The 72,089-nt window shown below is 41.8% G+C and overlaps 1 protein-coding gene across 1 annotated transcript; it reads right to left on the minus strand.

Annotated features, from left to right (window-relative positions):
* Positions 1-20,004: 20,004 nt before the first annotated feature.
* Positions 20,005-44,636, minus strand: LOC147894918 (pentatricopeptide repeat-containing protein At2g03380, mitochondrial-like). Its single transcript, XM_087383689.1, has 4 exons — positions 44,495-44,636; positions 44,332-44,411; positions 44,086-44,208; positions 20,005-23,816 (listed from the first exon to the last, which is right to left on the minus strand). Exons 1-4 carry the CDS (start codon positions 44,598-44,600, stop codon positions 21,615-21,617), a joined length of 2,511 nt encoding a protein of 836 aa, XP_087239815.1. The 5' UTR covers positions 44,601-44,636; the 3' UTR covers positions 20,005-21,614.
* Positions 44,637-72,089: the final 27,453 nt, after the last annotated feature.

Here is a 72,089-nt window from a genome sequence, read left to right on the forward strand (position 1 = left end):
TTGAAGAAAGCCTTGTTTGGCTTGAAGCAAGCACCCAGAGCATGGTCTAACAAGATAGGATAATATCTTGTCACTATTGGCTTTCAGATTTCCAAGGTAGATTTCTCACTTTATGTGAGAGAAACAGAGAAAGGTATTATGCTGCTTGTCATTTATGTTGATGATTTGATCATCACAGGTGATAGTGATGAAGATATCCTTCTTGTGAAAATGCTATTGAAGCAGAAGTTTGAGATGAAGGATTTGGGAGAGCTACGTTACTTCTTAGGCATTGAGGTGATTAGATCCACAAGTGGGATATGGCTCTTGCAGAGGCAGTATGTATTGGACATGCTGTCCAAATATGGGATGACAGGCCATAAGCCTATTTCAATTTCTTTGGAGCAGAATGTGAAGCTGAGCGCAGATGCAGGTGAGCTTCTAGAAGACCCTACTATGTATAGACGCATAGTAGGAAGTTTGATTTATGTGACTATTACCAGGCCAGATTTGAGCTATGCTATTGGTTTGGTAAGTCAATTTATGCAGGCTCCAAGGAAACCACATTTGGATGTGGCTAGATGCATACTGAGGTATGTGAAATCCACATTGTAGTATGGACTATTTTATGAGACTGTGTTTAGATACAGTTGTATGGATACACTAATGCTGATTGGGCTAGTAGTATTTCTGATAGACGATCTACAAGTGGATATATGTTCTCTTTTGGGAGTGCTGCAGTCATTGGAGTAGCAAGAAATAGCCTACAGTTGCCTTGTCGAGCACAGAGGCTGAGTACAAGGGTGCAGCAATGGTTGCATGTGAGTTAGCTTGGTTGCATAAGCTACTTTATGAGATGCATCAGTCTGCAGATGGAATAGGTCTCATTTATTGTGACAACATGAGCAGTATACACTTGGCAAATAACCTAGTCTATCATGCTAGAACAAAGCACATTGAGGTGCATTATCACTATGTGCAGGAGAAGGTTCTAGTAGGTCTTATTAATCTAGTTTATGTTAGCATGGAGGATCAAGTAGCTGACATATTCACAAAGGCATTAGGTGTAGAGAAGCTGCACAAGTTTAGAGACCTGCTTGGTGTGCAGGAATTGGGATTGAGCTCGAGGGGGAGTGTTGAGATATCGAGCTCCACTCGTAATATGCCAGGTTGACCGTTGTGCATTTATGTCACCGACTTGTTAGCTGCAGATGCAGTTGGTACACTGCCCATGAATAATAGCTGGATGACAGCTATCTTTATGTACTCTAGTTAGTGGCTCAGTTAGTATGCCACCTTAAGTTAGCTGAGTTTGGTTTGAGACCCACATTAGGGTTCACCTATTCTTTTGTACTAAGAGCGTTCTTTTGGCTTTCACAACTAAGAAGAGGAAAATTATTTTCAGCCTCCACCTTTGTATATTCCCCCATTGTGTATGTGAGAAAGCTGCAAGTGAGAGTCCTTCCTTCTCTCCCACTCTCTTCATATACAGTGCACTTGAGTGCTCCTGGAGCTTTAAAGACATGACATTTCATTACATTCCAGCATTAGAAGTTCTTGATTCCATGTCATGTATTTACGATGTTTTCCATCTCTTCCTCAATGTACATATCTTTAAAGACATGGCATTTCCTTACTATATCTTCATCACATTCCAACATTTTGCACCAGAGAAATTTGATAAACATATCAAGCCAACAAATTTCTTATACGTTACATCAATAATATGTAATTCTAGAGTATTGAGTTGTTGAGAGATCACACTCAACATCATGTGATCATATGTGCATAGCACTTCCAAGAGTGCTATAAAGGAAAGGGTTAGATGCCCTAACCCTAACCCTAAATGGGTTTGTATATATTCTACATTTTCAATTAAATCTAGTGTACAATTAGTCATTTGTGGTGTGCTCTCTAGCTGTGCCCTCTTTCCTCATCTCCACTCTTCTCCTCTCCCATCTTCATTTTTTGTCATGGTATTAGAGCATGGTTCTTCCTTCCGCTGAGGTGCCATCTTTGTGAGAGGGATTGAGATTGAGTGATTGAGAGATTGAGCGAGCGAGTGTCTTTGTTCTTTCACTTCCGATGAGTGATAGAAAATTTTCATTCATTGAGAGGAAATTTCCAATTGTGATTGAGAGAGTTTTAGCATTGAGAGAGAGAGTCTCTATTCTTTGATTGAGAGCTTATATTCTGTTGTTGAGAGATTGTGAGAGAGATGCTTTGAGAGAAAGATCGGCAGTGCTTGAGAGTGATTCTGAGAGAGAATTTATTCTTCTTCAAGTGCGAAAGAGAGAGATAAGGAGCCGACTCCTATCTCTGATGCACAAGCAACATCTTCAAGCTCCAAATTTCTCCACCATATTCTAAGCAAGGCTCCTACAACTCGAAAGCCTCCATTGATGGCCTAACTATCGGCCTACCTATCTAAATCATTGGCGACTCAAGCCCTGCGATTGACAACAAGCATAGCAAGCTCTAGTGGCTCCTACGACTTCATTAATCATAGGTTTTCTACCTCTCCATACACAGGCTGCCACAGACCTCCAGTGACTCCTCCACAAAATCCATCTTAGCATCGATTGTACCATAGTGACTCCTTAGGAAAGTCTATGCTTGAGGTCTAGAGCCCCCAACAACTCCTCCAAGCCTTCATGAGACCAAAGACTCAGCTCCAATTATCACATCCTAGCCACAAGTAAGGCCACTTTAACACTCATGCAAGCCTCACACAGGTGGATCTTCAGATGGGCAATGCCCTTGACTCTACACTGAGACTCAAGAACTTAGCCAGCCACTAACTCTCGCAACGGCCGAGCTCACAAACATCTGTGACTCTCAACATAAGTTGCAATGTACATCGGAGCTCCACGGATGACCACGCCACCATCAGCTGTAGTCCTTCAACTATGAAACGAGCTGCCTCCTACGTGCAGACATCGAACTCTTGCTCCAAGGCTAGATGATGGGCAACCTCTTGCACCAGATCTCATGGTACTCCTGGTTGTCCACGCTTAGCTCACCAACAAGGCTGAGCCACCAACAACAACACCACATAGTGCCTTTAATGGGATGGATCTCCAAGCTCCTTCACGAAACACTTGGGCGGCTACTCCATGGGCAACTTACACTGACCAAACTATGAACTAGATGCCAACCTCCGCTCCACCAACCAAACAACAAATGCAACCAATGGCTATACCTTCGATGCCTTCACGCTAGCCAATAGCCTGAACCATGCACTTGCTTCTCCACACTCCTTGCTCACAGCAAGGCGGCCAATGAATAGCGATGCTCCAAGCTCTGCCATACCCAACAGCCCATGCTACATGACTTGCCAATGGATCTCCTAGCTCCTCAAATGACTAAGCGACCTCCGGTAGACGACCCTGCAACTCCAACGCAACTCCATTAGTGTGGCTTGAGGTCCACACAACTAGTGCCTTCAAGTGCTCCAACCTCTCGCCATTCGGATTGTAGCACTAGCTCCTTCTTCAATACGAGCACTCGATCCTTCCACGCCCCGACCTCGTACTGATCAGTTGCACCATCTTCAAAGGCCCTCTACAATGACCTTCCAAGCTACGTCGACCAAACCTCCTCTGAGAGAGAAACTGCCACATGGTAGATAAGGCCATGTGGCTCTTCACAAATCATACCCTTGAGTGGTCTACAAACCATATCCCAGAGTGGTCTGCAAGTCGACATGTGGCACCTTATCGTGCCACATCAACATCTGGCACCTTGTGTGCCATGTCATCATTATCTGACATGTGGCAGCCAACCACCATGCCAGCTTTGACTAGTATCCTACCATGTCAGCAAGCCACGTGGCACTTTGACATGTCAACATACAAGCCACATCATCATTCACTGAAAGACTTGCCATGTCATCTTGGTTAATGTAATCCTGGTTAGGTCTGACCCTGGTTACCTAGCTGCAACATAGTCAATAGTGCCAGATCACCATAGTGCTCCACAGGCATACCTATTGCTAAGACAATAATCACTGCATGTGAGACACATAGTGCCACATCATCACTGTCCATTTTCACTCCTTTTTGCCCCTCCACCTAGATCAAGCCGTATCTCTTGATCTAGGAGGAATTCAAGGGTACTACAAGAAGGTGAAACGATCAATCACATTACTTGAAACCTGACGTTCATCAATTCAGTGAGCAGACTTCAAAGTGTTCAGAGGCATTGCCGATTGATAAGTGGGCAGATAGCACATGATTTGATTTCACACACACATGCCATCATTGTAAAGCCTATTCAACTATTTCACGGCATTGTGCACTTTATTTCAAGCCTTGTAAAGCCTCTTGGCTATTCCTGACATCATTTGCCACAAGCCTTGTAATTCAGATCGAATTATTTATTGCAGTTCTATCTTCACCAACAGTTCAGATTTCACTTGTTAGTGTTTTGTAGTTGATTCAGACAGTGATTTTCACAACACTTTGAGTACATTTCTTGCAACATGTCTACAACTAGCAACCTCAATCTAGAGGCATGTGCTAAGCTAGACAACTCCAATTATGACACATGGAAATACCGAATGGGGACCATTCTTGTACTTCAAGACAAAAGGGCGTATGTCGATGGTTTTACGCCTAGACCATTGGATGATCCAACCAACAGCAGTAGCTCTACTCCACTTATTGTCATAGCACCAACAACATGATCTCTAGCTACACCATCATTTTCCACACCTGTAGCAGATCCTACCATTATCTGAGCATAGGCAGAAAGGGATAAGAAAGATAAGTATGCATATCATTGGATCAAGCAGAATGTGCAAGATATGCTAGGAAAACTCAACACCATCAAAATATCAAAAGAAACATGGGATATGTTTGTAGTTCTCTATGAGTCCAAGAACACTTCTAGGATTCTCACACTAAGAAACCAGATCAACCAGAGTTTCCACAATAGTAGTAGTGAAACCGGTCATGCTTGTGTACTCCAAATCAAAGACTATAACAATCAACTCATAGTAGGAGGAGAAACAATGAATCTAGCAGAAATGGCTCATGTCATCCTGAATGGACTAGGAGAAGGATACAAGAATTTAGTACAAAGGATTGCCATCCAATGGCAAATTCTGACAATAGAAGAACTTCAATCAATGAAGAATTCAAGATTCAGGTCATTCATGCAAGTATTCACGGCTTTAAACAGAAGCAGAGGTAGAGGTAGAGGTAGATCATTCCAGAGAAGTGGTCATCATCAGCAAACTCAGCATCAGCATCAACATCATCCTCAACAACATTAGAATTAGCAAAGAGGAAATCATTCCAATTGAGGAAGATTCCAAGGATGAGGGAATGCAATTACCAATGTGTCAAACATCCAGTGCAACTACTGTCATAAGTTTGGACACTATGAAAGAGATTGCCACAAGAAGAATTGGACCAAGATGGTCAGTCCAACAGCAATTGAGGAAATTTTTGTGAAAGAGGAAATCATCATGGTGGACATTCTAGTCATAGTCATTTTGCAAATGAACATGGGAATATGTTTCTTGCAAATGAGGAAATGCAGCAAACTGATACAGTGAATCTAGACACTGATTTCAATGTCAACCAAGCAGATCAAGATCCTTGGTACATTGACAGTGGTGCATCATCTCATATGACAAAATCATCAGGAATGGTTCATAGAGTTGAAACCATTAGAAGGTCAGAAAAATGGCATCTACACAACAGATAATACACTAAATCTAGTTCAAGGGACAAACATTATCCCTATGAACAATTTCACTTGTACGAAAGCCTTTGGTGAAAGATTCACTCTACATTCCAAAGCTCAACAAGAACCTCTTGTCATCAATAGGTTAACTGATGGAACACAACTACCAAGTCATCTTTGATGGAGATGAATGCACTATCAGAGAAAATCTAGAAGATTTCAGCTAGTAGGAAAAGGTGTCAAGGAAGGATGCTTGTACAGAATGCTAGCTATAGTACAGATTTGCATGCCATGTCAGCTCAACCACAATAGATGCCACTATCTACAAAATGGCACAAGAGATATGGTCATATCAATTTCAAGAGCTTGCTAGATCTTAGGAATCAAAATATGGTAATTGGGACTCCAAAGTTACAGTTTCTTGGAAAAGTTTGCAAAGCATGCTATTTTGGCAAACAAAAGCGAATCAACTTCGGCAAAAGCACCTCTCGAGCAAGAGGTATTCTTATATATTTGATAAATGTAGATATATGGGGTTATGCCCAGACCCACAGCATCAATGGTTCACTTTACTACTTGACTTTCATCGATGACTATAGTAGACATTGTTGTGTCTACTTTCTAAAAGAGAAATCTAAAGTCTTTTCCAGATTTCAAGAATTCAAAGCCATGGTAGAAAACCAAACAGGCAGAAAAATCAAAGTCATGAGATCAGATTGATGAGGTGAATACATGTCTTCAACATTCATGAACTTTTGTAGAAGTCACGGTATTCGAAGACAATTCACTTGTGTAGATACTCACCAATAGAATGCAAGAGCTAAAAGGAAGAATGGTACTTTAGTAGACAGTGCTAGAGCAATGCTTAGTGAGAAGCATCTTCCGAATTAGTATTGGGTAGAAGCAATAGCCACTGCAAACTACTTGCTTAATCAACTTCCTATCAAACCGATTCAAGGTATGACACCTTATGAAGCATTCACTGGACACAAGCCACACATTGGGCATCTCGGCATATTTGGTTGCATAGCATATGCCCACATACATGATGGTCATCGTAGGAAATTGGACGCTAAGTCATGCAAATGCATCATACAAGTTGTATCATCAGGAAAAAAGGGAGCTCATTTTGGGGCCTTTTAGGGTTTGGAAAAATAGGCTCTTGACTAATCAAAAGAGGGCCAACGTAACATTGGAAAATAACCAAAAACCATGTAAAAATACGAAATAAGTCATATTCAAAATCTATTTCTTTTATTATGTATGACATACATGATCTTCAAAAGATACTTTTCTGCATCGAATTTGGTAATTTTGACATCGCTAATGCGTCTGGAGCGGGCCAAAACCCCCTAATCGACCTTGGAGACACCGAAAACCGATGCCCGAAGGCTCGAAAAAGGGCAAAAATGCACAAAAACGGAGATTTGTGCAAAAACACAATTTGGCCAGCTCTTTCTGTGCATTTTTGCCCTTTTTTGGGCCTCTGGGCATCAATTTCCGGTGTCTCCAGGGTCGATTTAGGGGTTTGGCCCCACTCCGAACACGTTGGCGATGTCAGAATCACCAAATTCTACGTAGAAAATTAAGGATCTTTATATGCATTTAATGTGAAGCCTACATACTAGACTGACATTTTTGCAGTAGGTATCCGTATTTTATGGCATTTCCCATATTTTGAGTGCAACAAAAATAGGTAAATAGTGAATTTCTTAGAGGGCCCCAAAATGAGTTTCTTTCTTTCCTAATGGATCCCATCAACCGAAAGGTCATTATCTCTAGAGATGTTATCTTTGATAAGGAATCAGAATGGAAAACCTCAAGGACACAGGAGATAGACTCACCAATTACTCAGTCATCTACAGAAAATGTTAATGAAGAAGAGCAAGAATTTCCAGAAACACCCCAAGCAGAGTCACATCAGCTCTGATGGTCTACTAGGGAAAGCAAACCACCAACCAGATTGACATATGCTCAGACATGCAAAGCAATTCAGGTTGAAACCACCAACTATGCTCTTATGACTACCGTCATGACTACATAAGAGCCAATGTACTTTAAAGATGCAATAGACAAGCCAGAATGGCAAATTGCTATGAATAAAGAAATGGATGCTTTGTATAAGAATAGTACTTGGGAATTATGCGGTGTTCCACCAGGAAAGAAGGCCATAGTAAACAAATGGGTATACAAAGGAAAGTACAATCCAGATGGTAGTATTCAAAAATACAAAGCCAGACTAGTTGCAAAAGGATTTGCATGACAATATGCTCAGAATTATGATGAGACTTATGTTCCAGTAGCAAAGATGGATTCCATACAATTCTTGATATCAGTAGTGACACTCAGTAGATGGAATGTGTATTAGCTCGATGTGAACAATGCATTTCTCAATGGTTATCTAGACGAGGAAGTCTACATGCAACAACCAACAGGTTATGTTGAGCCAGGAAAGGAGAATAAGGTTTGCCATCTCAAGAAAAGTCTCTAAGGCTTAAAGCAAGCACCCAAAAGTTGGTATAGTAGAATCAACAAATATTTTACTGATTTGGGACACATGAAATCTAATGTAGATCATACTCTCTACTACAAAGTTCAAGGGGAAGACATTACTATTGCACTTTTGTATGTAGATGATCTGATTGTGATAGGAAACAAGGATAGCTTCATCAAAAGTTAAAACAAGACTTATATGCTGAGTTTGACATGAAAGATCTTGGACTTATGTACTAAGCTCTTGGAATTGAGTTTTGGAGAGATTCAGATAGCACCTTCATGAGTCAGCTGAAATATGTTAACAGTCTCTTGAAGAAGTTTCATATGGCAGATTGCATGATTGCAGCCACTCCCATGGAACAGAGTTTAAAACTTAATAAAGATTCAAAAAAGCCTACAATCAATGACAAGTACTACAGGTAGCTCATCGGATCTCTTATATATATCTAAATATCACACAACCAGATATTTGTTATGTAGTAAGCTCACTTGCATAGTTTATGGCAAATCCAATCTCACTGGAATGCATCCAAAAGAGTCTTGAGATACATCAGAGGTACAAGACAGTTTGGGATATAATACAAAGCAAGTCATCCATGGTTGCATGGATACTATGACAGTGACTATGCTGAAGATCATGAGACTAGGAGATCCACACACAGATATGCATTTTTCCGTGGTCAAGGTGCTATATTATGGTTGTCAAAAAAATAGCCAACTGTTTCTTTGTAGAGTATTACTTGGTGACATCACACTGCAGCATTGTGATAGCAAAGAAAATGTTGTAGCATCTTTACCAAACCACTCGGTAAAGAGCTTTTTGAGAAACATCGACAAGCTCAAGCTCTTGGTTTGACGTAGAGGAAGGCCATTCCCATTAAAGGGGTGTGATGGAATGTAATGCTCAGTCCTTCTTCCCCAACATCATCATCTTGAGGGAAGGCCTACTTCATGATGTTGATCTTGAGGGAAAGTGTTGAGAGATCACACTCAACATAATGTGATCATATGTGTATAGCACCATCATGTGATCATATGTGCATAGCACTAACCCAATAGAGTTCTATAAAGGAAAGGGTTAGATGCCCTTACCCTAACCCTAACCCTAAATGAATTTGTATATATTCTACATTTTCAACTAAATCTAGTGTACAGTTAGTCATTTGTGGTGTGCTCTCTAGATGTGCCCTCTCTAATCTCCACTCTTCTCCTCTCCCCTCTTCATATTTTGTCATGACCATCCAACAAGAATGTTTTATCAATCTACAAAAATATAATAGCATGAAATGCACTTGTTCACAATGGTGAATGTAATTGTAAGGTGATTGTAGATGTTAATTTTGTACTATGGTTGTCTCATCCTCTGCTCTTGTGCATGTGCAACCCCTGTGCAACCTCACATGCTAGACCACTCATTTATGGGACAATGTGTACTGCACATCTAGGAAAGGAAAAGTCCAACAACTCACTCTCTCATTCGTGCTAACAGAGGGAATGAGCAAATGTGGAGAAAAACATCATGCAAATGTACTTATCATGAACTACTTCTTGGGTGTTGGTAATGCCTCTCTCTTTTGTTGGTGCCTTCCTTTTGAAAGGGACACTTGCCATGTTGTCAGATTTGGCTTCCTTTTCTTCTTGAATAAGGAGACTAAGGAACGGCTAAAAGCAAACACAAGCTTGTGCGAGTTTTGGGAGGCTAAGGGAATGTGCAAACATGAATGCAAGGTACTGTATTTGAATCTACTATAGGTTACCATTAGCTCACCATCTCTTAAACTCGCAATGTCTTCTTTAGCATAAAATTCCCTTGATAGAAACAAGGTAAAAGAATGCCATAGGACTGTGAATTATCATTTTATTAAGTGGGTAATCCATGACCCATATGGAATTTTATAAATAGAGTTTTCATTGGTGTGATACCATGATCTGTGGATAACATTCAATGTTCATGTGAAAATATCAAGAATGGCTTGAGAGCTAGTCAAAGAGTCTAAGCATTCCAAAGGATTTCCAAAAGGGGTTGTAATCATGTGTGCACCTGCATATTTATAGCCCACTGTCCAAATTTCAAAATCCCTCACATGGATTCAAGGACTACTATTTGCTTGATTCGTGCCATGCAACAAAAAACAAGTGTAGTAAGGAGAGACCACTCAGCTTGGAGATGGCAATTGCATAACCAAGTCCCTTGCAGCTTCCACTACTTTAGCGAGGAGGAGAAGGTCCATGTGATAGATCATGTGCCACATAGTACATATGTGCCCCTCTTTATCATTTCATCTCTGCTTGCCAGTTTTGGGGGCGCAACATCTTGCTTAAACCTAGCTTGGATGGTGTCCTCACCATCTGAAGCCTAGAGGATAATTAGGGTCAATGGGTGCTAGATGTTGAAGAGATCCAACAAGGGAGATGCTAATACGGGTTTCTTTGGACATTATCAAATTTGTGACTTGAATGAGTAGGGCCAATTTTATTGGCTTTCTTCATGCCTCAGGCCAATGTAGGATTTGATGAGTTGTGCTAGGTGACAGCCTAATCTAGCAAGGGATTCTTACTCGGTCATGCAAGCCAATCTATCCATATTATTTTGAGATAGATGGGAGGAGATCTATGCAACCCGTGCTGTGACCTTTTCAAAATTGGAACTCAGGGTTGGTGAGCTCCATGGGTTGGCCTATTGGAGCTTTAGAGATTGGTACTTTGCTCAAAAGTGCATAAAGCATGAAAGGGTCCCATTCCTTGGCTGGTGGAACCAAGGTAAATAGTATTGCCATCAAGTGTGACATTTGGGTAGAGATGCCAATCTTTTTTGAACTATTTCATCCAATGCATCACATTGGGATGGATGATCCCAATGGGGTTGAACTTGAGTTGAATTTGATTCTCTCTTTAATACACCTCAATCCATTTCTTTTGTTGTTCTATACATATCAATAGCAAATGCATCCGTGTGGACTAACTCTCAGCCATGGTAGCTACAAGGAGCTTCTCAAAGTGCCTTAGCAATTGTTAGAAATAATCAAAAATATGCCTTTACTAGGCATGAACAAAGGAGTGATCTCAAAGTGAATGTCTTGTCTTTGCTTAATGTGCTCCTATTATGCAATTGCCTTCTCCTAATCTCAAGGCGAATGGCACATCTTTTCTCCTTAGCCTTAAGGCACTCCTACTATGCAATAGCCTTCTCTTGGAGGTTAAATTCTTGGGCTTGTTTTTTTTATAAAATAACTACGGTGACCAAAATACGATCTTGAGCTACCCCTAGGGCTTAAACTCAAAATTGGCCCTAATTCACCTAGAGTTTCTTGCCACTTAGTCTACAAGTTATTGGCATGCTTGGGCTTGTTTGTTTCCATAGAGACTCAAGGTCCACCTAGGCCTTTTTCTGTGTGGCTGAGAAGTAAATTATGTGTATGTGTAGAAGAATAAACACACTAAGCACCTAATTGGCTTGTCAATAAATAAGTCACATTGGGGATCAGTCCTACAAATTCACCTCCTCCAATCACTATGTTTACTAGTACTGACACATTCGTTTTGCTAGGATTTCCTTCCAATGCTTAGACTTAAACTCCTACTACAAGTCTCTCTCTTGTTGCAAGTGGGATCACCTCTCCTCAAGTTTGCTCACCGCTCCTGCTATGATATCATAAAGTAAAAAGAAGGAAAGATAACTTAATGCAATATACACGAATAGAGAACACTTTGGTTGGATTACATTGCAAAAGAGTCTTAGATACATTGCTTATAAACTTGCAAGCTCAGCAAGCTTCAAAGAGTGTTCCACCAAAAACGGCTATAGGCACCGAGCTAACAGTAAAGAGTGCCAATATCATTCCCATCCACTTACAAGGCCAGCTAGTGGCTCTCAATGCAATACACACGAATAAAGAACACTCTCATTGGATTGCATTACAAAAGATTCATAGATATATTGCTTACAAACTTGCAAGCCTGGCAAGCTTTGAAGAGTGTTCCAACAAAAAAGGCGAAGTGCGCCAAGCTAATACTAAAGGGGATTCCCATCTACTTGCAAGGCTAGATAGTGGCTTGATGTGTTTTATTCTTCTACACATATGTACTCAAGAGTCTAGACTAACACCCAAGGATTATGCTAATGTATGCAATGATAATATATTAGGTCTTACCCTAGTAGAGCTCAGGTTGGGGCAATGTGCAAAAGGTCTCAGAGCCAGAGTTACATGGCCTTGACTCGTCGATCTTGGGTCTTGTTAGATATCAATGCTCCACTCTCGTGTAACTACGCAGGAACTAGCTAACTCTACTTGTAAGCCCCCCATATGAGGAGAAGGCATTTGAGTAGCTCGATTATCCTGGTTTGGACACCAGATGGGGGCCATGTGAGGCCTAATCGCTGGACGGCTTCAGATAGAGTTGGCACACTGCCCACTAGGCTACATGCAAGTGTGGGAAGGCATCCCATGACTGACCGCACTGAGGTAGATGGAGCATTTCCCGAGGTAGCCCACTCTCGAGCTGCGGGGCCCATTTAGAGCCCCAGATGATCCCGGATGGCTCTAGGCTGAACGGTGAGCATAGGTCAGTTGCTCTATTCTACACCACGGTTCTAACATGTGGTCGGTGGCCTATTTTGGGACCGACCTCCAGTCGACCGTTTAGGGCCGACTGGGTCGGTCTCCCAATTGGGTCTAACCGACTATGACTAGTGGCTATATAAGAGCAAGCTCGTGAAGCCCATCATCATCACTGGCTATAGCAACCATGATTTCTTAGCATCTAGCCTCCGTCCTCTACTATTTCCAGCATGCCATCGAAGCTTCTCACATAGGAGTGCACGGTTGGGAGGCGGCGCCATCTATTGTATCAGTTTTATAGTAATCAAATTTTTGATTCTCCATACTATCTGCTTTTCTCTCTTGCATACGAGATCCTGTTATCTGTTGAGCACAGATGTTGTATTGTTTTCTTACATGGCATCAAAGCTTGGGCTCTAGTAAGAAGATTTGGTGATGTTTTTCTGTTTGCGAGCAGATTGTGAGAGATGGCCGAGCCCGCAAGACTGCGACTCCCACCATTTGGCGAAAGTGAAAAGTTGGATGGCACTAACTATCCACTCTAGAAGTTCAAGATGAAGACCATCCTAAGCACATACAAGCTTTGGGATACTGTTATTGGGGTGGACATGAAGCCAGTTGCGAGACCGAATCCAACCAATGTAGGACAACAGATAGTACCAACTGCAGATTAGATTCTCGCATGGACAAGAAGAAATGCAGATGCACTGTGTTCTATTGTCTGCAGTGTAAGTGATTCTATCATGGCGATAATTCAACATGTCACCACAGCGGAGGAATGGACGGTCTTGAAAAATCAATACGAGTCCACGAATCAGACACGGATTCAGAATCTGGAGACTCAACTCGCGAACGAGAAACTATTTGAGTCTGAAACGGCAGAGAAATTCATCACGAAGGTGAAGAATCTGTGCGATCAGATGATTGCGATTGGCATCACCATCATCAGCGAGAATCTAGCACGAAGGTGCATACAAATTCTCCCACCAAAGTACGATGGTCTTGTTACAGTGCTGAATACGCAAAACAAAAATCCACCCCTCAACTTTGAGGTTTTCAGCGCGATGCTTCTGGAGGAGGAGATGCGTCAAAAGACGAGGACTGGAGAAGATTCGGCTTTCTCGGCTAGATCAAAGAAAGGTAAGGGTAAGGACTCTGGTAACCCATCTTCTTTTGATGATAAAAAGAGAAAGAAGAAGATCAAGTGCTTCTATTGCAACAAGGCAGGGCACAGGCAGAATGAGTGCCGAAAGAAGTCCTGGTTTTGACATGCCATGCCATGACTGACCACACTGAGGGTAGACAGAGCGTTTCTCGGGGCAGCCCACTCTCGGGTTGCGGGGCTCGTTTGGAGCCCCAGATGATCCCGGATGGCTCTGGGGCGAACGGTGATCGTAGGATAGTTGCTCTATTCTATGCCACAATTCTAACGTGTGGTCGGTGGCCTATTTCAGGACCGACCTCCAGTCAGCCGTTTTGGGCCAACTAGGTCAGTCTCCCAATTGGGTCTAACCGACTACGACTGGTGGCTATATAAGAGCAAGCCCGTGAAGCCCATCATCATTATTGGCTATAGCAACCCTGATTCCTTAGCATCCAACCTCCGTTCTCTATTGTTTCCAGCATGCCATTGAAGCTTCTCACACAGGAGGCAACACCATCTATTGTATCTGTTTTATAGTAATCAAATTCTTGATTCTCCATACTATCTGCTTTTCTCTATTGCATATGAGATCCTATTATCTGTTGAGCACAGACGTATTGTTTTCTTACATGTCTTGCAAACGTGCTATAGTTGCAGCGAGGTAGCTTCCTAAGGGTGCTCATTTGTGGCATAAAGGGGTTTGGTCAGCCACATCTGTAGCTCGATGAGCATCTTTGACTTGTCTGCCCATTTGGCTTGGAAAGTGTTGAGCTAGGCTCTCAACGAATCATGCTCTTGGGCTAGAGAAATGACATCAAGAAACGGTGGGTGGATAAGCTGCTTCAAGTTTCTTGATTTGCTTCTTCTGAGATTTGCAACAACCATGCTATCTACAACTTCGATTATCATCGAATATGATAGGTGGGGTGTAAGAATTATACATTTCAAGTGAATGCTGGTGAGCAGTTGGTGACCTTGCTGAGTTTGAGTTTGAGCTTGATCTTGCATTCGCAACGCTGGGCTCGGATATTATTGAAGTGCATGAGAAATGTAGTTATTGGCAATATGATGTAGGACATTTATGGCTTTGGAGGGTTCCATGGTCAATACCTCTTGTATTGGGCTATCAAATATGCCCACCTGGAAAAGGAGAAGATTAGTAAATCGTTGGGTCTTCGGCTGGTGCATCATTAATAGTCTTCATGTCTCCCTAGTTGGTAGACTCAAAAGGTGGAGTAATAACAGGTGCATCTTGTGGTGCCATCTCAACCTTCGATGGTGGAGCTAGACCAATGCTTCATTTATCTATATGTGGAGGTGAGGCAAACAAATTGATGCCATGCTCACACTTGAAGAAATCACTAGGGCATCACTAAGTAGAACTCTTGGACCAAGTGGATTCATGTTGGGTTGTTGGCACTACACAATGGTAGGCTCGAGCTTAGGCAAGGGTGCTGCAATGAAGTGTTGGACTTGCCCATCAAAGCTCAACAAAATTTGGGCTAAATTTTAGGGGTAAGAGGAGGCTTGGAAGTGAATGGTTGCTCAGATTTTAATTTAGGGGAACCAACCAAATAATTACTTGCCTAACTAGTTTTTATCGTAGAGCTATGCTTCTGGCTTGTAGTGGGTTTGCCCATTGGCACAACCCTCCTTCAACTAATGCATAAAATTTGAGTAGGAAATGGATGCTCAATTTATCGACTTGCCTTGGGATATGAGGATGATCTTGGTGATGCAAGACCTTGGGACATTCCTTGCCCTCTTCTTGTGCCAAATGTACTTGGAGAGAAGATGATAATACAATCTCACCTCAGTGAATGATCCAAAACGACATATAAGGGATGCCAAGAAAATTTCTTAGCTCATTGTACATTTGAGGCAATAGATGGTCAGCACTATGCCTATGCTTGTAATGAGCGCTCTAGAGATGCATACAAGAAAGGAGAAATTACTTATCAAACCTTCGCGAGTGTGCCTCAATTTCACTACTATTTTGCATGCATTTGTATTTTCAAGAACGAGAAAAAATATTTGATTGAGTCGGAAAGACTTAATCATGACATTTATGCACTACGAAAAATCACCTCCACTTCAGAGATGTTGCTCAAAGCTAGGACGATATGGAAAACTTTTAATTCTCCTTTGACCACTCTCAAAAGAACTGCAACTAAAGTGGAAGCGGATAATCTTGTTGACTTCTACACATGCTGACCCCTCTTTTTTAGGAGACTTTATTTACATTGTATTGAGATGGTCCCATGGGTCATTTTTGGCCCCCCATGGATGTTAATAAATTCTACTTCTACTTCTCTCTCTCTCTCTCTCTCTCTCTCTCTCTCTCTCTCTCTCTCTCTCTCTCTCTCTCTTTGTGGATGCATGTAAGCTATGCTAACATGAAAAATCATGATATAGATGAATAAACATAAGATATGTATCAAACAATTTGACAAGCTCAAGCATTTTATTGAATCATATAGTATAGTTATATGGCCTGACTAAATTCACCTCAAGTTATAGTTATATGGCATGATTATAATCACCTCAAATTATAAGAACCACTCTCTGAACGTGCTAGTGACAAAGGCCATAACACAATCTTAGAGTCCAACTTGGCAAGAGGGAAATTGAATATTTAAGGCCAAACTGCTATAGACAGCCTATCCTATTTGGAAAATGTCACATATTGTGGATGGTAAGAACCAATGGACAGCATTCATGGAATGCATTTGAGAAGCTAAAAATATGATTTTTTTCTCATTCATCCCATATTTGTGTAAAGTTAAATAATATCATCATTGCCCCATTTGGATTAGAGATGTGATTTTGGTTTTATTCATTGTATAGGCCACTTTGAGAATTAGTCCATCCACATTAGTGTTCTATGTGAAATAGTGAACCTTTTAAAGAATGAGCAATGGGAACTCTATTTTACCATCTCTCCTGATAGACTAAGTATGCCTTCTCATTTGTACAAATCCATCTACTTTTGATGAGGTAGCAATTCGTTTTTTCATACATGAAGGAGTATTTGTTTATGATGGCTCCTAATTTGGGCTCTAAACGGTTGCTTTTATAGGCTCAGTTCATATGGGTACAGTCCCGCTACCTTGGGAGAGAATATATATGAAATCCAATGGCTAGGAGAGGTAGAAATGACCACATTCATAGTGGAATGGGAGGGTCGTGTGTAGGTGGAGAATATGCTTTTTAAGGCACTTGAAAATGCCTAAGGTTCTCGAGGCAAGTGCTCTTGGTTTTCATGGCCATTACCAATCTTGAAATATCTAGTATTCAAGGTGAGATATTGACTATGATGCTTTTGCTATGATTTGTGAAGTGCAATATTGAACTTTGAATTTGACTTACTCATGATTTGTAAAATTGCCAACAACGAAGATGAAATAGGTGTGCAAATCAAGCAAAGAAAAGGTCATGGTCCTTTTTGTTGACCAAAACATTTCTTCATTGGATCCTCTTTTTGGATCATCTCCTAACAGACATTCGGAGACTGAAACATCTCCTCAATGGTATCTATCATGGTGATGAAGCAGAGCTTTGGGTGTAACCCATTGAGTAGTGATGCTAGAGGGATCTAAGCCTGCCATGTTTGCTATCAGCCTCACACTCATTTGGTGCTCTAGAGAGGTCTCCCATTGCCTCAGCCACTATATTTGGCATGGTTATTGTCTGGTAAGCTATAGCTATGCAAGGAGGTAACATTAAGAAAGTGCTAGAAACCATAACATATTGTCCCTACAAAGGGTGGGTGTAACATCCCAAACAATTATGCAAGCTTGTCTCATATTAAGCTACATCCTAAATGAAAAAATACTTGCTTGTCATATTGCTATTGTAAGTTTTAGTAGTATATATAATTGAAGCCTTTTGTGCAAGCATAATTCACTCAATGATCTCCTAGGACACATGTCCAAAAGCACCCCATCAAAGCAAAGAGCCATCATAAGGGATTGTATGGCTTGAGTTTGCAATTGGGGGAAAGTGTAAGGCAAAACCAAAAGATGTACTCATGTAATATCTTCATATTTCCCCTTTGATGTTGTGTACTATTGCCTAATGATGGTTGTTTTGTATGTATCTACACCTTGCGACAAGAGCTTGTGGAAACCTTTGGTTTTAATATTATTCAACGTATACTTTGTAATGCAATCGACCTCTAGAGATAGCCAAAGGGGAACCACCTATGATGTAGGTACGCATTACATTGTCACATCTCAAACCATTTTTGATATGTGTGTGTGATAATTCTAGCCTTTTAGGGAATTCAATTGACTTGTGTGAAAATTCTAACCTTCGAGGGAATTCATGTGTTCAGGTGACTTGCGTCCACCTAGTTGCATTTGCTAGGAGTGAATACAAAGATGCAATTGGGGGATTGATAGAATGATAAGTTAACAAGCATCTTCCTTCCAACATTTCATTGAAAAAATTGTACCCTATGGATGAATAGTTTGAAAGGCTTGGCAGGGTGCATGTCAACAAGATGTGAACTCGAGAAGGTTCATTTTGGCATTGGTCTCAAAGCCAAGAGATAGCATGTAAACCTCTCTGCTTGAATTGGCATAATGCCATTCATAGTTTCATTGATGATGAGAAATGCCATACCATTTTCTAGAGATGTTGCTCTACATGTTGCATTACTGCATCAATGGCATAAAATGGAGGCATGAGGTTTTGTAGGAGGCTCATAACTTATTATTGGCCATTGTAGAATGCTTTGAGCATTCTCATGAATAGTCTACATGTTATAATGACATTTATATTAATATATATTTGCACATTCCTTGATCAAATCTAAATCACCAATCTAATGTATACATATGCATTGAAACCGTTATTTGAAGTGGCATTTTTCTTTCAATTTTTTTGAAACGTACTTTATTTTCCATCTACTATTGCATAGATAGTCTAAAAGTTCTTGTAAAATATATTGTGTTGAAATGCGTGAGGGCAAATAGGTGTTGTTTCTTTGCCTACAATGGGTCTTGGTACAACTCCTATAGTATCTATAACAGTTCCTATTGATAGTTCAATGGGTCCAATTCTTCTAATTTGATGTGTTGGAATGCATGAGGGAAAATAGTTGTTGCTTTTGTTGCCCTTCAGCCTTGGCTACAATTATCTAAAACATTGTAGATAGTTCAATGGGGCTAGTTCTTACAATTATCTACTATTGTCCCATAATCATTTAAGCACACTTATCTAAAGTAAAAATTTTAAATAAAGGGATTGATCCAATCTTATATTGATGTTTTAGGCATGATGTGATTATCAATGTACAATGATTTAGATCCATTGGAATCAAATCAAAACACGAGGTTGATTAATTAGACCCCCCTAGTTATGGCAAAATCATAGTAGAACTGCATAAGTTTTAAATTGTCCATAAGGTGAATTTGAGATGACTATTACAAGAAAGCATGGATCTTAGACTCTCAAGGTGATCACCTTGTATAACATGTAAAAAAGTAGGTTCATTGATTGAAGGGGATTTCAAATTTTGGGCGAATTATAGGCCATTTATGGATAGGAGGGTCTGGTTGTAAAAATACTTATATAATATGATTGTGGGATGTACATGTATGGAGGGGACATTCAAATTCAAAATTACATGTATACATACAAAAGAGGGATAAACAACTATTGCAAAAACAAACATTTTTAAATATAGGTGTGTTTTGTGGAGAAAGAGCTAGTTGTGGAGGAATAAGCCAAGTAGTGGGACTCATAACTGAAAACCAACAATATAATTACAAGAATAATTGGCTTCTTGGCTTTAAATACCTTACTCTTGAGATGAGGACCAACTAGTTCCATCTTAGTTTAGAGAAGCCAAGAAGTCATTTCTAGGTCCTCTCATTTGATGTGTTGCCTTGTGAAAGATCTAGAGCATACTATCAATAAAAAAGAACTTTTATATGTAGGCATACCAGCCATAAACAAACTAATTACAAGACTAGTTGACTTCTTGGCATAATTCCTACAATTAGTTAGCGCGAATTCAATGGATTCCATTGTTGATAAAAACCATCTATGTTAAACCATAGACATAGAATCTTCTAGCTTAACAATGCTCGCTTGACAAACATACTCAGCTTTGAGTTAGCCTTCCTCTTCTCTTGACACCGATTGGCAGTGCATTTATTCATATACCACCACTTAGTGCTATTGTTTGACACAAATTCCGTAGTACTTGCTGCAACACTCCGTGGATTCACTGTGCTCATAACCCCTTGTGCAGATTGTGAATGCAAATTCAAACACAAGTGCACTGAGAATACATTGCCAAACGGCTTAGAGTAATTTGGAGAAGAAAAGTATACTTGATTGCTCAACTGCAAGATGCAGTACAAGCGGCATTGCCGCAGTCACATACCCATGCCTTTGTCTTCTCTCCACACACCAGTCCAAGCTCTCTCCACTCACTTATGAACACACCTTGCAACCCACTATGCACTCTGCGTCCCTCTGTAGCAGCAGCAACACAACACCAACTCATCGACCCCTCCACAATGGCAACTCTCTTCCTGCATTACAACCACACCCCAACACAACTTATTATGGATCCTTTAGATACTCCCTTCTTTAGGCTTGGTATATTTCCTGTGCCAAACATCTTGCCACTGATGTAGCCAAACCATTGGTGAAGATACACCTTGAGATTTTAGTGTGAATTCTTGCCAATACTGTTGGCGGAATCGCGCTGTGACATACTCGGTGCACTGTCTCCATCGTTCCAGGAACTCTACTGTGGTCCATAAGATTTGGACTTTGGGCCACGGCTCGGTTCATCCTTCATTTGCCTCGCCTCATTGTTGGACCCCTTCATTTTGGGGGTTCAACAGTGCCTTTCATGTGTTAACAAAAGTTATAGTATATCCATGTCAGCGCTGCTAGAATCATGGAGGAAAGTTATTATGCAAGCAGAACGACCCTCTCTGGTATTTATATGCTTCTTCCATGGTTACTAGTATTCCATCAGTTTCCATCCATATGGGTATCCATTCAAATCTGATTATCATCGATGAACTCCCTCAATGCCAGAGTATCTTCCTGTCCTCTTGGCTCAAAGTTCAACCTAGAATAAAGAACTTTCCACCTTGTAATTGGCATCATATAGAGAGACAGTGAACTGCAGCATTAAGACACCATGGATTCAAGAAATTGATCAGATGTTTTCTGCAGTGTCGTAAAGTAAGGCTGTGAACACTGCAGTCTGTGGACAAAAGCTGAAACACTGAAGATGGACACACAATACACTTCACATGAAACACTAAGCACATTCCTTTGCTCAGCAATCAAAGCAATCGGTGGCCCACTTTTGTTTGTGACATATTGGAAGGGTTGCAGTCAAGTTGAACCCAAAGGAGAGATTCTCCCCATCACTGCAGATGGCTGCTCCTCTCAAGCTTGCGATGGAACCTTACTGCCATAAGCATATTCCACATTCAAACCATGCAGCACAATTTCCTGCCATGAGCACAACGCATCCTTGAGGTACTAATACGCCCAAGACCAATGACCAACTTTTCAATGTAGTACCACAAAATATGTTCTATATCATGCAATACAAATTGGGTGTCAGGGACATACCCCACTTCCTTCATCTGGTCTGATAACCTGCATAATTCTTAACTGCGTGGGGATGTCTACAGGTGCAATGTATCCCCTATTGTGAGCTCGAGCACCTTTTACACGCTTCTTCCATCCATCTATATTTCTCATATTTTCCTTATTATCCCAGCTTCAGCATATATATTTGATAACAGCACATAGGCAGATGCACTCTGGGGATTTAACTCGAGAACTTGCTCTACAGCATGCTTTGCTACTGCCACATCATCAAAGGTTCTGCAAACACCAAGCAAGGACATCCAGACTGCCTCATTAGGTTCTAATGGCATTTCCTTGATAAAATTAACTGCATCGTGAAGGTGCCCTGCACGGCCAAGAAGATCAACCATGCAGGCATAGTGGCTCATATTTGGTGTGATGCCATAAGGATGTCTCATGGAATTGAAGTAATGGAACCCTTCATCTACTAGACCTGCATGGCTGCATCCATTCAGAACACCGACAAAGGTAACCTCATTTGGCTGCACGCCTTCCTGTTGCATTTGTTCAAACAGTGCAATGGCCTCTTTTCCAAAACCCTGCTGTGCATGTGCTGTAATCACTGCAGTCCAAGAGACAACATCATGTTCACACATGTCATTGAACACTTCTTGTGCATCCTCTAAACTCCCGCATTTCGCAAACATGTCGACAAGGGTGCTCTCCACGAACACATCAGATACTAAGCCACTCTTCTTAATATGGGTATAGATCTTCCTACCTTGTTCCAGGGCTGCAAGGTTGGCACATGCTTTGAGAACATTTACATAAGTTGATTTGTCTGGCTTCACATTATTCCGTTGCATTTGGTCAAATAGTGTCAGAGCATCTTCACTGGGCCCTTGCAGGGCATATCCTGTGATCATCGCATTCCATGACACAACATCTCGTTGGCACATGCTGTCAAAAACTTCACGTGCATCCTCTATGCTGCCACATTTTGCATACATGTCAACAAGAGTGCTTGCAACAAACACATCCAACTCAAGGCCGGTTTCGACAATTTGACCATGTATTTCGTTACCCTGATCCAGAGCTTCCAGGAAGGTACACACTTTCAGAACACTCAGAAAAGTGATCTCCCCTGGCTTCACACCTTCTGTTTGCATTTTCTCAAATAGTTTAAGAGCTTCCTCACCAAGCCCATGTTGAGCACATCCTGCAAGCATTGAGTTCCACGTGACCACATCACGATCTTGCAATGTGTTGAACACTTCCCATGCATCCTCCATACTTCCACATTTTGCATACATGTCAACAAGAGTGCCACCTATGAATACATCCACGTCAAAGCCACTTCTAACTATGTTTGCATGGACCTCCCTGCCATTTTCCAGCGACATAATACCAGTGCATGCTTTCAGCACACTTGCAAAGGTTACCTCATTTGGCTTGGCTTTTTCTTTTTGCATTTGCTGGAACAGTGTTATGGCCTCATCCCAAAAGCCTAGTTGTGCATAACCTGCAATCATTGCCGTCCACGAGACCACATTTCGTTCACCCATCTTCTCAAAGATCTTGACTGCATGTTCGATATTTCCACATTTTGCATACATGTCAACAAGACTACTCCCCACAAAGAAGCCCAACTCTAAGCCACTTCTGATGAGATTGGAATGTATTTCCCTGCCTCTATCCAAGTCTGCCAAACTGGTGCATGCTTTAAGGATGCCAAGAAAGGTGATTTCATCTGGATTGACACCTTCACCTTGCATTCTTTGGTATAGTCCTAGAGCCTCATTACCAAGCCCTTGCTGCGCATACCCTTTGATTAGTGCATTCCATGAGACAACGTTTGGCTCACAAATTTTGCTAAAAGCATGCTGTGCATGCTCTAAGCTCCAGAATTTCGTATACATGTCAACAAGGGTATTCCCCACAAATGAATCAGATTCAAACCCGCTTTCAATAATGTGAGCATGGACACACATGCCCTGGTCTAATGAGACCATGCCAGTACATGCCTTAAGAAGAACAGCAAACAAAACTTTATCAGGTGCTACACATGCTCTTCGCATTTGCACATAGAGGGCAAAAGCATTTTCACTGTGACCTTGTTTGGCATATGCCGAGATTATTGCAGTCCATGAAAAAACATTGTGTGTAGGCATCTTTTCAAATACTTGGCATGAATCCAACAGACTCCCACACTTAGCATACATTTCAACAAGAGTGTTCCCCAAAAATACGTTTGAAACATATCCACTGTCAATGATACAGCCATGAACCCGTTTGCCCTCAGAAAGGGCTTTCACTCTCCCACAGTGCTGCAAAAGGCCAGCATAGTGGTCTACCGAGCTACAACTGCCCTGTTGAACGCAAAAGTCAGAAGTAGCGCCTCATCCATTTGTTGCTCCAAACTGAAATTGGGATAATCTTTACTACCTGTTGGTGCTGCATTTGATCTAAAAAACTTCTCACACATAATAATAAGGTATTTACATATTGTCTGTGATCTAAGAGGTAGTTTCCCTGTTGTTATGTCAATAGTCTCAAGAGGTACCATACCTGCCTAAAATGTGCAATTTCTGGTGTTTCTGAGAGGTATTTCGGCATATATGCCAAAAGGTTTCTGTTTATGTACCCAAAAACTATTTTATTTAATCTATAGTCACCAGTGAAAAAGAGAAGTCCTGACACCTAGTGCAATTCCTGTCCATGCGTTTGTGTATATTGTGGAATTGGCAAGCCCCCACATAGCATGGATCACCTGCTTTACTAGTCATAAAGGGACTCCTGAACTTCTTTAGGGGATGCTCCCTCGTGCATTTCACATCGAGCGGTGTCCCTTTTGATCTAAAGTGCCTTTTCTGGCCTTAGCATAAAGCTGATACAACCTTTTATGTGTGAGAGCCAGCTGTATCAGCTTTATGCTGGCCTTAGCATAATGTAACTTTTCACATGTGAGAACCCAAGCTCTCAAGGCCTTCAAAGCCATTAAAAGATGCTCAGGCAAGTCCCCACATATCACGGATCCTTGTTCCATCGGTCATGAGGGGACTCTCTTGCGGTTCTTACGTGGCTGCTGCGACTCCCCCATGAATTTCATCCCAAAGGGATCCACTTGATCCTATCATCCCATAATATGCCTCAAATATTCAACCTGCTCTACCGTTTGCTGGCCTTCGCATACAGCTCAGACAACCTCTTGATTGTGAGAGCCCACGCTCTAAAGGCTGTCAAAGACATTAAGAAGCTCAAGTTTCTCGTTCAATAGCATCTGTGAGGGCACCTGTGCCAAGAAGGACTTGTATCGGCCACATGCACAGAATGCCAAAACCTCCTGCAGGTAGAGGACCTGGGTGCAGTCAGGTTCATCAAAGCGCTCAAGGCACTCCTGTAAAGTACGAGGGAAAATTACCAAAAAATAAAGCCTTGCGCAATGGTTTGAAACTTTGCAGCACATATAGGTGATTGTTGCAAGGTCGTTGACAGCAACTTTGATTTTCTAAAAATCAAGGTTTAATAAGTCACATTCATTGAGTCAAACATCTCATTAGAAGAAAGGTTAGTGGAGCTCTAGGTCAATAGCGACATTAAAAGCAGCATCTCAAAAACCTACCAAGCAAGTAAAGTACTAAAAACTGTGGAAAATAGAGCACAAATGCACAAAATAAAACCATGACCAACAGAAAAAGAGGCAGTATGCATGTGATCAACAAAAGAAGAGAAAATATCCACAAAAAACAGACAGATCCTAGCAAGAAGGAATCGATTTCACAACAAGAAAGGATGGTCATGCATATATCACAAACATGCTGTTACAGTGTAATGGCATAATCTTCATGAATAGCATGCACCCAACGCTCGTAGCTACTAAGGATGGCAGATAACATCTATCATCCCATCTTTGACAAGGCACCTACGACCATATTTTATCTTCCCCTCTTGTACTCAATATGATGGGACTGCACAAAAGCCGACCACCTCTTCTGTTTTGATGATAGAAAAAACTCTTCAGAGTCCTATGGTGGGTCTTGACCTTAGCACATACATATTGACACCACTATTCAGGGCATGTAGGATTGCCAGCATTTCATGCTTGTACACATAGTAATTGCCCTCCTTTTCATCAATTTTCTGCTTTAAGGCTATCACTCCATCCTTTGCCTACATACGACTCCCAATCCTTTGTCATTGAAATGTGCCTGTGCCACATACAGCCTTGAAAAGTTTTAAGTGTATCAACTCTGGAGCATCTGTCAAAGCACTTTCAGACCTTCGAAACTGGCTTCAGCTTCATGTGATCGCAAGCAGACATCTATCTTGATATAAAATGAAAGAGGATTTCACTCGGGATACTTGTTTCTGTCATATGCACCAGGGTCAAGCCCAAGTGGCAGTGAGAACTGGCTGCCTGGTCAGCAAATCACATCAGATTCGGCATGCTTTGATAAGCAAAATGCATAGAAAGTGGACTGCGGGAGGTGCCTTTTATAGGCAGCCTCAACCCCCTCCTAGTCGGCCCCTAAGGCTGGGAAAACAGCCCGACCACCAGCCAACCAGCCGACTGGATGGTCGGCCAGTTCTGACTTCAACGACATTGGACCGTTTTCGCCTTCTGTTGGAACGGGAATGCCTTGAGGTGGCCGCACATCGATCCGGACAACGTGACAACTTGGCAGCATATATAATATGAGGTCCAACATAGGCGAGACCAAGAGCATATCACTAGTAGTTTCTCATGGCTTGCTCCCAGTTCCTCTCATCCGCAGTACCCACAGACCGTTCATCAGTAGGAAGTCCTTTATCTGCTCAAGAGTCTTCTGTCTTTCAGCAAAGTTCAAAGGACTATTCAATGGTTTCCCTTGGGTCTACCAATCCAGGGGACCATTCAATTTCCACAGTAGCTACATGCAGTGCCTTAGGGTCTTCCACCCATGGGGGTAGTGCAGCCATTTCCACAATGTGCTCTCAGGGGTCTTCCATACTTGGGGCCAGCTAACCTCAAACGTCTAGATGATGAGACTCTTGGGTCTACCACCCACAGGGATCATCTAGCTTCAACAGCTTATTCTCTTCAAGTTTCCACCGGAGAAGATCAGCCAGTTCTTGCAGTTATGTCGAATGGGTCTTAGCTTTATTATGTCAAGTTAGATCCTTTGGGTCTTCCACCCGACAACTCAGTCAGTTGGATCAGCTTTAGCACGGGAGCAGATGGTTTTCACGGCTATGAGTGATGGGTCTTCCATCCTTGGAGATATCTCAGACCCATCAGTAGTTGCCATAGATGAGTCTCTTGGGTCCACCACCCGAACGGAGCTGTCTATTCCCCACAATTAGTTCTCTTAGGGCTTCCACCCAAGGAGACACCCCAGATGCAGTAGATAGGTGTGATGGGTCTGCACCCATCATGCCTCTTCATCAGCTCTGATCAGTTCCTATGGGCCTTCCACCCTAGAAGCTCAGTTGGCTGCATCAGTTTTAGTCAGCACGACTCACATTTCACCTTCTCATCAAGAGTGTTCTGGACTAGGGGGCTTAGTTTCCAATCCCGCTGGCTGTGATGCTCAAGAGGAGAGGGCATCTCAAGAGTTTGCCAGACCAGTTTCAAGCCTAGCAAGATGGAGTACCCTCATAACTGGAGTCAGGTATAGCTATCACCAGTATGGAGGTTGTGATTCCTCGACATTCCGTGAGGAACTCCCCTTTCTCAATTCTGTAGGGAGGCGACAATTGCAATATCAGTCAGTAAAGAGGTTGACGAGGCCTTCCCATTACGTGTCCTTCACTCTAGGAGGTTAGTCATACAAAGTCCTCTACATCAGATCGCGAGCCACCAGCAATAGTAGTGACCAATGTCTACACCAGCAGTTCCCTTGGTGATAATAGTAGTTAGGTTGATTCATTAGAGCTGTGCTCATCAGCCTTAGTACTTCCTCAGTACCTTAGGGAGACATGCTCAGTCCCTGTATCTCGTCACGATGAAGCTATGCCAATCATCTCTCGCTTCTTTCCAGAGGCATACCAATCATTCATGGTACACAAGGTGTTCGCACAGTTCTTTCAGGCAGCATCCCATTCAATTGAGTCATTAGAGGGGTGCCCACAGCTCCTCCATTGCCTCAAAGAGCATCCACTACAATCTCCTCCTTGGAGGGGTGCTCTGCAGTGCCAGACGCCACTCAACTCCTTACCACAGTTCCATCTCTCTCGGAGTTTCTTAGAGAGAGCTATAGTTTCTGCAACTCCCGGCATCACGCAGGCTCTTTAGGAGACATTCCCATCCACAGTTGCAGATTCAAGGAGGGTGGCAGATTTTTATTATCGCACTATCAAAGGAGGCATGTACATTCCAGCTTTCCCTCACCACAGTCATGCAGACAATAGTACCACAGTTTCCAAGAGTGCATGTGAGTATATACCTAGATGAATCCAGGAATATTCCCAAACTCATCCTCTAAAAACACAACATAGTGCAGTTTTAATCTCATGATAGTCACTCACAAGGTTGAAAACCATAAACTCCATCATGCATAGCAGGGACTAGCTACTATGACATCCCCACTGACGTCATCAACGCCCAACAGTGGGTGTAGACCATAGTATAAAAATATGCTCTCACACATACAAATCCACACACCCACACATACTTGAGCATCCATTTATACAAAGTCTTCGTACTGAGTTTCTGTTGGCACTCCGGAGGTGAAGGGCAGACTCAGCCATGATGAAGGCTAGCACTAAAGGAGAAGGCTAATCAAAAGGTAGTCCAAAATCTCTTCATTCAAGCTACAACTGCTTATGAAGTCCAAACATTTTCATTTTAGTCTCTCCCCAACGAGCATCTAAATCTAAATCTAGCTGATAGGGCAACGCACCATTTAAGATAGAAAGAATTATCACAATACCAGCAGGCCGCAACTTGGACGAAAACTTCACAAGGTGAAATTTGCATGTCCGCTAATACCTAGATGAATATACCTAGATGAATCCAGGAACATTCCCAAACTCATCCTCTAAAAACACAACATAGTGCAGTTTCAATCTCATGATAGTCACTCACAAGGTTGAAAACCATAAACTCCATCATGCATAGCAGGGACTAGCTACTATGACATCCCCACTGACATCATCAACGCCCAACAGTGGGTGTAGACCATAGTATAAAAATATGCTCTCACACATACAAATCCACACACCCACACATACTTGAGCATCCATTTATACAAAGTCTTCGTACTGAGTTTCTGTCGGCACTCCGGAGGTGAAGGGCAGACTCAGCCATGATGAAGGCTAGCACTAAAGGAGAAGGCTAATCAAAAGGTAGTCCAAAATCTCTTCATTCAAGCTACAACTGCTTGTGAAGTCTAAACATTTCATTTTAGTCTCTTCCCAACAAGCATCTAAATCTAAATCTAGCTGACAGGGCAACGCACCATTTAAGATAGAAAGAATTATCACAATACCAGTAGGCCGCAACTTGGACGAAAACTTCACAAGGTGAAATTTGCATGTCCGCTAATACGGCAGAAGCATATACCTAGATGAATGCAGGAACATTCCCAAACTCATCCTCTAAAAACACAACATAGTGCAGTTTCAATCTCATGATAGTCACTCACAAGGTTGAAAACCATAAACTCCATCATGCATAGCAGGGACTAGCTACTATGACATCCCCACTGACGTCATCAGCGCCCAACAGTGGGTGTAGACCATAGTATAAAAATATGCTCTCACACATACAAATCCACACACCCACACATACTTGAGCATCCATTTATACAAAGTCTTCGTACTGAGGTTCTGTCGGCACTCCGGAGGTAAAGGGCAAACTCAGCCATGATGAAAGCTAGCACTAAAGGAGAAGGCTAATCAGAAGGTAGTCCAAAGTCTCTTCATTCAAGCTACAACTGCTTGTGTAGTCTAAACATTTTCGTTTTAGTCTCTTCCCAACGAGCATCTAAATCTAAATCTAGCTGATAGGGCAACGCACCATTTAAGATAGAAAGAATTATCACAATACCAGCAGGCCGCAACTTGGACGAAAACTTCACAAGGTGAAATTTGCATGTCCGCTAATACGGCAGAAGCATATACCTAGATGAATCCAGGAACATTCCCAAACTCATCCTCTAAAAACACAACATAGTGCAGTTTCAATCTCATGATAGTCACTCACAAGGTTGAAAACCATAAACTCCATCATGCATAGCAGGGACTAGCTACTATGACATCCCCACTGACGACGTCAGCGCCCAACAGTGGGTGTAGACCATAGTATAAAAATATGCTCTCACACATACAAATCCACACATCCACACATACTTGAGCATCCATTTATACAAAGTCTTCGTACTGAGTTTCTGTCGGCACTCCGGAGGTGAAGGGCAGACTCAGCCATGATGAAAGCTAGCACTAAAGGAGAAGGCTAATCAAAAGGTAGTCCAAAATTGGGCGATGAGAAGAATGAAGACAGAGGTGAAAAGCATGCATGCGATTGAGGAGAGAAAGGAGCGAGCTGAGGATGATCTCGACGAAAGGAGAAAGACGAACTATGTTATTCAGAGAGAGAGGGCGTTCATATAGAATGTGATAGTTAGTTTTGCAGCTAGAACCGACGTGCATGAAGGCTTAAACATGTGCGCCTCATGACGATTATCCTAACACACTCAATTTAGGGTTAATTATTTTAAGACCCCCCCTTAACTCCAATTGAGTGTTTAGAGTTTATCCTATGGCTTCATGAGGCCAATTTCCTGACAACATTTCCAATGTTGTGGAGCTCGAAAAGCTTTTGTGAACACATCAGCGATCATCCCAATGGTAGGTACATATTTCAATTAAATTGTGCCACGATCGACATGATCTTTTACGAAATGAAACTTTAGATCAATGTGTTTTGTTCGATCACTTTGACAGATGTTTTGTGCAATAGCAATGCACGACTGGTTGTCGCTGTGTAGTAGAAAGGAGCTCTTTAAAGGAAAACCTAGTTTGTGAAGCATGCCTTTTATCCATAGACCATCTAAAATAGCTGTAGCGACCGCCATGTATTCTGCTTCAGTAGTAGACATGGCAACATAGATGATGCGATTTCCATAGCCTTGAACTATGAGGATGCCAAAGATAACAAACCAAGTGGGTTTGTGCAAACTGGGACTCGGTTGCAAGGACACTCCATGTATGGGGTACTGTTGATGTAGATGCTGCAGTATGCTCACCTCCCCATCTGTGAGCGCGAGAGCATGGGGGAGGTGGACCAGGGTAGGTTAGAGGTGAAATAGGCAGACCAAACTAAGAAGGCAAGGCTGCCACATGGATAGCATTGGGCTGTCATGTGGGCAGCAAGCAATCAAAGTACAAACAAGAAATAGGACTGCCACATGGTCAGCACATGGGCTGCCATGTGGGCAGCACATTCAGAAAATGTACCTGGCTGCCTGGACAGATCTGCAACTGATTCAAAGATGCAGCAATGCATGGGAAACTGCCTGGAACAGGTGTGATGCCACATGGTATGGTCTGGAAGGTGTTCAGCTTTGGTACGGCCTGGAAAAGGAGCTGGAACACACCCGGGACACCTCTGGTACCAGGAGCAGATCTGCATGGAGTCTGCAAGGAAATCGGGCCAGGAATGGGCCTGGAAGAGATCCCAAGACAGGGCAGAACAGCCTGGGCCAGTGGCTGGCTGCCACATGGCCAGGTGGGGCTGAATTTACAGACCCAGATTAGGGCTGCCTGGGTCAGCTATTTTGGGCTTGACCAGTCGGCTTTTTTGGGCCCTCTTTAGACCTATAAAAGGGAGCCCCCCAGGGTTCATTCGCTATGAGCAGATTTTGGAGCACTTCCAGTCAGCTTCAAGGTGCCGTCCAGTAGGACTTGGTGCAGCAAGGGAAGAGGTTGAGTGCATGATACAAAGGAGTTCACAGGTCTTCACCATTGGCAGCCCTCAAGGGCAGCAAGAAAATTGGGATCAAGGGGGATTGCCAGGGTGGCACACTAGACATAGTTTTTTGTGTTGTGTCCACATAGGGCAGAAATATATATATGCTTGTTCTACATCTCTCTATTGTGCATTGTTGCTGCACATCTATGCTAAGTACACATTAAGGAAAGAAGTTTGAGATTGAAATACACCTCTATTTGAGTTCCTGGGCTCCATAACCTTAACTCCACTGTGCATACCCTCTGTTTGTGTTCTCTAACATGGTATCAGAGCCTTGACGGAAAATTACAAGTGGTTAAAGCTGGAAGGCAAGGACCTTGGGAAAGGATGGGCTTGATTCAAGCTTCGGACTCAGCTTCCGCATCTGAAGGATCAGTGCCCTTTCGAGAAGGAGGGTGACTCAGATTCAGACAAGTGTACAACGTTTCTACTGTATCTCTTTTCATTTCATAATCATGGCTGTAAGATATCCAATTCCAAATTTTGGGGAAACGGGCGAATTGGATGGGACAAATTATCCTTTGTGGGAGATGAAGGTGTGGAGCCACTTGGTCGCGAGATCAACAAAGCCTATAGCAATAAAGAATTGGGTGACGCATGATGCAGAAGTCCTGGTCATTATAATTGGCACCACTAACGATTTGGTGCCCCCGCACATCCAGTTGGTGTACCCTTCCCTTGCCACGTGGACCATATTGAAGAATATGTACGAGGTGAAAAATGATACTAGGATTCTAGACCTCAAGATGGAGCTGCACAGCATGAGCATGGATGAGGGGATTCAATACAAGATAACATCACGACAATGAACATCGTCAAACAAACTCTTAGCAATTAGTCAAGCTAAGGATTTGGCTAGGATTGTTAGGCTATTGCTTGGCATCTTTCCCAAAAGCTACAAAGGTTTGTCTGAGGTCAAAGTCCACTTCATCCCAAAATGTCCAATCTACTACCAACTCTTCACATGTGCTAATTTATTGTCTAGTTCTTTCAGTATCTAGACATTTAAGGATAACAATGCTCATTTTGTTTATAAACCACCATTGAAAGGCCTCCCTCAATCACTAGAGCAAATTGGCACCACTATTGACTCCTCACAATGTCATGTTTCTAACTCTCTCTAGGGGAGACTTTCTAGCCACTAGACTGACTAGCACCCATCATCATGCACCAAGGGATGATGCATGAAGTGGCATTACTTCTAACACAAGCCATGCATATTTGTCCCTTTGTTTGCTTAGCCAAGGATACATTTTTTGCCTGGAGTCTGAGATGGCAAGACAAGGGACACCCCATTAAAGATCTCTGCAGTCCTCTAGTTGAGTGACCTCGGTTTGTATTCTAGCCCCACTGCTTCGTCCAAAGAGGATTAGGAAGTTATGAATTGGATAGCAAAGCAAGTAGAGGCTATGGCTACATGCTAGAGCGGGAAAGGTGGCTGCAATAGACGAGAAGAGAGGCCGCTGACAGCTCATGTTGCTGTTGCAAATTGCTCCATAATCACATTCAAGGCACGAGAGGATAGATTGGCAAATCTTTGCCAAACCAAAGTTGAAAGATACCAAGATATGGACAGCAAAAGGTCTATAGGATCGATAGGCAAAAGAGAGAATACAAAGAGTCCATGATAATCAGCCGTCATGTCAACTAGGATAATGAAAAATAGAGAGTACAAAGTACTTGTACCTAGACCTAGGACTAAGTGTCCTAGGTGTCACATAGGACTAAGTGTCCTATGTCGCCTGAAAGGCACTAACACTACAAGTGCCTATATTTATGCCTACAAGGCACATACCATGGCCTATAGGGCATCACTAGAACCACCAGGAGATGGCCTACAAACTCCCCTCATTGGGATGGGCTGAAGTACTCTGGAAACGTCTGAAAATACCTAGTATTTTTTGGTCATGGTGGCACATGTTCATCCAAAAGGATATAACCACCTATGAATGTACAAGGGATGTCAGATCATGTAACAAAGGGAACCGAGTGTAAAGCTTGTCAGAAGACTTCGAACTTGGGACGAGGAAGTGCCTTTGTAAACATATCTGCTATGTTGTCCTTGTGGGAAGATTGGACTACTCTATGTCTCCTGTTGACAACCGCTCCCGAACATAATGATAGTGAACTTCAATATGCTTGGTACGCGCATAAAACACTCGGTTACGCGCAATGGCCAAAGCACTCTCGCTGTCAGTGTAGACAATAGTGGAGGATGTCTGGCCAATACCAAGATCTGTAAGTAACTGTCAAAGCCAAACACACTCTACTATAGCAGTGAAAGCTGCCCTGTACTCAGCCTCACAGCTAGATGTGGCAATTGTTGGTCACTTCTTGCTGAGCCAAGAGATTCATGAATTGCCAAGCAAAAAACAATTGCCAGTATGTGACACTCTGGTGTCGAAACATCCTGCCCAGTCACTATCCGTGTAAGCATGCACGGTAAGTGAACCCTGATTACCATAGAAGAGGGCTAAATCCTGAGTGCCTCTGAGATATCTGAAGACTCTCTTCACTGCTTGCCAATGTTGTGAACTAGGCATGTGCATGAATCTGCTGAGCTGAGATACTGCATACGTAAGTCAGGTCTGGTGTGACATAAACAAATAAGGCATCCAACAGCCTATAAACAAATAAGGCATCCAACAGCCTACTGATAAAGAGTGATATCACATGGTGGGCTCCCATCATGAGCTGAGAATTTGAAGCCAAGGTCCACTGGAGTAGAGATTGGCTTGCAATCCTCAAACTGAAAACGATCAAGGAGCTGTCCAATATACTTGGACTGAGACATCATGATACCCCCCTCAACATGAGCAAACTGAATGCCCAAATAATAATGGAGCTGTCCCATGTCTGACATGTCAAAAATCTGCTGCAAATCAGCCTTGAAAGCTGCAATTTGCTGAGTATCTAGCATATCATCCACATATAAAATCAGCACTAAAAAATCAGATCCACTCCCATGGACATAAAGAGTGGGTTCTGTGGGACTATTCTGAAAACCAAGGGATAGTAAGTGTGCATGAATTTTGGCATACCATGCCCTGGGGGCCTGCTTCAAACCATAAAGGGCTTTTCTAAGCCGGCATACCTTATTTTCAGAATTAACAACCTCAAAGCCAGAAGGTTGTGTGACATAGACTTCTTCCTGCAGATCCCCATGAAGAAAAGCAGTCTTGATGTCAAGTTGGTGCACTTGCCAATGATGATGGGCTGCAATTGCAATGACACATCTAATGGTTGAAATCCTAGATGTGGGAGCAAATGTCTCCTCAAAGTCAATGCCTTGTTGTTGGGCATACCCTTTTGCAACAAGATGGGCTTTGTATCGATCTATGCTGCCATCAAATTTCCTTTTTAATTTGTAGACCCACCGGGTACCAATGACATGCTTGTCGGGAGGGAGATCTACTAATTTTGTCCATGCCTCACAACCCATCGTCCATACAGCCCTACTCATCGTCCGTACAGCTTTCGTACAGTTTGTTGTACATCCCCGTCAAACCTCCGTACATCTCCCATACACCTAACAGGTTGCATTGGCCTATAGTTCTGGGAGGCCCCTACCCCCTAGCTGGGCTGAACCCCTGGCCCAACCGGGGGGTTAGTTTAGCCCGAGGTAGCAACAGACATGGCCACCAAGGAATGGCCTCTCCTCTCCTCGAAATCCCCTCCCTCAACCCCAGCAGCCTCAGCCAGCAAGGCCCGATATGCCTAGTTGCAGCGATGACACCCTCTCCGTCTGCACAGGCCCGATATGCCAAAGCCAAGACACCCTCTCCGTATGCTCACTCATACGTACGAGGAGGTCTGGATCGACCCATAATTGGGCACCATAAGCAGATTTTTTATCTATAGCAGCAAGTAACAGAGTTAAAGATACAACTGGCAGATGCAATAGCTAGAATTCAGGTTCTTAAAAGACCTAGCAAGCAGGCAGTAATTGATGAGGCTGTAAAGTCTTGCAAGGCTTCACCCCCTACCCCCCAGCTAGTCTCTACAGTCAAAGATCTAGTTCATACTGAAGTACAGACCGCTAAGAAGGAAGTTGTGGAGTTTGATACCAAAGTAAATAAAGCTGACATTGAGGAAGAGACTAAAGAACACGCAGCTAGACGTGATAATGCCTTGAAGATACAAATAGGGGGACTTCCTGAAGGATGTATAAAGAAGAGGACTCTTTCCGTGACACTATAGCACATGTCAAAGCAGCCATGCCTAACATTGATTGGACGGTTGACAAGGGTCATGATGTCGATGATGATGATGAACCTAGACCAACTCAAATCTCACAGTCTATATACCTAGATGAATCCAGGAACATTCCCAAACTCATCCTCTAAAAACACAACATAGTGCAGTTCCAATCTCACAAGAGTCACTCATAAGATTGAAAACCATAAACTCCATCACGCATAGCAGGGACTAGCTACTATGGCATCCCCACTCACGTCATCAGCGCCCAACAGTGGGTGTAGACCATAGTATAAAAGTATACTCTCACACATACAAATCCACACACCCACATATACTTGAGCACCCATTTATACAAAGTCTTCGTACTGAGTTTCTGTCGGCACTCCGGAGGTGAAGGGAAAACTCAGCCATGACGAAGGCTAGCACTAAAGGAGAAGGCTAATCAAAAAGTAGTCCAAATCTCTTCATTCCAGCTACAACTGCTTGTGAAGTCTAAACAATTTCATTTTAGTCTCTCCCAAACGAGAATCTAAATCTAAATCTAGCTGATAGGGCAATGCACCATTTAATATAGAAAGAAATATCGCAATACCAGCAGGCCGCAACTTGGACGAAAACTTCACAAGGTGAAATTTGCATGTCCGCTAATACGGCAGAAGCATATACCTAGATGAATCCAGGAACATTCCCAAACTCATCCTCTAAAAACACAACATAGTGCAGTTTCAATCTCACAAGAGTCACTCATAAGATTGAAACCATAAACTCCATCACACATAGCAGGGACTAGCTACTATGACATCCCCACTCACGTCATCAGCGCCCAACAGTGGGTGTAGACCATAGTATAAAAGTATGATCTCACACATACAAATCCACACACCCACACATACTTGAGCACCCATTTATACAAAGTCTTTGTACTGAGTTTCTATCGGCACTCCGGAGGTGAAGGGAAAACTCAGCCATGACGAAGGCTAGCACTAAAGGAGAAGGCTAATCAAAAAGTAGTCCAAATCTCTTCATTCAAGCTACAACTGCTTGCAAAGTCTAAACGATTTCATTTTTGTCTCTCCCAAACGAGCATCTAAATCTAAATCTAGCTGATAGGGCAACACACCATTTAAGATAGAAAGAAATATCGCAATACCAGCAGGCCGCAACTTGGACGAAAACTTCACAAGGTGGCATGTCCGCTAATACGGCAGAAGCTTGTTTGAGCTGCAGATGAAGGAAGGGGTCTCCATTGCTTCTCACTTGAATGAATTCAATATTATTTTCAGCCAGCTTCAGGCTCAGAAGATGAATTTTAATGCGGAGACTAAGGCAATAGTATGTTCATTGCCATCCTCATGGGATACCTTCCGTACAGCTGTCAGTAACTCTACACCTGGTGGAGTACTGAAATTTGATGATGTTGTGGGTAGCTTGTTGGCCGAGGAGATTAGACGGAAGTCTATGGATGGCAACAAGCAAGATGCAGCCTTAAATGTGCAAAGGGACAGATCACAATTCAGGGGGAAGTCCCAAGAAAGAGGGAAGCCTCGTAGCAAATCCAGGGCGCGGAACATTGAGTGTTACCACTGTGGCAAGAAGGGCCATGTGATAGTGACAATGACGTTCTCTTCATGTCTAGTTTATCTGCAGAGTTGCTTACCACTTCAGATGATGCATATTCCCAGGATTGGATTTTGGATTATGGTGCTTCATTCCATGTTACTCCCCATAGGGAATGGTTCTCCACTTATGACAGTGGAAACACAGGTTGTGTGCATCTTGGAAATGACTATGCATGTGACATAGTCGGAGCAGGTGACATAAAGTTTTCTTTTGCAAATGGGTCTGCATTTGTTTTGAAACATGTGAGACATGTGCCTAAGTTGACCAAGAGTCTTATTTCAGTGGGTCAGCTAGATAATGCTGGTTTTCACACCACTTTTGGCTTTCAGAGTTGAAAAATTCAGAAGGGCTCTATGCTTTTGGCCAGGGGTGCCAAGTGTGGGACTTTGTATCCCTTACATGTATCAGGGGTATTTGATCATGTTGTTGCAATAACCGAGCAGCCAAGCACTTCTTTGTGGCATTGCAGGTTGGGGCACATGAGCCAAAATGGAATGAAACTCTTATGCCATTTGGGTTATGTACCGCATTTGAGTTTCTCTGATTTTGAATTTTGTCAGCACTGTCTCTATGGGAAGCACACTAAATCAGCCCATAAAAGAAGGGGAAAGAAAGAGTTTGAAAAGCTTGATTTGGTGCATTCAGACGTATGTGGTCCCATGCCTACACGGTCATTAGGCGGGGCTGAATACTATGTGACATTCATTGATGATGCAACTAGGAAAGTGTGGGCTTATGCTATAGCTCGAAAGAGTGATGTGTTCCAGGTATTTCAGAAATGGCTGGCCTTGGTTGAGAATCAGTCAGGTAGAACGCTTAAATGCCTACGGACTGACAATGGTGGAGAGTATCTCTCTCATGACTTTCAGCATTTCTATGATACACGTGGGATTAAGAGGGAGCTCACATCCCCTCGTACTCCAGAGCAAAATCCAGTTGCAGAAAAGATGAACCGTACCATTCAAGAAAGGTTGCAATGCTTGCTTTCCAATGCAAGTCTTTTTGGTGGTTTTTGGGCTGAGGCAATGAAGACTGCAGTGCATGTGATCAATAGATCACCTAGTAAGAGTTTGGATGGTGGTATTCCTGAAGAGGCATGGAGTAGCAAGAAGCCTTCTTACTCTCATTTGCGTATATTTGGGTGTGAGGCATATGCACATGTGCCAAAAGAGCTTTGAAAGAAGCTAGATCCGAAGTCTAAGAAATGCATCTTTCTGGGTTATGGTGAAAGTGGAGAGATGGGCTATCGTCTCTGGGATCCAGAAGTAAAGAAGATCATACGCAGCCATGATGTGGTCTTCAATTAGAAGAAGATGCATAAGGCACCCATGAGGGATGTGGAAATGAGGAGAATCACTTTCCAGGATGTGAATCCACCTGCATATGTTGATAAACCAAATGTGCAAGAAATGGTACCAGTACTCCCACAGGTATACAATCAAGGGTAGATGATGAATCATCTATTGGTGGAAATGATGAGCCAAATGTGGTTGATATGCAAGTGGGACAGCAAGCTGAAATGCCCTTAAGAAGATCATCTACAGTGTCTAGACCGCTTGATAAGTTTGTTCCAGGGGTAGACTATGTGATGCTTACTAATTGCGGGGAGCCTTCTTGCTACAGAGAGGCTATGATGCACGAGGATCCACGCAAGTGGGAGTATGCTATGCAATCAGAGATGAGTTCACATGTGAAGAATAAGACTTGGGACTTGGTTTCTTTGCCACATGGAAAGAAAGCATTGCCATGTAAATGGGTCTACAAAATGAAGGTCACAGGTGATGATGTGTCTAGGTACAAGGCCCGTTTGGTCGCTAAAGGGTTCAAGCAAGAGAAGGGTGTGGACTTTGATGAGATATTCTCTCCGGTTGTGAAGATGACCACACTTAGATGCATGCTTGGACTAGTGGCATCCGAGGATATGAAGCTTATGCAGATGGATGTCAAGACAGCTTTCTTGCATGGGGATTTGCATGAGGAAATTTACATGGTGCAGCCGGAAGGCTTTGAAGAAAAGAGCAAAGAGCATTTAGTTTGCAAGCTGAAGAAGAGTCTTTATGGTCTTAAGCAAGTGCCTAGAGAATGGTATCAGAAGTTTGATGCTTTCATTCGGTCCCAGGGTTTTAGAAGGAGTGAAATTGATCACTGCCTCTACACTAAAAGAGCTAAGGATAATAGCCTGATAATCCTGGCACTATATGTGGATGATATGCCATTGGCTAGCAAGAATACTTATGAGCTAGATGCATTAAAGGCCAAGTTGCATGAGACCTTTAATATGAAGGATTTGGGACTTACAGGTCATATTCTTGGTATGCACATCACGCGTGATCGGAGTAGGAAACTCCTTTGGCTTTCACAAAAAGAGTATGTTACAAAAGTATTATAGCGTTTCAATATGGAGGGGGGGAAGGCAGTAAGTACTCCATTGCCTCCATATGTGAAACTAAGTCATACAAATAGTCCCAAATCAGATGAGGAAAGGGCCATGATGGCCAAGGTTCCTTATGCATCAGCAGTCGGGAGTCTTATGTATGCTATGATAGCTACTGGCTTGATCGGCTAGTGGGAGATTTGGGGATTCATACAGGTGTACCAACATTGCATAGTGATTCCATGAGTGCTATTCAGCTAGCACAGAATCCGGTCTTTCATGCAAAGACCAAACACATTGAGGTCAGGTACCATTTCATCAGGGAGGTACTCGAGCACAAGCGCATAGAGCTTGTCGAGGTTCATACAGATGATAACCCTGCAGATATGCTGACGAAGAGTCTACCTAGTCAACGATTTGAGTATTGTCGTGTATTGATGGGCACTAGATAGTATGCTCACTAGTTGTTCTCCCTTAAAGGCACATTGTCCTTTAAGTGGGAGGTTGTGGGGGTTAAAGGTCACTGTGCCTTTACCGCGATTATGTACAATACTCAAACACATATATAAATGAAAGAAAAAGAAGATTAGGGTGGTTCTGCACCCACCAAAACTTGTGTGGCTCTCTGTCTCTCTCTCTCTCCCTCTTCTGTTCTTGCTTCCGTTGTGAGCACTCTCAAGGTATTTAGGTGCCCCGAGAGTCTTCCAATGTCCGTAGGTACCATTGGGGCAACCTCTTCTGCTTCTCAGTGGGAGGAGGAACTAGAACTGCTTCTGGAACATCCTGCTCTTCCTCAGTACCTTGTGGAACATCAGCTTCCGATTTCGCTACCTCTTGGATGGTCAACCTGGGGCAAGGTGGGTTCGGGGGTTGAATAATCTCCTTCTCCTCAATCTGAGGCTCCTCCTGGGGTTCAGGTTCCTTTTCCTCGAAGACAACATCCCGACTGATAAGTGTCGCTTGATCCCATGCTTGCGACAAAATATGTTGAACTCATTTGAGGTTAATTCTCCCCCCCTGTCTGTACAGAACGTCTTGACATCCTCCCCTGTCTCCTTTTCAAATCTGACCTTCCAATCCTTGAACTTCTCGAAAGCCTGTACTTTTTGGCCAAGCAATACACCCAAGTCATTCTACTGAAATCATCCACAAAGAGAAGTAAGTACCTAGATCCTGCCCACGATGCTGTAGACATTGGGCCACAAATGTCGGCATGAACCAACTCTAGTGGTTTGCTAGCCCGAAACGAGGCCTCTTGTGGGAACTTATCCCTATGCTACTTGCCTTCTAAACAAGCCCTACAGACACCATCCTTGCCTGTAATTGGTGGAAGTCCATCCACCATCTTCGACTTTGACATTTCAGCCAAAATTCCATACCTGGCGTGACCGAAGCGCTCATGCCAAAGTTTGGACTTTCCGATGTCTTCATGAACCAACATTGCACTGAGGCGGTACAGTCCGTTCTCTTCAACTCGTTGAGCCACCATCTGTCCATTTGCTTTGAATGTCACGGTGACCTTGCCATCTTGAAAGAGAACTGCCATGTTGTTTTTGTCCATCTGGCTTACAGATAGTAAGTTCTTGCAAAGGTTGGATAGATAAGGTACTCCAGAGATATCCTTCTTCTCACCCGTAATGTAATGAAAGGAACGCTACTGATGCCCTTCACAGGACACATCCGGCTATCCCCAGCAGAAGCTTTGGAATCCGAGTGTATACTTTCCATGGTTTTGAACCAAGTCTTTCTGTTAGACATGTGCTTCGAAGCACCACTGTCAACATACCAACCCTCTTTTCCTTCACTGACTGCATACGCTGAACAATGTTCATTGATTAAAAACAACTGTCCAGTCGTCACATTGACAGAATCATTCTTAGGCTCTTCTTTGTTCCTGGCTTCTCTCTTCCGCTTCTAATCCGCTTTCTTCTTTCGGCATTCTTTGGCGAAGTGGCCAAGCTTGTCACAGTAATAGCACTTCATTTTCTTCTTTCGATCAACGTCCTCTGACTTCTTGAACTCCTTTGGCTTGCCTTTTCCAGGCTTGTCTTTGGCCACTAATGCCTTCTTGTCGGTTTGCGTAAAGAGTTTCTCTCGAGCCTCCTCCTGAAGTAGGAGTGGGCTAAGCTCCTCAAAGGTGATTGGCTTAGTCCGTTGACCCGCAGTGACCGTAGTCACAAAACTTTTAAAACACCGTGGCAACTTGTGGAGTGTGAGCAACGCCAACTGACTCGAGTCCACCTTTTGACCAACCGCTGCGAGCTGGTCCCGCACGACTTTCACCTTTGTCAGATGGTCATGCACATTATCACCCTCATTCAATCAAGATTATAAAGCTGATGCTGAAGAGTAATGATACGGGCTGTATTATCGGTTTCACACAGCTCCTTCAGTATGACCCACACCTCTGAAGGCGTCTCTGCCAACTGGATATGAGGAATCACAGCATCTGCTGTCATGCCAATTAGCACTGCTAAGGCTTGAGCATCCCTCTCCTCCCATGCACTGAGTTCATCCGCATCTGCTTCAAATAAAACCTCACTTCTTTTGTCCACAATGTCCTCCGGCTTCTCCTCGGTCCCAATCACTATCTTCCACAGCTTCCGTGCCAACAGATGGCTTCGGATCTTGACTTTCCAAATTGAATAGTTCGTCCCATCGAGCTTTCCAGCTTCACCAAAATTGGGAATAAATGAAGAAGGAAGATGACTGGAGAAGGAGGAAGGACGAGCAGTGGGTGTAGAGGCTTCTGAACGCTGATCCATCTCGGTGAATAGCAAACTGAAAAACTGAAGCAAAAAAGATGTACTGACCTCCCGTGCTAGCCTGAGCTGAAAACAGAATCGCCTTTCTGCCAAGGGACTCCTTCCTTCAGAGAGTGCTTTGATGAAGAAGAGTTGAGAGCCTATGGCTATGATACCATGTTAGAAAACAAGAGGGAATGAATCACTCAAACCTCCAGCCAAGATCTCTCCAACTCTTACACACACTCAACTCAGATAGATGATCACAGATGCAATAAACACTCTCACAGAAATAAATATGGATGGAGAGAGAAAGAGAGTATACTCATCCACCAGATGGTGGGCAGAAAAATAGCTCCAAGGGAGTAGTACAAAACACAGCAAAGTGCTGGAGAATATTGATGGACTCTCTCTCTCAGCAACTGCTCCAGATCTGAGTGCTGAACACATCCTTGGAGAGGGGCTTTCAATCTTGCACTGGATGCTGGAATGAATGGAGGAGTAGGCCATTTATAGGCACTGCCCAGGCCCCTTGAGTTAACCGACCAGCAGGGTCAGTACCCTGTCTGGTGGCCGATCACATGGGCCCTAGAAAACCGACCAGGGTTGGCCCTGGTTGGTGGCCCTGGTTGGGCCGACTTGGCCTGCCACAGGCCCCTAGGCCGTTTATAGGCACTGCCCAGGCCCCTTGAGTTGACCGACCAGCAGGGTCGGTACCCTGTCTGGTGGCCGACCACATGGGCCCTAGAAAACCGACCAGGGTTGGCCCTGGTTGGTGGCCTTGGTTGGGCCGACTTGGCCTGCCACAGGCCCCTATATAAGGGTGCCCTGTGCAGCCAGTGTGCACTGCTGCAGGAGCCCCCATGTGAGGCCTAAAGCCCCGTTGTACCTGCTGTTGCAGGCTGCAACCAGCCCGTGTGCTGGTTGCCTATGATGCCGGCCTGAGTCTCTCTCTCTCTCCCCAGCCCTCCTACCTCTCACTGCCCCTTGTCCCCTCAAATCGGGGGCTCACAGGAGGGCACAGTGAGTTTCTAACAGGTCTTCCGTGGACGTTAATAGACTTTCTTTCTTTCTTTCTTTCTTTCTTTCTCATTAAGGATTTCAAATGTGCTAAGACACCAACGTAGATGTGGAGACACTTTGTCCATGAATTATGTAATACATTAGTCTTCTAAGGCACTAGGATGGACCCTCATTTCTTAACTGACATTTGAACTCTGATTCTGGTTTCTGTAGTCTTATAGACCTTTCGGACTTTCGTAGACTATAATATACTTTCATTCCAGGTCTTATATGCATTCTTGAAATATGAATGGAGATACTTTGGATAGAGAGAAGGCTATATTCTCGGCTGGAAATGAACAGAGGTTGCCGTACTCTCTGTTTCGTTCTCCAAACCTCCACCTCTGCGCGAGTCAGATTGACTTTCTACTTAGTATCGAGAAGACAATCTACACTTTCCCGTTAAGCATTTATACCGGTTTCCGTTCTCATGGTGCACTTGGGTACGTTGTCTTCTGCGTCCAGGCCCCAGTATTCCATGACACGCTTCCTACCTCATCTAGACCAGCAACAGTATATCTAATGACCGCAATACGCAGCACTCCCACATATCTTTACAAGGGCAGACACAGCACACCGTGTTACAGACTTCATGTCCACTATGCATGGTACAAAAACTGACCTCTTGCCTATCCTCCTCTTATCAAAAACTTATAGCGAAACGACAGTTGCCGCATACCACATACCGCATATCGCGAGCGGTAAGAAAGGCAGTCGATCTCCACGTCATTTAGTGCCATCTCAGACTTACGGATCAAGGGTCCCCCATTCATACTTCTCTCACACAAATCCGAGGAATGTAATTCTTCCTGTACGAAAGCCATTTTAATTTCGACAGTCAACTCGCTGAAATCATCTTCCCAGCAAGACGAGAAATGGCATTGATCTGAAAGAGGCAGCCGAAGGAGAAGCTGACTGGCTAATGCAACCACCTTATCCATACTGTCAGAACACCCGCGAAAGCAATTCGGAGAGTAATCTTGCCACACACGTTCCGACCTCCCGTCGTGGCCTGAAAAGCGGATAAAGAATCAGCGAGTAAGTGTAAGAAACAGAATTTTCCAACAGGAGGGGCTAGAAAACATAAGAACTCACAAAATCGAAAGCTGCGGAAAGATTGGCAGCTGCTGTGGAGATACAAACGACGATCGGAGAAGAGATCGCTACGACAGACGCAAAGACTGTGCGTGGCGACTGCCATTTTTCAGATGCATCTAGGACTTCAAAGAAGATTTGTAGGCTTCCTCTCTAAACTAACAAGCATCAAATGAGATGAAGCATGAGATGAAGCCCCTATTAAGTATGACATGTCGCATGAATTTCTTATGACTACTACCAAAATCAGCACCAGGATTTTGATGTTCCACCCGTGTCCACCACCCCTTTGTACACCGTGTTCACCCTCAGACAAACACATTTTTGGCAAACATCCTCCGGCCCTGAAATTTGAAGGTCTGCCCTGACCTTGATATTGAAAGAAAATGGCTTACTTGGCTTGGTGGAGTTGAATCTCCTCTATGACTGTGTTGGTCTACAGCTAGACTACACATCGAAGCGTCAAATGCAACAAAATATTTTTATCTTGATTCGCTGCAATGGATCAAGAGGTAGTTTTGATGAAGAGGATTTAATGTGTCTAACCTATTAAAAAGTCAAACTGTAGATTTGAGGTGCTTACCACATAGAGCGCGATTTGGTGATCATTTTTGTTTTTGGATCACCTCCAAATTCCACCTGGATCAAAAGTTACACTCGTTTGAATTTTGAGACATACTTTGTCCAATGAGTGGTCCAAAATGATGATGGTAACGTGGTGATGTGGCAGACTGAGGTCACATGCCAATTACAAAGTGTGCCTATATGGCACTGCATGTTAAGGTGGACTGATGAAGTGGCATTTGACATGATGTGGCATGCTGACTGGGCAATTGATGATCTGGCTACTGACTAGATCTGTTGAGGTGGTAGGTGACACATGGCAAATGGTGTAGATGATGTGGCACAAGATGTAGCAGTTGATGTGGCAAGGAGCTAGTCGCTGATGATGTGGCTATGACTGTCACACATGTGGATAAGATGATGTGGTAGGATAGGCTGAGTGATGACATGGTTGCCAAGGATAGGGTGCCACATGGCCCTTCAGATAAGGCTGCCACGTGGCAGCATGGAGACCAAGTGATTGAGGTAACCTATCTCTTGGGGTTGGTTCCAAGAGTGCCACATGTTAAGTGGTGAGACTCCTCATATTCTTCTCAGATTTTGTCAGAATCTTTGGAAGATTTTGTAAAGTGGGTGCTTTGTGGATGTTATCTATCAAAGTCATTGAGGCCATCATGTTGGAGTCGCAAATATGGCATAGGTGCTCACAGCTCATCTCTGTGTTAATGTGACGGTGGTTGGTCATGGGCTATGGTGGAGGAGACAAGCTGTTAAAGATAGAGTTGTTCTTTTGTGGTAGCCGTTGATGAGTCGTTGGAGATGCTAGGCTATGGGAAGGACAACACATACCAGTTGTTGAGGCTAGCCAGCTCGACTACTAGCATGTTGAAGGAGTCCAAGTTCAAAGAATCATTGGAGACGCGGAGGTGTAGACACGTAGCACTACTGGAGAGGCTCACTTTGGGTGAATCGTGGAGATGAGCTGGCTGTGTAGAAGTTGTGGTAGCTTATGAAGCCAGTGTTGTGACATGGCATCAATTGTGGAAATTTGGGAGCTACCGCTGTTGTGGACATTTTGCAATCCTTTGCTGGCCATTTCCCTAGCTTGAAGCATCTTGGAGGCTTGAGATTTCAGGCTGAAGGAGAAGGGAGATAAGAAGGAGAAACAACTCGGGCTATGTAAGGAGGGAAGGTGTGGAGTAGAGGAAGACGAAGGAGAAGGAAGCAAGCAAGAGGAGCTTTGAGTGTGGATTGGAGATGAAGGTGACCACTGAGGAGTAGAGCATGAAGGTCGTCTTTCTTTCTTTGTTGCCAATCGTCTATTGTAGGTTGTAGAAGCCAGTTGTAGGGCTAGCTCGCTGTGTGTAATTGCTTAGTTGACTGAGCATGCCAGTTGATGGATAGGAGTCCTCTGAGTCACAGTAGCTATTGAGGCGCCTAATTGACACTCAACATCTTTATCTCAATGAATAAAAAACCTCACTAAGGAGATATCTCAATGGATCTCTCTCACATAGGGTAAATATCTATATTTCTTTTTCTCTCTATGTATCTCTCTCTCATAATAGAAGACCCATAGCTCGGAATGACGAGCTTTCTGATGCAAATCAGAGAGAAGAAGGGGCTCTACAAGAAGAGCTAGAGAATTGAAGATGCCTTAGAAGGAGGTCTTGTCGCTTTGACGGAGCAAGGGCTTGCATGCCTTGACGAAACAAGGGCTTTCGCTCTCTCTGATGGAAAACTCTCTCACAAGGATCAAAGAATGCCTTGCACAAGGAGCACTTGGTGCATTGACACAAAGCAAGGGCTTGAGAGCACCTAATGCTCTAATACCATGACAAAGTGGGGAGTGTGTGTGTGTGAGAGAGAGAGGGTGCACACGATATAACTACCTGTACACTAGTATGTTGTATTGAAACATGAATATATACATGAGAACCCCTTAGGGTTAGGTAGGGTTAGTATTTTCCCATAATGCCCCATCTAGATGGTGCAATTTACACCATCCTCCACAATAGGCTCTAGTATGTATACACACATGCAACGTTTTCATTTTTGCTTGTAAAAAATATTTTCTCAATTTTGTTAAATGTACAAAATGTTAGGTAATTTAGTTATGTTTTAGCTTTAAAATCTGCAAATTCTCAAATCTACAAAACTTTGAAAGCCCACGCTTCATGATTTGTTGAGGAAAGAGTGACTTGTTGCACTTTTTTTGTTTTGAGATTGAGCTCTCTTTAAAAACCAGAATGGCCTTCAGAATATATGGTGAACTTTTATGAATCTTTTTTGTTCTTTTCTTATCCATGATTGCATCTTGTGCTATAATCTAAGTGTTGGCACCTCGGCTAGTATTATATAGTAGGTATTCAACATAGTGAGCTTAGTCACTCAAGTGGAATTCCATCCTCTACTAGTCTTTTTCCCTTACAAATCATTTGTGCTTCCTCCTTTAGTTCCTTACATGATTGTTCTTAGCTCCTTCTGTCTATCTTCCTTTTCTTCTACCATATTAAAATCGCCCATCAGGATAGAGTCATCCTTCAAGGAGAAAGAATTCCAAAGCAAGAATCTATCTCTACCTCAGATAGGTGCATAAAGTGGTAATTTTTCAGCCTTGAAATTCTTGTTTTACCTCCAATCCTATTCCATTGGTCCCCAAAAGGGGTACAGTCCTAACTATGAAGCTTTCCATCTTCCTTTTATTCCTAAAGCTAATCCACCCCTTACTTCATCATGGATGAAATAAGCCATTCTATGTCTTTATTCACCTTAATAAGTTGCCATCTTGATTCCTCCCCTCCTACCCACAACATTTAGCTTAACTTTAATAGACTAAACCATCTCCTAATCAAAGTGGCTTGAAAGCATTTGTTAATCCTTGTGCCTTGAGACTAATAAAATGAATTCTTGTCTCCCATGATCAATATTTTTGTTATTCTTAAATTGAGTGGCTTCCTATAAATTCATAGGAAAGACTTTTGCCTTTCCCATTTTGCCAACTAAGGTCCTTAACGACTATTCCATCACTTCACCTACACTCTTTCCCCCTTTGATAGATATACAAGGGTTCCCATGACAGCACCATTTGACTTACCTACTATATTTAGCTACTTCTCAAAACTTTGAGTATTGGGAACTACTTCCAAGTTTTCTTTATGTAACTTAGCTTGCCCCTCTAAGCATTAAAAAGGATTAGTCATCTTGACCCTACTACTTATATCTTGTCCCACATTGATCCCAGTGTATATTCTTTTTCCCTTGCTAGTCCTTGACTGTGGTCCATCTTCTTGAAATATCTAATTAGCTACTACTACATTCTCTACTAAAAGGACCTTGGAGGGTGGATCTTGAGAAGTTTTTTAATCTACCTCTTCCTCTAGAACTTTGTTCTCCTTTCTTTTATTGACTTCCTCTGCTTGTCTTTTGAGGGCAGTCCTTAGTGAAGTGGCCTCCCACACCACTCAAAGAAACACGAATTGGGAATGCTCTTATACAACAATTTTTGGACCATTACCCACGTTCTCTCATCCTCCAACAACTTGGAGAGTATATGGCTAGGAGAATAAGCATGCATGATCGCAAATTTCCCCTAGGATTAATGAATTTCTCATGTTCAAATCCTAGGAATTAACCTAGAGGAGCACAAAGGGGGCCTCAACTTTTGAAAAGAAAGCTACAAATAAGTCAATGAAAAAAATCATAATTTTCTATAGAAAATGATAATTTTAAAGCCTTACAGTTTATAGATAAGGGGTTTTAATAATACCCCTTGAATGCATGTGACATATTGGGTTTTTAAGTAGTGACTGGGGCCCCCTCGAGGTAACACATAACAAAGTAGGCTCATTTATGGAAGGGGAGTTTTTTATTTGGAAGACTTATTGTGCTTGTAGGATACTCACATAATTTTACTCTCAAGTGCACCCAAGTGCCTTTTTTAAACCTTTATAACTCACAAATCCCTATTATCTCACTACTAAACTTCACACCAATTTCTTCCTTTAACAAATAGCCTTAATGTTATTAAAATTTCTCATATCATGCCATATGGTACTTAGCAATTTTGCAAAAAAACTCAACTTTTCAAAGTGTGTTTTTTTCATTCTAACCATCGATGAGTGTTTGTTGGATTTCCCTAGGTTGATTATATACTCTAAGATTGATTAGACACTTTAAACTGATTTGATTCCAATGTGCCCCCCTAGCACTTGTTGTTATACAAGATGTTTCTCTTCATCCCTTGTAGTTCATTAAGTTTCCTTCAGCACTCTCCTAACTAGTAGCAATACTCCTAACTAGGTAGGATATGGCATAGTTTTTAGTGGCTTGATAGGAAATAGTTTACACTCCTAGCTCTTGAGTAATGTTCTCTTCAAAAAAAACATTTATTCCTTGTATTTCATTCACTTCCTTTAGCACTCTCCTACCTAGCAACAATACATTGACACTAAGGAGTTGTCACTCTTTTCATCCCTTGTAGTTCATTCACTTCCTTCAGCACTCTCCTACCTAGCAATGATACATGGACACCAAGGGGTTGCCACTTTTTTCATCCCTTGTAGTTCATTGATTCATTCCTTGTCATTCATTCATTTCCTTTAGCACTATTCTCCCTAGGATTTATACCAAAATGTTGTTGCTTTTTCTATTTTAAGACATAGAGGTTGGTGTCATTCTGAGGTTGGGAAAATAGCATAGGGTGTATGACCACATTCCTTTCAAAGAAGAAGGAATAATAACTAAAATGATGTTTTCAAGTGGTAGGGTAACATTTTTGAGTCATCAAAATCTCCATACGGTTTAGATCTAAAATGGGTTATAGAATTTAGAAAAAATTTAAGTTAGGAAGGGAATGAATGGTGGAAAATCTCTACATAAGCTAAGTCTTCTATGGCCTCTTCATCAAAGACAAAATTCCCACATCTTTTTCATCATGTGCTAAGTCTTCTATATCCTCTGCATCAAAGGCTAGATGGCTTGAGTAAGGATCCAAAGAGCTTAAGTTGTTAGTACCTTTTAGAGGTTGTATAGCCACCATCTCATGAGTTCAAAAAGGATCACTTTAAGTTATGGCCTCCATGTCATCTACCATCAAATTTTGCATCTCTTCCTTGACATTCTCATCTTCGAAGACATGCTACTTCCTTGGTGCAACTTGAAGGAGTGTTTAAGAGATCCTTGAAAAAAAACTTGAGAATATCTTATAAGATGCATCAATAATTAGAATTACACATAAACAATTGTTATTAGATGCATCAAAAATTGCAATATCTATGGTCAAGACTATTGAATAAAATGTTGAGAATGGTGTGTGTTAATTGCACCATAAGGGTTATGGGACAAATCCTAACCCTAACCCTAAGGGGTCCATGTATATATTCCTATTTTTCTTGGAATACAGTGAGTGTATAGTTAGCCTATCTTGTGCACCCCTCTCCCTCTCTCACTCTCATCTCCGTTTTATCATGGTATAAGAGCCAATGGTGCTTAGAAGCCCTTGCATGTTATCAAGGCAATAAGCTCTCCACATGTGAGGCATCCTCCATCTCCACTTTGTGAGTTTGAGAGATCTTTTTTTGAGAGGCCTTTCCATTTGGAGAGAGAAAGGTTCCTTTGTGTGAATTTTTATGCTTCCGAGAGAGATTTTGAGAGACATCCATTCTCTATCATTCTCTGTGATTGAGAGAAGTCTTTCTTTGTGTGTGAAAGAGAAACATAGTAAGTCTCATAGTTGACTACAGTTCTAGCTCAACCTTCCAATGCCCACAACAGCCCACACGTTGCAGCTACGATCTCTCAACACCCCCTCTTCGCCAAGGTCCTTCAATCTAAATAAAAAGTCAGGACCCGATTCATTTGGAAGCATTGGATTGTTGTTCAGTTGATTCTCCAACAAGAGAGTATGTGACATGTTGTTGGCAAAAACCAAATGCCAAAATAGAGCACCCTTGAGGTCATATTCTTCTACGAGCTCTGTCTTTTGATCCAGGTGGAATTTGGAGATGCTCCAAAAAGCGAAATTGCTCCCAGCTCACGCTCTACACACTTGTTACATTAGTTTTGACATTTGGGATTTTTAGTTTGCAGTATTTGTAGAAACATCTTCACTGGCACCACTCCTGATTAGCTCGCATCCTCTCCGAACCCAGCACAAACCTAATGAAGATAAAATCTATTTTGCTGCTTTTTCATATCGTTCAATGTGTAGACTAGTTATAGGACTAGCTACCTTAGAGGAGATAATTGACAAAAGCCAATCTGAAGCCCTGCCCAAAAATTCCCGATTAGTTTCCGAATGGTGTCAATCCCTATGAAACCTATCATCAGCATTCATCTCACACATACCGATGCCTGTGCCATTCTTTGACAGAGGGCAGATTCACTCTTGTTGAGTCACTTGGCAGTTTGAATTCCTGATTTAGGACACTTGCACCTTTGCACACACATGCCACATTGTAAAGTCACTCGACTACTATTTTGGCATCCTGTTTTTGCACCACTTCTACAAACCTTGTAAAGCCTCTAGCTAACACTGGCACTTTGTTGCTATTTTTATACAGGATTTGATTTTTGGTGCACCATGGAAAAAACACATGATGATGTCATATTTCTTGATCCAAGTAGCAAGCTTGATGATAACAACTATGGAAATTGGAAGTTCAAAATGTTGAACATTTTTTAGCTGAAGAACTTGTGGGACATAGTCACACAAGATGAAAAGAGACCCGAGCCGACCTTGACAACTCCTCTTACGGTAGATCAGCCTAGAGCTCACAAAGAAATAGAAAGAGTGGGATACCAAGGCTTGACTTGCCTTGAATATCATCAATTTCAATGCAAAAGATATGATGATCCCTCTTCTTCGTGGGTAGACCTCAGTTGTACTTGCTTGGAAAGCTTTGGAAAGGAGATACAATGCCAACAACATTTCACGTATTCTCTTGTTGGAGAATCAACTGAACAACAATCCAATGCTTCCAAATGAATCAGGTCCTGATTTTTTACTCCAATTGAAGGACCTTGGCAACCAACTCACATCACTTAGACACGAGGTCAAACAAGAAATACTTGTCCAACTTGCCATCGATGGACTTGGATCAAATTATGGGCTTGGATCAGTGGACTTGTCACTCAAGATGTACCTCCAACATTTCAACTCATGTGAGCAATTGAGATGTGGTCTCAAAATAGTTTTGAAGAATCATGATACTGCCTTCACAGCAAGAGGAGGTACAAGAGGGTCATACAAAGGAAAAGGCAAGAATTCCGGACGCTCTAGCAATCAAGGAAGGGGTCAGTACCAAGGCAGTCAGTATCCATCTTCATTGACACAGAGTCATTGTCCTCCCACTTAGAGGGGGACATGGAATCCCAAAGGTAGAGGTAACTCTAAAAGAGGAGGAAATCAAGGAAGTACTCCTAGACGTGAGGGAAATTGTAACTATTGTGGCATCCCAGGCCATTGGGAAATGCAGAAAGAAATAAAGGGAATTAGGTAATGCAGACCAGTCAAACAGGTCTCACAACCCTCATCGAGGAAACCATCATCAACGGCAATCCGCCCCCTATGCCTATGATGAAGACAACTCTCAAGGACTATCAACACAAAGTTCTCATATTGCAGTCTACATCCTAGATTCAGAAGGATGAGGACACATGGTGGTTTGACTCTGGTGCAAGCAACCACATGACTCTGGTGTAAGCAACCACATGACACTTGAGAAATAATGGTTCTCTGACCAATTAGAATCCAAAAGAGAATGTCATGATGCGGGATGACACACCCCTCAAAATCAAAGAGATCAGCAATGTACCCTTGCACAGTAATGCAGGCACCATAGGGAGCATTGGAGATGCATTCTATGTCCCCACAATGGCACAGAACCTTCTTTATGTTGGATAGATGACTGAGAGTGACATGAAAGTCATCTTCAACAAGTATGGATGTACCATGAGAGAGCAAGAGATATGGTCACCTCAACTTCAAAAGTACTCAAATAGGCTCAAGAGTCCCGAATGCATCATTGCTCAGGGTGTCAAGATTGGAAGAATATTCAAGCTTTCTTCTGCCATTCCAATCCAGAGAGCCCTAGCAGCTCATCATCAGAATCAGGATGCCTATTTGAGTACATTGTGGCACAAGAGATATGGTCACCTCAACTTCAAAAGCCTTGTAGCCCTAAAAAAGACAAACATGGTACAGGGGCTTCCACAGTTGTATTTTAAAAAAGATGTTTGTAAGGCTTTTTGCATGGGTAAGCAACACAGACAACCCTTTCCAACATCTTCGACTCAAAGTATCGATGTCCTTTAGATCATTCATTCATATTTATGGGGTCCAGCTACTATATTGTCTCTTGGCACAACTTTGTACTTCATGATCACGATTGGGCTTCCACAATTTTATTTTCAAAAAGATGTATGTGAGGCTTGTTACATGGGTAAGCAACACAGACAACCCTTTCCAACTTCGACTCAAAGTACTGATGTTCTTCAGATCATTCATTCATATCTATGGGGTTTGGCTACTATATCGTCTCTTAGCAAGGCTTCATACTTCATGATCTTCATCGATGATTACTCAAAGAAGACTTTGATATACTTCCTAAAATAGAAGTTTGATGCATTCAACACCTTCAAAGACTTCAAAGCCTTGGTAGAAAAGCAGACTGGCAAGTACCTAAAGGTCCTCTGTTGTGACAATGGAGGTGAATGCAAGTCCACAGAGTTCAATGCCTTTTGCAGATAGCATGGCATCAAACGTTAGTTCACATGCAGGTTTACCCCTCAACAAAATGGGGTTGGTGAACAAAAGGGCAAGGTGATTGTTGATGACTTGATCATCATTGGCTCCAATGGACATCTCATCTCGAAAACAAAGAGTCAACTCACCTCAGAGTTTGACATGAAGGATATGGGAGAACTCCATGCTTTTCTTGGTATAGAAATATGGAGAGATCACACAAGGATCACACTTTCTCAAGGAAAGTACACTCAAAAGGTACTTAAGTAGTTTTATCTACATGACTGCAAGCCACTCCCTACTCATATGGAATGCAATATCAAGTTGTCACCACTTGACACTCCTCCAGCTTCAGATCGTCTACAGTACATACAACTCAGCTTGATCTATTTGACTATCACCAGGCCAGACATATCCTATGTAGTTGGTGTGCTCAACCAGTTCATGCAAAATCCCAATAAGACTCATCTCCTTATAGCGAAGAGAGTACTCAGATACCTTCATGGTACATGGGATCATGGACTACATTATGCTAGGTCATCCGATTTACACTTCCATGGTTACACAGATGTTGATTGGGCATGAAGTGTAAATGACAGAAGATCCACCAGTGGATATTGCTTGTCTTGGTTTTGCAGCTTTGTCATGGCAAAGCAAGAAGCAACCAATAGTGGCATAGTCTTCCATCAAAGCAGAGTATAGAGGATCCACCAATGCAACATGTGAAGCAATTTGGTTTGAAAGGCTTCTTTCAGAGATTGAGATATTTTCTAGAGACCATACTGTGCTCTATTTAGATAATATGAGCAGCATTCAACTGGCAAAGAACCAAGTGTTTCATGCCGGAACAAAACACATTGAAGTGCATTATCACTTCATTCGTGAGAAAGTTCTTAGTAGAGTGAAGAGCTCGACTTGCTACATTGTCTGACACACGAACAAGTCGCATATATTTTCATGAAGCCACTTTCCCTTGATAAGTTTGCACACTTTTGACATCAGCTTGGTCTTTGCCAATTTCAACTTAAGAGGGGGAAGTGAACGCTAAGATGTACACCTTTGTACATACATTTTTTGGTGTGCTCTTTTTACATTCTTGTGCATCTTTTCTTACCTTTATTTCTGTTGCTGTTATGCAACATTCAAAAAATCCAAAAATTATGTTTTGTAAAGCACCCTCTTCTTATGCAGTGTAATTTAAGAGGGAAGGTTGAGAATGGTGTGTGTAAATTGCACCATAAGGGTTATGGAACAAACCCTAACCCTAAGGGGTCCATGTATATATTCCTATTTTCCTAGGAATACAGTGAGTGTATAGTTAGCCTATCTTGTGCACTCCTCTCCCTCTCTCACTCTCATCTCCATTTTATCATAAAAATAGTACTAAAATGTACATACTTGTTCACAATGATAGGTAGCACAAATGCATCTGTGAGGTCATCCCAAATTTTGGTTGAGTCAAAACCAGTTGAATATTTTCTCATGTTTCTTGAGCCCCTCTACACAAAACTTTGAACCATTTCACATCCAATATAAACATGTGAAATTGTGAAATGCTCACTTTCATAGTAGCTTGTATGGTTCCAATATAATCTAGGTCACTTTCCACTATTTGGGTATCCCTTACACTAGCTTGACTCCCTTGGGATAACTCTTCCATGACTCCACAATCAAATGTGTTATGCTTCACATCAACATTATGTACACAAAAGTCCTGCCCATTCAACCGCATTGCATTTAACAAAATCTTTCAGCTTCTCATCATGAGATCCATAAAGAGGAGGCCAATCTTACGTGAATATCACAATCCTTGGCAATTTCTCATTCCCTATTAGTGACAATTTCTTAGCTCTTATAGACCTCTATAATTGCAGCTTGGAGCCATTTGATTTCTCATTTGCTTGGCAATAGACATAAGTCTTTTGGAGACCTAACTCATCTATTGTTGCTTCTAAAATCTATTTTGTGTTCCTCTCATTTTCATTTTACCTCTTCTATCTTCCAATATATTTCTCTATTTCCATGTAGTTATAGAGATACAATGTTTTCACACAATACAACACCCATCTTTCTTCACAAGCCTTTCCCTTGTGCCATGTTTCCTTAAACTCTTGGGCATAATATTCTCATTCTATTATCTCTTGTGAAATGTTTCCTTCAACTCCTCTTGGATCATCCCTCTTATCCCTTGTGCCATGTTTCCTTCAACTCTTAAATCATTCCTAGTATCCCTTGTGCCATGTTTCCTTCATCTCTTGGATCATCCCTATTATCTCAAAGTCAAGGTACTAAGGGAATTAATTGAATGAGAAAGTTTGTGAAATAAAACATCGATTCTTGTATCAACCGATATTTTGCCATGTTGCCTTCTAGCCACACCCTTTCCTCACAAACCATTACAACATTTTCATGGAAAGATCTAAGAAGAACATCCATTTACTCTGCACAACTCTTGCATATTCCAATTGATCCACTAAAGGACAACTAGATGTAGTTTAGTATCCAAAATGCTTGTTAGAAATTCTTATTAATGTCCCAAATTATCATTGGCTCAATTGATGAATTTACAATCTCTTTTAATATTATACATGTAAAATATCCTCAAGATACTATTCAATGCAACTATGTATATTAATGCTGGTCCATAGATCATGATATTGACATGTACACCTTAGAAAAGGGCGTAGCTTATTGATGACACTCTTGATCTCCCCTGTAAAGAGACCTCAAAGTGCTATTGGGAAGCACACACTATTGCAAAGACACTATATTAATACATGTGCAATGGATAGAGAGGTGCTTATGGCATGAAAAGATGAAACACACTAAGTACCTATAACATCTTGTGTCAGTCGTGTGACATTAGACCACTTAGTCTTCCATCACCAGTAAAATCATACCCTATTGGGATTTTCATGCTCACAATCTCTTATCTATCTTCCATTGGAGTAAAAAACCATAGTGACTTTGGTGAATCCACGTCTATTGGCCATGTGCTCCTCTTATATTGCAATGCCCCTTAAGTCCTCCTATTACTTGGAATTCTCTTTATCTCCTACCATATGTCCACAAGCTTTTGGAAATATTTTTGAATGCATGCATTGGATCCAAAAGATATATGCCTTTTAAAATATTTCCAATAAGGAACGTTGTAGAAAATGTAAAGCCTTTCCAGGTGTCAATGAGTTATGTCATGCCATTCCACCAACTAATCCCATGCCGTCATATTTGAAGGCACATCTATCATATTAGGGCCACCAAATGAAGCATGGATGTGGTAGGGATGATCCATAGGAAATACTTTTGTTGGTTTTAATACATCACTTTTCCAAGGTATGCGGAGTGGAAATGCTTCAAAATATCTCAACAAAATGGACAGGCATAATATCTTTGCACTGCTAGACCTGGACAATTGTGTAACTAGGGATGGTGATGCATACTCAACAATAATATCCCACATTAGGTTTCTCTTGCCAATGGGTTGTGAGATATCATACACTTGAGTGCCATGTCACAAATCTTGAAGCTCATCCACCAATGGTGAAAGATACATGTCCATTTTCTTCACCTTTTGTGTGCCTTGAACTATCATGGCTAGGTTGAAATGTCCTTTCTTTATAATAAGAATGGAGGAATATTGTAGTTCACAACTATTAGATTGCAATGTGGATTGGCATCCAAATGGATTAACACCATCCATAGCCAATCCAAGATGTAAATAGCGAGGATCATCTTCAAACTCTAGCCACTTGCTCTCTTTCCCATTAGCCGGGATCCTTAACAAATTGAGCCAAGATTTATGAGTTGGGCCAATAAGCATTAGGGGAGAAATGGGGTCTCAAAAGGGCCTCCAATTAGTGTTTCCTAATTTCAATGGATTAGAGGGTGATTTGAGGTGTACCAATGAGAGTGCTAGAAGGTGTGGGGCAATGGTATGTTGAGGTGGAGGGTGGGTAGGACTGTAGAGACCCCTTATTGGTTGCTCCCCTTATACTAGGGACCACCCAAACCATCTCCCCCCCTCTTAACCCATGTTTTACCCTCCTACTAGGTGCATGTGCACCTCCCCCACATGAGCCCAAAATTGCCTTCAATGGGATGGTAGGGCCCTTCTGGCAAAATTTCCTTCTCCCCTCCCTCTTTCTAGGGCCTCTGCCCCCTACTGTTCTGGTCCAGCCTACCAAATCACTCCATTTGAACCAAATCCCATGGATTTTCCCTCTTCCCCCTCTTTCTCTGCTCCCTCCTACTCTGGCCTGCTTGCTGCAGCTCCTCTCTCTCTCTCTCTCTCTCTCTCTCTCGTGCCTTTGTTAGAGCTGCTTTGCCCCTCTCCTTATCCCTCTCATGTGCCTCTGTTGTTGCTGCTCTGTCCCTCTCCTTCTCCCTCTTTTGTGCCTCTGTTAGAGCTGCTTTGTCCCTCTCCTTCTCCCTCTCCTATGCCTCTATTGCTGCTGCTCTCCCTCTCCTTCTCCCTCTTTTGGGCCTCTGTTGGAGCTGCATTGCCCTATGTAGGAGTCCCATTCTTGCTATTGCAACCTCTGCAAGCATGGTGAGGAGCAAAAGGCTATAAGACCATGCAATGCTATGACCTCTTGTGTCTTCCACAACACCAAAAATGCATTGGATGAGTGGGTTCCTTGCACCTACAGCTTAAATGACTGGATAGTGATGAAAGGATCAACCAAAGGTCGACATAAGCTTCCCAAGAGCAAGAGAGGTGCATCTTGCATGAGTGGAAGGGGCACATCCTGAAGTTCAAGTTTGGGAAGAAAGGATGGCTTGCAAAAGTGCAACATGATTACATGGGAAAAGATATGCGGCTTCCTATATCATTTAATCAATCTAGGATACCATCACACTGTGAGACTTTCTATCTATGTACCTTTTTCACCTGTAAGTGTAATGAGTCCATTTGGAAATTTTGTACTTGGTTTCTAAGAGCTCTTATTCATGGTGGCAGATGTTTTCCCTTTGGACTTTGAGTGGGAACCAGTTGAATCATTCATAGGCAAGTTCACTACGATTCATGAGGATTTAGGTAAGAAAACGCATCTCGGGGAGAAGTTGGCCTCCTTGCGAATGAAGAATGTGTATTGGTATAATGCAACATACATCACTCCCACGACATCATCAAGATATGGCTGTCTGCAAACCATTGCACCACCACAACTTCAAGACATGGATTGCAGCAATGTGGACTCGAGGACATTGCAATCGTACAAGGACAAGCTTGCAAAGGATGTGGGCATGGCATGAAGTTTACATTTGGATCCAAATGGGCAAGGTTATCTTGGTTTATGCCTCTGCACATTTTTGCTTCTTTATTTCAAAATATACATATGCATAGAACAAAAGCTATGTGGTCCTACAAGCATGTAGATGAAAATGCTCTTGAAGATTTACTTGGGATGAATTGGGAAACTAGGTCAGGCAACCAAAAGGGTGATGTGTTTCAATGTCACGCATGTAAATACAATGTGTTTATTAGATACCATTTGTCACGCCAAATGTTGTATTGAGCTTTTCAGTACAGGCACTGGAAGAAAACAAATGGCCGGTGGCTTCCCCTAGACTCTAATGATGATGAAGACATTACGGAGGTAAGTTTGTCTATTGATGTTAAAGAGGGAGATGCCAAGAATATGAATGTCACATTGCAATGGACTCTAAGGGATGTGCGAGAACACCTATTAATCATGGAGGACGGCATGTCAATGTCCTTCTACTTTACCTTAAATGGTGGTAAGATCAGTCACCATGTGGAGAAGTGCATGCATAGTGCCAATTTCATTCCTCCTGCAACTTTGAAGATTGCTAACAAAGTGTTTGACTAGTGCAGCATTTAATTTTTTGTCTGTCAAATCCTAGTTATTGCTTCAAAAGATGATGGACAATTAAATTAAAATGTTATTTCTTTCAATGTTTTCTCCTTTCAGTTCATGGTAAATGTTTTAAAAAAAATTTGAAGATTTTATGATTAATTTTAACTTTTAGGGTTTTGACATATATAAGGGGTAAGAGCCCTTTTTACATCACATTCTCACTTTCACGTTTAGAGAGCCATGGAAACTCTCGTCCTCAAAAGTTACTCCCTCGATCAGCTGTCTATTATTTGCCATGGATTTAGCTAGAACTGTGTTCCATGAATTTATCTCACGAATTGCATTGCAGATCATGAGGAAGAGCTATTTTTAGTGTTTGATAGAACTTTAGATGTCCTAGGCACATATATGCGAGCAAGGATGACTTCTCAGATCTCATCCTTTACATGCAAGATAATTTCTCAAATTTTTCTTATACACTTGACCACTCTTCAAAGAGATGGGTTCCCATAGATTGCATAAAGTATCTATTCATAGAGGAACCCAAGTTAGTAAAGCGCTTGGCCCGCTTTTGTGACAACCATATAGAGGAAGGGTTTAGGACAGTCGAAGTTCAAGACATCCTAGACGCGGGGATCACAGGAAATTTAGGCACCAAATTCCTTTCATGGGACATGACATTCATCTTCCTTCTCCAAGAAGGAGATTTAGAGGAAGAAGCCTCATCGTCTAGCACCCCCTCTAGTAGAACTACTGATCTGGTCATCCCTAGACTAGACTCGAACATGGTACATGGAAGAGAGTCTTGACGATGCAACAGAGGAGATGGAAGCAGCCCAAGAATTGAGCCTACTTCAAGAGCCCCCAATAGAGAGAGAATCTGCATCGGAGACCACTAACCCAGAATCAGAATTATGGTCCTTGTCCCCCCTCATCATCGATGGAGAAGAGTATGTATTCCTCCATGACATAGAGGTTCTTTTTGGACTATGAGAGGATGAGGCACTCGGAGTCCTATCAGGGTTTGATGTTGACACAAGTGTCAAAGATCTTGAGGTTTTAGGTTCCAAAGACCAGACAATGGAAGAGTTTCTCTTGACGATGCTGGTTTCAATGAGGGCTGCAAACATGTCCATATATGATGCACAACCCTCTCATGTAGAAGCTTCCACCTCCAAGAAAGGTCAGGAGAAAGCGTCCACCTTCCAAATGGAACATCACACAGCACCTAGTTCCATCAACATTGCAAATGAGTAAGGGATAGAAGCCGACGATGCTGCACTGATAAGTTCGAACAATATTTTTTATTTTGATGTTCTTTCAGTATAATTTGTTTTTTTGATCTTCTAATGTTTGTTGAATTGTTGCAGGACGTGTTTGAGCTTGATGAATTCTCATCTCGATGGGGTAATGTTCACAGCACATTTGGGCGAGATCATTCTTTGGCCCATTACCTTGGCAAAGTCACAGAGCATATCGTGGTCTTTCACAACAAATTTTCTTCTCAAGGTCCTTCGGAGATATTGAAGTGAAAGGCATTGTCACACACTGTTAAATACTCTAGCATTACTCGAAATGTTGACAAAGTCATTTTGGTACACCGCCTGGCTGCTATCAATGCCTTTGGACCGAACATTCATGGTAGGGCATTGACAGCAACAGCTATGTCTTTGGTAGCAGGAGAGGAGGATGTTAGTGCTATTGTGGCTAGATTTATATCTAGGAATCCACTAGGAGATTCAAAGACCCCTATTCTTAATGTACTCGAACTAGCCAAGAAGAAAGATAGCATGTGATGCCTTTTGTATATATAAACATATATTTAAATGGATACATGACTACATGTCTTTATTATTTGTTTTAAGTTATCTTTGCTCGTCATGAATTCCATTGTATTTTGTTTAAGTCGTCGATATTTTCTCCATTTCAATTGTGTTAATTTAATACATTTCTAGCCAATTTAGTACCATTTTCACCAATCTGGGTATCGAAAGTTCATTTCTATCAAATCTTGAAGGAATTTCATTGTCGCGCAGAAGGGAAAAGTGTTCGGACATCGCCAGGACACTAGACAGCCTAAACACACTTACCCCTTTTGCCACCTTTGCCACTGCTTGGCCCGGGGTGTTCATTGTTTTCATGACCTTCCCCTTGCTGATCTCTGATTTCAACCCGATCTCCTTTACCTCCTTGGAAGTGATGAAGTTATGGCTGGCCCCACTGTCCACATAGCCCATACTAGGTGTCCATTTATGGTTGTAGTAAGTCCAGAATGCCCAAATTTGTACAGTGATGAGTTTAGGCTTTCTAGGGTCCTGGCGACGTTCTGGACACTTTTACCTTCTGTGCGACTGTCAGAATGCCCAAATTTGTGCCGTGATGGGTTTTAGGCTTTCTAGGGTCCTGGCGACGTCCTGGACACTTTTCCCTTCTGCACAACGGTGAAATTCCTTTAGGATTTGACAGAATTCAAAACTTACATTAAAACGATCAGTTACTTCAGTCATAAACATGGAGAATACACAACAGTGCAATAGTGTAGAGAATCTGGATATATTTTATTAAAAAAGATCGGCCCTTGGGCCTTAGATACAAGATAGTGTCTTAAAAAAATAGGGATTGGCAAATCATGTAGCTACATAAATTGTACATACTAGTAGTATAACTTAATATGCCAGTGGTATATGGCCTTATACCAATAATATATTTTGTATATAGGTAGTGAAACCCGTTCAATATTTTCAATTATAAAGAGCTTAATTTCTCTATCTGGTTTGAGGCTTCCATGATGGCATGGGTACTCTATCCAATCCTTAGATTATGTGGGTGGAAAAGCATGGCTATGGTAGCCTCTTAAATGTTGATATGTGTGTGTTTTAGCTGTTTGGAGGTGTAATTTTGGCACCATTGTTGTGATCTTTGGATCAGGTGGGGTACAAAAATCATTATGGTTGCCTTCTATTACTATTTGTATACAAACATCATATATTAGAATGCAATCTTGCTTCTCTCCTTGGTGTCTGGACCAAAGAGGAGAGAAACCCATTGTACCAACTTCACTTTTAAAGAGTGGATGAAAGAATAGCTAAAGTCTTTCTATGAGCTTAAAAATCATTGCAATGGTCCCTTAATGTGTAAAGTTGGGAGCAGGTGAGATAATCACATCATTAAAGGTGAGGGCACCATGGTGATTGGGATTAAAGTGCTTGTTTCACCCAAAAAATAAGCTGCTATTTAATCTCATACGGTGACTCATAGATTTAACTGCACTAAAAATATTTTTATCCTAAAAATAATTACATGCAAGTTTGTCATACACTCACATGTCAATAAGGTGGCTAGTAATTAACATCTGGACATCCAAATAATTATGAAGGAGCCGCCATGCCAGTGACTGGTAATTAAATTGCATGCATGCTGAACTAAATTGCTTGTTTTGCCCCAAAAATAAGTGCCGACATTCAAGCTCGTTCAACTATAGAATCATGAGCCGCTATTTTATCTCATGCCACCACAGTGACTCGTGGTTTGAATTACACTAAAAATAGTTTTGTCCATGCAAGTCCGGCATGCAATCATACGCCCCTACGGTGGCTCATAATTAACATCGAGGCATTCAAGTAATCATGAAGGAGCCGCCATGCTAATGATTGCTGGTAATTAAGTTTTTAAATAACCGCATGCATGCTGAACTAAATTACTAATTACTGGCATGCAATATAGAATCATAAGCTGCTATTCAATCGCATGCCACCGCAGTGACTAGTAATTTTAGCTACACTAAAAATAGTTTTTCCCCAAGTGCAAGTCTATCATGCAATCACATGCCACTGCTGTGGCGGATAATTAACATTGAGATGTCCAAATAATCATGATGCTGGTGACTGGTGGTAATTAAATCATATGCATGCCCGTGCACCTGATCAGTATTTGAGCTGCCAATTATTCACTTGCCACCTGTCCAAATAATCATCAAGGAGCCACCATAGTGGCTGGTGCTAAGTTAATTGCACTCCACCTAATTTGGTCGAAAAAGACATGGTTTAGCCGCCTCAAAGAATAATTGTTGCATGAGCTAGACCAGTGTGGTGGACTTCACTCTACTTAAGCCTCCACTTTTCCATTTCATTCACCATTTCCGATTCCTTTCATTGTTTTGTCTAATTATTCCTTTGCCATTTCCACTTGCCTTAACCATTACCTCGACCTTTCTCACTGTTGCACTTTTCTTGCAACTTCTATCCCCTTTCACAATGCATCCTCTCCCAAATGTGTCATCCTACTCCTCCATCTTTGCACAGTTCGATGAGAGCATCACATAGTCTCTCCTCCCCCAGTCTTGAAATTGTGACATGTGAGAGCTCCTCACACAATATTAGAAAGACCGATTTGAATTCTCTCTCCAACTTCACCAAGTTGATAGATGAAGTGAACGTGAAGGATGGATACATTGTCTGTCCAAGTCATAAGGTTAACATAAGTAAAAGCATGATTAAAAAGGCGCTAGGCATTCCTAGGGGCGATTTGCAAGCATAATTATTAGAGAAGTCATGAAAGAGATTAGATCTTTTAGAAAAAGAGATCCGTTCCCCCTTGCCATGGCTAGACCTAAAGAAATTCCACGTTATATTTAGACCGGTCAAGGATTTAAACCTTGGTAAAGTAGAATCCATGGGTTGATTTAAACTGAGAGTAAGCACCATTTTAATACACCCAATGTTGTTTTATATTTTCTTGTACATGGCGATCATCATTTTTTAGCCATTTCCAATGCAATAGAAAAGCATGATGCACAAATAAGGTCATTTTCCCTATCATCCAAAATGTAGAAATGGTATGTCCATTGCACTAACTTGGACTCCGAGTTAGAAGAAGATTGGCATTAGTCGTACAAGGAAGAAGAAAATGACTGTATGTGATATGTACTAGAATTGATATTTGCTTGTTGTACCAGTGAGCATTTTGTATGTTATCTTGTTCTTGAAATGCGTAACTTTTGGCAAAATCTATGACAGAGACAATACTTTCAAGGGAAAAATTGGCAAGGAATTTCTTGAACTACTTATCTTGCTAGCTGGCCATGAAATTGTGAAGCACATATGTTGGGAGGGATTGAACCAAGATCTCTATAAGCTCCCTTGGCTTAGTGCTCTTATACTATAGCAGCCATCTCTTTTTCTTCAATCCTTCAACATTAACATGTTCGAATTAGAGCACCAGAGTTGTCTTCCCTTATTTCATTTGGGCAGATATCATATTGCCTCTTCTTCATATTACAATCTGTACATGTGCCATGAATGCATTCAATGTAGTGCCACTCAGAATCTCCTCAAAGTTTCCCTTTGGATAAACTAATGGCTCCCATAGGGACCTTAGGCTACAAAACTTGGCCTCCCTCACAACACATGATGAGGATCAAAGCAGCCTACAAGCTACACATTCATCTGCTAGACATGGGCCAGGTTAAAGTCTATGTGTGTTTTACAACAACACACATTCATGGCTTTGAGTTTCCTGATGTACTAGGGCTTACAATGCTGAAAACTCCTTTGCCCAATCAAGAGGTCAAGATTCTGAGCCATAAATTTTAGATACAACTCTATCTACTCACCCAATAACCCAACATGCGGGAAACAAAATTTTGTTGAAACCAAAAAGTAGTCTAATGAAGCTAATTAAACTAGCCAAGCTACTAGAAACCAAAACAATTTCACTACTACAAAACAAAACAATTTCAACTAGGAGGATGGTTTAGGATAGTAGACACATAACTATAACAACTCGGTGTTTTGACCACCAGGTTGGTTTACGACAACCGGACTACTAATTAAACTAATCAAGCTAGTCCAAGCATGACCCAAACTAGCCTAGAAAGTAAACCAAACTAATGTTACTACTAGGAAACACGTCAATTTCAACCATCGAGCTAGTCATCAATTATTTTGGTTGCGAAATATATATATATATATATATATAGTTCAACCATGCTGGTTTAGGGTAGTCACATAACTCATGTTTGGCTTGAACCAACTCGGTGATATATTCTATGATGTTCCAACCACCGAGCTAGTTTAGAATGATCACATAAGTCCAAGCTAGCCACTTGTATATGACCCATAACTAGCCCAGAAATTAAACTTAAATAATATAACTACTACAAAACATAGCAATTTCATCCAACCACCAGGGTCATTAATTATTTTTGTTTATGTAATATAGTTTTGTTTCAACCACACTGTTTCAAGACAATCATGTAACTCCTGTTTAACTTGAGCCAGCTTGGTGATATTTCCATGATGTTCGTGCAATTCATTTTTACTATCTGTGATTTGTTCTTGTAAACCAGATAGCCAATGAAAGGTACCTCCAACTAATGCGAGTATTTGACTACTAGAAAAATAGCACTGATTTAGGACAATCACATTAAATTCAAGCCAACCCAGTTTAGAAATTAAAAAAATTAAACTATTCAAAAAAAACCACTGGATTGGTGGAATTTATTGCTGTTCAACCATGTTGGTTTAGGATAATCACATAACTAGTGTTTGACTTAAACCAACAGGGTGATATATTTGCATTTCAACCACTGAGATGGTTTAGGACAACTTATATTAAGGCCAAGCTAGCCCAGTTTAGAAATTAAGTTAAACAATTAAACTATTTCATAATTGGTGTTTGACCTAAGCCGGTAAGGTCACTATATTACATGATGTTCCAACCTTCGGGTTGGTTTATGAAATTAAGTTAAACAAGCCGGCCTAGTTTAGAAATTAAGTTAAACAATTATAGTATTCCAAAACTCATTTAGAGACAACCATCGAGGTGGTTTAGGCAACCACTAGCCTGTGTTGTATCAAGCATGTGTATCATGTGCTCGTCCCACTACTTGCATTTGTACAATTGCCCCCACCCTACAACCTTGACGTGACCTTGTGCCATATTTGGTTCGGCATTGTCATCTCTCGAGTAAGTTGTCTTCTATTCTTTGCTTACCTCACAAGCTAGCTTCTCTCTCTTTTGGTTTGGCATTGTCGTCTTTCACTCGTTGTCACCATGGCAACATGTAGATCGCCATGGCTTGCAAGAGTAGACAGAGGTTGCAAGATAGAAAAGTTGAAAAGCTTGATCATGGCATAAGAAACAGAAGACTCCTTGCAGAGCAGCAGCAGGAAGCAGTTGTTACATATGCACGCATTCGGTCATTGCCATCAGAGCAAAAAATGCGAGGCTCTGTGATGTCATGATTGGTGGTAGCATTCAAGGAAGCAACATTAGGACATTCAGGTGAGTACCAGTCTCGGGTCTTCACAAGCTTTAGCCTGCACCTTAAAGTTCATAGAGTGACAACCCTACCAACACCTCAGGAGATGCACATAGAGTTGAAGCAATGCCCAATCATCCCAATCTGAGTAGTCTATGGCATCAAAAGAACGCAAGAAAAGGAGAGATAGCCTAAGTTCAGAAGTCATTGCAATAGTGGTGACATTTTGGCATGAAAATATGAGAGTTTCTCCAAATAACAAGGACATCTATAGAAAGCAGACAGGATGCAAGATGTTTGATGAGCACATCATACACATGCTTGATACCATCTAGGTCAGTGGTTGCCTAAACTATCCCGATGGTTGTTTGTGATTGAGCTTCGGGATAGTTTACTTGTTTCATTTCTTGATACAATGTAGGTCAATGGTTGCTAAGCCAGCCCGGTGGCTATTTGCGATTGAGCTTTGGGACAGTTTACTAGACAGGCTTGGACTTAATGTGATTATCCTAAACCAACCCGGTGGTTGGAATATCATGCAACCATGGCTAGTTTAGCTCAAACGCCAGAACCAGGATGGCTTGGACTTAATGTGATTGTCTTAAACCAGCCCGGTGGTTGGAACATCATGCAACAGTGGTTGGTTCAACTCAAACACTAGTTATGCAGTATGTGATTGAACTTCTGGTTGAACAGAAATGAAGAAATGAAAAGAAATATATTGTTATTTTCTAATTATGAAATTAAAAAATGAAAAGCAATATACTTGTTATTGTCTAATTGTGACCATCAGGCTAAACTAGCCTAGTAGTTGAAATAGTGACTGTAGCCCAGTGGTTGAAATTGTGACCGTTTCATAAACCATCTTGGTGGTTGAAATTGTGACTGTCCTAAACCAATGTGGTGGTTGAAATTGTTTTGTTTTTCTAGTACCTTATTATATATGACTATATTAGGGCTAGCCCAAGGATTGAAATTGTTTTGTTTTCCCCTAGGTTGATTAGTTTAATTAGACCACATTTTTGCACATATTGTATTTTGTTTTGTTTTCCTCATAGTGTTGCAAAAAGGGGGCCTGCATGTTGGGTCAGCATACGGATTGTATCTCAATTTTAAAGATCAGAATCTTGCCATTTCAATTGGGTAGAGGAGCTTTGAGCATTGGAAGCCCTGGTTTGTCAGGAGACTCAAAGATAGGAATGTTTTTTGTTGCCAATTTGCCAAACACACATAGGCTTTGTGACCTGTGTAGGCAAGTTGTGAGTGACTTGAGATCTGGTCATATTGGAGCATTGCTCCATGGGGATCGATGCCCATGTCTCCCCAATGAATGCGTAGTCTGTAGGCCACCTAGATCCTCATCATGTGTCACAAGAAAGGCCACCTGGATCCTCATCATGTGTCCCAAACAACCACCGCGCTTGTTTTTATAAATCCCAAACGATAGATTAACCCCACACTTGTTTTTAGTATATCCCAAACAACCACCACCATGCTTGTTTTTAGTCATCTATTTGCACGTCATGGGATCCAATTGTATTTTCCTTGGTTCCACACAAGGAAAATAGCTCCCACAAACAAGCTAGTTCTCTTTAACTGTTGTTAGAGTTCAACCATCGGGCTAGTGAAATATTAGAAAGTGCATTTGTTTATGGCATCACCTTTAGGCTAGTTCTCTTTAACTATTATCAAATTTCAACCACCAGGCTGTGACCACAAATACATGGGTGACCACAAATCCTAAACGAATGAATCGCATGTCATTTATCTTGTAATAATAGAAGCAAACCACTGCACTGGTGGAAATTAATATCCTAGTGTGTAGCCAACCACTACATTGGCAACCACGTATCTTGACCATAATTAATAGGTTCAGATTAGCATTAAGTTGGAATCAGACTGTTGGAATCAGACTATAATACAATGATTGTGCATGAGGGACCATCTAGTTCACAGGGTCAGATTAGCATTGAGCCAGAATCAGAATGTAATAACAACGACTTTGCATGGGGGACCATCTAGTTCATAAGCTTAGACTAGCATTCAATCGGTTCATCAAACTGTAATAACAATACTTCTCGTTCTTATGATCGAGAGCTATTGTTATTATAGTCTAATGAACCGTGACTCAATGCTAATTTGATGTCCTATTTTGATCTTGCCTTTCTTCAGTTGGCTGTAATAATAACAATGACTTTGCATGAGGGGCCATCTAGTTCACAAGCTTAGATTAGCATTGAGTCAGAATCAGACTGTAAGAACAATGACTTTGCATGAGGGACCATCTAATTCGCATGCTCAGATTAGCATTAAGCTAGAGTTAGATTGTAAGAACATATTAGATTGTTAAAATTTTCTGATGACCAAGAAATTCACCCATGGCAACCATCTAATCGCATGTCATGGCTGGACGATGATGTATATGACTACCTATGCTAGGTTGGGCTACCAGCAAGCTAGGTGCATGTGCCACTGCTCCTCCCCCATCATCCCATTTAATTATTATGACCTTGGCTCCGATGATAGAGAAATTAACCCATGGCAACCATCTAATCGCAGGTTGTGGCTAGATGATGATGTGTATGACCGCCTATGCTACGTTGGGCTACCAGCAAGTTGGATGCATGTGCCACCACTCCTCCCCCCTCATCCCATTGATTTATTATGATCTTGTCTCCAATGACTAAGAAATTCTCCCATGGCAACCATCTAATCGCATGTCATGTGGCTAGATGATGATGCATATGATTGCCTACACTAGGCTTGGCTACTATGTCCGTCATCGTTGTTCTATCAAGAACTGGGAGAGAACTCAACTTGGTGTGATGAGCCTCTCGTAATTGAGCACAACCTTTGGCACTGGGGAAGGAGAACTAAACTTGGTGATGAGCTCTAACACACTGAGAGCATGCACCAATGTGCTAGAGCTCACCACCACATTGAGTTCCTTGTCCACTGTCAAAGGTTGTGCTCGATTGAGCTCACCACCAAGTTGAGTTCTCTCTTCCAATGCCTTGAAGGAAGTTGCTATGAAGAAGGTTATGTTCAATTACAAGGTGCTTGTATTGTCCCCTACATACGAGGAGTTCCGGGTCAAAATTGTAAGAAAGTGCTAACAAGGGCAAAAATTGACTACGATAGCACTACTAGGTGCTCATATTATCCCTGCATACGAGGCACCATGTCAAAAGTGTAAGAATGTGCTAACAAGGGCAAAAATTGACACTAGGTCCTACCACAACAATGGTGTTAACAAGTGCTAAAAGTGTTTAAAGAAGCATCACAAAGACAAAGTGCTAGCATCTTTGGATGTAATCTCTTTTGTTAAATGTTTGCTTTAGATGTAATTTATTTTGTTTGAATTTCAATGTAATACTATTATCGCAAAAACTATCGGATGTAATTTCTTTTGTTTCAATCTTAATGTAGTACCATTATCGCAAAAACTATTGTTGCTACTACTTTGGTAGTGAAAGTGGCTTTAAAGAAGCACAAATGGCATATTTCTGCCCTCATTTACATTTTACTACAACCATAGGGATCGTTGCACAAGAAACTATTTAAAAAACTATTGTTTACTGTAGTGAAAATGGTTCACAAATGCCCTCATTTAGGATTTACTGCAACCAGTGCGATTTTTGTACAAGCAATTGTTGCAGAAGGACTAAAATAGTGCTAAAATAGGACTACATTTTCCTTAGCTTGGAACGAAAATAGCACTAAAATAGCTCCAAAAACTAACAGAAATTGTTGCACAAGGAATAGTAGGACTAAAATAGCTTCAAAACAGAAGTATATTTTCCTTGGTTTAGAACTATAATAACTCCAATAACTAGCATAGTGGTTGCAAGGAACTATCATAAATTGTAAATGTCTACATTTTCCTTAGCTTGGAACTAAAACTGCTCCAAGAACTAGTGCAATGGCTTAGAAATTGTTGCACAAGGAGTAATAGGACTAAAATAGCTCCAAAATAAGACTATATATTCCTTGGTTTAAAGCTAAAATAGCTCCAACAACTCACACAGTGGTTGTAGATATGGACCTTAAGGGGTCTCCTTTAGAGATTGACATGCCACAGTGGTCTTCATGCTAACGTGGTGGTCTCTCCATGCCAACATCATTGCTCGAACCGGCACAATGGTCAGCACAACAAAAGATTGTGTTGCACAATGATAGATGGTGAAGCTGTGCAATGACAAGTGGCAAGGCAAAAGTTTTATGTTGAAACAAGCTAATGTGGTGGTCGCTCCATGCCAACATCATTACTCAAACTAGCACGATGGTCAGCGCAACAAAAGATTGTGTTGTGCAGTGACAGATGGCGAAGCTATGTAATGACAGGTGGTAAGGCAAAAGCTGTGTGATGTAGTCGAGCAAACAATTGCCCTATCTCATCTTCTTTACTTTAAATATTATAGCTTCACATCACCATAGCTATGTGTAGAGCTTCCTCAATTGCCACAGAGCTCCCTCCGTTGCCATAACTTCGTCTTATGTTTGCTATTAAAACTACAACTTCAAGCCCTAGCAAATGCACACATAGCTGCTCTGCGTGCCATTATACTACCAAGCTAGCAGCTCACCCTCTTTCTTCTACTCTCATCTGAGCTTGAGTGCACCACAATATAGTTGGTTGTTGTTCCTCTCATGCCTAAACAAAGCAACACCAACCATGTTACACACAAATTGGAGAGAGAGGATGCTAAGTTGCATGCTTCTTAAGCAAATCATTCTCTTGGAAGTAGTAATCATTCTTAAGCAAATCCGCTACTGAACAAGCAGGGAGTGGAAGGGGCAAGGGTCAGAGAGGTCGTTAAAAGTGGAGGTAGCGGAGGTGAGAGAGGATGAGGGGAGGAAGCAATGGCAGAGGAGGTTATTGACTAAATTTGTGAGGGACATATCCCCAATGGTACCACTGTGTAGAGTACTCGGGGGAGTCACTATGTATAAACCCTCTATATCACGTGCGTTCAAGGCCTATTTTTAAAATACCTTATCTGTAATTTTTTCATTAATAAAAATGTACCCTTTTTCTATACAAATCTGTAAATTTTTCCCAAAACTATTTTAAATAGTCCCCTATGTATATTTATTTCTGTAAATTTTAGAAATAAAAAATATCCTTCTGTTGAACTCATGTGATAGGGTTACATATGATGAGTGACCCCCGGAGGTAGAGTATAGCTTTATAGAGGCAAG

Source organism: Dipteris shenzhenensis, chromosome 13 (genome assembly GCF_047967505.1).
Source record: "Dipteris shenzhenensis isolate YYH24624 ecotype China chromosome 13, Dip_SZ_1.0, whole genome shotgun sequence".
NCBI lineage: Eukaryota > Viridiplantae > Streptophyta > Polypodiopsida > Gleicheniales > Dipteridaceae > Dipteris > Dipteris shenzhenensis.

Excerpts from the sequence above, each read along its gene's own strand:
- LOC147894918 (XM_087383689.1), bottom strand. The coding sequence starts at position 44,600 with ATGGCAGTCGCCACGCACAGTCTTTGCGTCTGTCGTAGCGATCTCTTC. Across the intron at positions 44,412-44,494 it reads TTTCCGCAGCTTTCGATTTT|GCCACGACGGGAGGTCGGAA; the intron begins GTGAGTTCTTAT and ends TCCGCTTTTCAG. Across the intron at positions 44,209-44,331 it reads GTTCTGACAGTATGGATAAG|GAAGAATTACATTCCTCGGA; the intron begins GTGGTTGCATTA and ends GCTTTCGTACAG.